We start from the raw sequence: 66,855 nt of genomic DNA, 5'->3' as shown, positions 1-66,855 counted from the left end.
CCCACCGCCCTGAGCCTCAGTTTCCCCTTCTGGAAAGGATGGGAGGTGGGTGTCTGCCCCCCAAAGAGTGGTGGTAAACAGAAAGGCGGTCAAGTGTGGCTAAGAGCAAGCACTGCTGGGGCTCACACCCCAGCTCCGCCGCCCTTCGCTGGCTCTGTGACCCCGGCAGGCTCGCTTCCCCTCGCATCAGTTTCCCGACTGAAGACTGGGGGGAACGTTGGTCCCAGACCATCGGTGGCTGAGAGCAGCGAATGAGGTGATGGGCGTGCGGTGCTTCGGAAGCGTCGGTTGCTGTGGGTGGTGGTGGTGATGCAGAACTGAAGGTCGCCTGGTACACGGCTGGGCTGGGGCTCGGGGGCTTTGTGCACCCGGGCCAACTGGGGCTCGGATTAAGGCCTTGACTTTGGCCTTACCGGCCCCGTTGGCTGTACCAGGCTCCTTCTGTGGTCGGGGCCTGACAAGTCCTGTGGGGTCGGCTTCGTTCCTCCTGCCTCAGGAGCCTTGGAAAGAGGCAGGCGTCTCCTGACCTCATGTGTTTCAGTTACAGGGTCTTCAGCTGGGCCGAGCCTGGGGAGTCTGGGTGGGGCAGGTGCCCCCCCACCCCTGCAGCTGGGGTGGGAGGGGCCAGGAGCCTGGGGGGGCCATCCCTGCCTGCGCTGAGGGAGGGGTCTGCGGGGGGGGGGCACCGTGCTGCTCTCCGTGCACGCCCCACCCCCCCCTCGCAGGGAGAAGGGGAGTCCGTTTACATGGTGGAGCGAGTCATCACTTCACTTACTCGAGGTTCACTTGAGACGCCGCAGTGGCGCCCTGGGCCCTGGGGGCCCTCGGGCAAGGACAGACAGGGAACAAGTGAGCAGGTACCGACGAGGACGCGTGCTGCGGGGGGGACGGGACACTGTGGGGAACGATGGGTAGGATCTGCCGCTTTAAACGATATCAGGGGGTGTTTCTCAGAGGAGGAGGCATTCGAGCAGAGACCTGAGCGACGGGGAAGAAGAGCTGGGTGAGGGGCGGGCTGCAAATATGAGTTGCAGACCCGGAGGCAGGAATGAGTGAGAGAGGAGCGGGTTGGGGTAGGGGGGCTGGGAGGCTGCACAGGAGAGGTGAGGGCACCCCATCCCCCATTGCGATTAGGAAGGCCTGGTCCTGGGGCGGGGAGGGAGCACAGCCTGTCCCTCGGCCTGGTCACCGTCATCGGACAGCGGGCCTGCCCCTGTCTGACGGCGGCAGCTGCAAAGGGGTGCATTTCCCTCTCCTGGGGGATCTGCTCCGAGTCTCCCTGCACGTCCTCACCAGGTGTCCTGTGTGTAGCCAGCCCTGGACATGCGCTGCCAGAGGTGGACAGCCACCCAAAGGGGCCATCTGGGGTCTCCTCAGCCCTCCCAGCCCTGGGCAGGGACCGACGGGGGTGTCGTAGACTCGACCGACTGGCTGCAGTGAGGGGTGGCCGGCCCCGGCCGGCCGAGGGGCTGGCAGTGGTGCGGCTCAGGCAGGCCGTGCCTGGCGTGGCGGCTGGACGGGCCACTGTGCTGGGAAGGGCGGTGCCCAGCCCCCCCCCCCCCGTGAGCTGTATACTCCCCCGTCCCTCCGAGTCCCCGAGAGGCCGGGCGGTGCAGAGGAAGTCTGAAGGGGCACGTTGGGAAGAGCAGCTCATCGCCGGGGTCCCTTCGTTTTTCCTAGAGTCACAGGCAAGGGGTTTTCAGAATGTGCTGAGCAACTAGAAGTCCCCCACCTCTGGCCGAGGCGGCGCCCCCTGCCCTCTGGGCTGTGTCACTCCAGCCCTCAGAGCACCCCACGGGAACTGCTCCGTACCAGGTCCCCGGGGAGCTCCCAGGCTGGCAGGGGAAAGGCCCCCAGAGGTGGCGGGCCGGGAAGCCCAGGGGTTGCAACCGACGTGGGCAAGGGCATCCACGGGCACTTCCTTCTGGCAGGTGAGTCTGCAGAGTCGACTCTGGGATCTCGAATAGGAGGCCGACCCTGGAGGCCGGGTGGCCCAGCAGTGAAAGAGGACGTCCCTTGGGGGGTGGCCTGTGTGGTCAGTCAGACAATGCTGCCGCTGGACTGCCTTCCTTCGTCTTCAGTGGAGGGTCCAGTCGTGCTTCCTTCCCGGGGCTGCTGCCACGGCCAGGCTTGCGCAGAGAGCCTCAGGCCCCTGTGTGCCTCAGAGAGCTCCTCTGGCAGCCCTCCCAGCTCCCTGTCCCCAGGGGACATGGGCACAAGGCTGTGCTCACGTCCCTCCCTCTGCCGTCCTCTCCTTCCCTCTCAGTTTTGCTCAGCACCTGCTGGGTCCAGCCCCAGGCAGACGGCCCAGGCAGGAGCCGGATTTCCCTCCCAGCCCAAATGTGGCATCCGTGCCCCCTGGGTGCCACCAGCTCTGAGCAGCTGCTGGGAGAGAGGAGATGGGAGAGAGAGAGAGGGAGGGAAACATTGATGTGCAGAGAAACATCGAGTGGTTGCCTCTCCAACTCACCCTGACTGGGGACTGAACCGCAACCCAGGCATGTGCTCCAACCGGGAATCAGAGCCAGTGGCCTCTCACGCTGTGGGACGACACCCAGCCAACCGAGCCACACTGTTTGGGGCTCCTGTTTGAACCCTTTACTGCCGCCATTGTCAGACATGTACTAAAGCTGGAGTTTAAGGAACCCACCGCCAGCCCCGGTCATGACCGGGGGCGGGGCTTCCTGACCGCCCGCATGGGTGGGTGCCTGCGTCCTCCCGTTCTGCATATGCAAACGATGCCACAGTAGGTGAGCTTATAGGGACATAATCTGGCTCTTTGTAGGGTTACTTAGGGTCAGCTCCAGGAGTACAATGGATGGAACAAGGAAGGGGTTGTGTTTGTGTTCTGGAATTTTGACTGGTGTTGCCAACGTGCCTTCCAAAGGGGTGGTGCTGCCTGGCGCGTCCCCCAGCTGCTCGAGGCCGCGCCGGCCGCACGGTCTCACCAGAAGCACGTGTGTCCAGCCTGTGGGTGACGGCCCATCTGTCAGGTTTCTGCTTTTCGGGACTGGACTTAAAGAGGCCCTCTGAGCCGGCTGGAGTGGGGGATTAGGCGGCCCCTCCCCGCTGGAGGAACTGGGTGGCGGGGAATCCAGGATTCGGGAACAGCTGGCCGACCAGGAGCAGGTCTGCCCCTGCTTTCAGCTGGAAAGGTGACCGCGGGCAGGTCACTCCCCATTCCCAGCCTCCTCTGGAAAGTGGTGGGAAGCGGGTGGGCCACGTTTCTGCTGAGGGCTGTGCAGAGGTGGAAGGGTCAGGTTTGTGAATCGCGGGGTCTGGGGGCAGGTGCGAAATGATGGCACCACAGAGCAGCCGGGAGGCCCCGCCCCCTGCTGTGCCGAGTGAGGACCCCGGGGGTGGAGGGAGGCGGGGGAGGGAGCAGTGTTTGGCAAGGGGGGCGGCGGACAGTGGCCGGCGGATGGGGTCTGAAGCACAGGCCTGCGGTCAAACCCCCCACTCTGGGCCGAGCGCCTTCCCTCCGTGGGCCTCTGGCCCCCACGTGTGGGGCACGTGCTCCTGGTCGCAGGCCCTGACGTGGACCCCGAAGGGTTGGCAGCAGAGGCCTCAGCAGGCAGGCGAGCTGGGCCTGGGAAGTCCCTGCAGCGCAGGTGAGGGCGGTGCCCACACACAGGAAGGAGGGTGGGGCCTGGGACCGCCGCCCCCACCCTGGAAAAAACGGACTGACGGATGCCATCGGGAAGACAGCCGCCGACCTCCCAGGCTTCTCCACACAAGGACCCGAGGGATGGGCGTGAGGCGGCCAGGGACGGTGGTGAACATCTGGCACGACGCCGGGGGCTCTGTCATGTCCTGTGGCTGCTCACCAGCAGGACCGTGGGGAGCTCGGCTTGAGGCCCTTTGGCCTGCCCTTCCCATAAAGGTGCTTCCTTGAGACGCCTGGTCTCAGGAAACCAGCCGGACCGGGCGGTCTGTGGCCTCTGCGCCCAGAGCAGCCTGGGAAAGGGCTTGGGGGAAGAGCCGTGGGCGCAGCAGGCAGAGCTTGTGCTGGTGGAGGTGGGGGCCGTGGGCGCACGGGGCTTCCCTGAACACGTTGTGGGTGCTCTCTGCCTCCTCCCCATTTCAGGCCCTGTAGGCTTCTTTGCACTGCTCTGTCTTGTCTCAACACACACACACACACACACACACACACACACACACACACACGGGTGGGCAGTGGGCTGAGAGCTCTGCTCCGCAGGGTTCTGGTGAGGACCCGGTAACAGTGCCTGGCAGGGCGTCGGGGCGAAACCCAGAGCAGCTCTGCGCAGGGAGTGCCCGGCTCTGCAGCGCGGGCTTCACACAGTGAGCCACTTCCGGCCGGGTCTGGGCCCTGGATCCCTCTCGAGGGTCCCCCTGGGCAGAATGCCCCGTCCAACTTCACGGCCTAGTACAGCGGCCAGATGGGAGCTCCACCATCTGTCTGTCACTGCCTCACGTGTCTTGCTTGGTCCCTTCTCTGTGCCTGGCCCCATGCTGGGCAGTGTTTGGGCCACAGCTGTCTTCCCAGGGCTCCCGGTCCAGCAGGGACACAGATGAGTCTCCAAACAGTGACAACTCAGAGTGGGCGGGGCTGAGGGGGGCAAGAGGCGGGGCCCTGACCCAGCTGGGGGTCAGGGAGGGCAGCCTGGAGGAGGATACCTGACCTGAGGGTTGAACCAGGAGAATGTAATCATGAGGGGTAGAGAGTGGAGGCACAGGGAAGCCCAGGCTGTCTGGGGAAGGAGAGTCTAGGGTGTGGCTGGAGCACAGCTTCCCGGGGAGGGGGTTGCTGGCGAGGTTCGAGCGCCTGGTCCTTGGCGCAGCCCAGAGTGTGCACAGCGCCCTCTTGGGGCCTCCACGTCGTCTGTACACCCCTCTTCCCAGACAAGAATCCTGGCAGTGCAGAGACCCGGTCAGGGACATCCCTGTCCCCCAGCCACTGACACAGCCTGGCAAACAGTAGGCCTCGGGAGAAGTTTACTGAACGAACAGCAAGGTGGCACCTCAGCTGGAGCTCTGCTGGGTTCGCAGCGAACTCAGAGGGGCTGGGGGGCAGGCTGTGTGCCTGCGGCGTCCGGTAGTCTGGCTTTAGGCCCAGGGCTCAGGCAGTGACTTTGAGACGGCCTCTCGCAGCCTCCGAGTCTCAGCAGGTGGCCGCCATCAGCTCCCAGAATGGGAGGCCGGCCGAGCACCCTTGAGGGAAGAGAGCTCATCCCTCCCGGCAGCCGTCCCTGAGGTCTGGGACGGCTGTGGCTGGTTCTGCCAGGGTCGGCGTCCTGTCCTCTGCCCATCACTGGGACGGGACAGGAGGCCTGTCCGTTCCAGGAACCGTCAGGGAGACAGCAGGGAGTGGAGGTGCCGTGACTGGTCCCACACAGGGTCCTGGGTTGGCACCTGAGCCAGGTGAGGGGACCAGCGCTGGGCTGCCCACAGTGGGCGGGTGGGAGGGAGAGGCGGCCGGCCAGCTGGGGCTTTGACAGGCGACGGCCAAGGCGGCGCCCACCCTGGGGCAGCCTGTGTCTGGGGCTGCTACAGTTCAGGCTGCAGCTTCCAGCTTCCTCCTGCGAGCACCAGCCGGTTCAGGACCAGCCTCCTGCCCTGAGGGTGGAGTGAGCTCACTCCACCTGGTGAGGGGCCTGTGGTGCTCCAGTCCCTCAGGGGAAGGCCTCGCGAGCCCTGTGCTCCGGTTCCCCTTCCGGCCGGGAGAGAGGTGCGGCCTCGCTTAGGCCAGGTCACCCACCTGACTCACTGTAGCAGACAGTGGGTGGGCAGTGGGGAGGGCCTGGGGAGGGCAAGGCTCCATGCTGTGAGGTAGTGGGAAGGGGATTGGAACCCAGGTCTCCTAACTTGGGCTGCTCACACTCTTAAACCCAGTACTGCAGGGCTTGGGGCTCTCCCAGGTGATTGTGTGTGTGAACAGGAGCTTGAGAACATGAGGAAGTGTCAGTTGGGATTTGTGTGTGTGTGCAAGATTTTAAAGGTAGGAAGGGCAAGAGGGAAACATCAATGTGTGGTTGCCTCTTGTGCGCCCCCTACTGGGGTCCTGGTCTGCAACCCAGGCATGTGCCCTGACTGGGAATCAAACTGGTGACCCTTTGGTTCCCAGGTTGGCACTCAGTCCACTGAGCCACACCAGCCAGGTCTGTTTTCCTTTGTTGAAATGGTATAAGTAACACTTGCATCCATGCTCTCTGTCTGTTTGGACTCTACCCTCTGCCTGAGTCTGTCTGTACTGGCGCTTCCCAGGCTTGAACCCAGACTCCCACCCACCTCTCCCTTGCCCTGCCCCTAACAGGTGCCAGGCGTTTGGGCTTCAAGGTCAGGCGGACCTGGACGGGGCAGGGGGGTTGATTTTTCTTAAGTAGACATGTGAGTTTTTTCAGTAGGTAATACCTGCACGTACCTGGTATTCAAAAGATACGGAAAGGTAAGTAAGAAGAAGGAAGCCCCCCTTCCCTCCTTAACTCTCCGCCAACCTTCCTAAAAAGCCGCGGCCCAGAACTGTCTGGGACAGCCCAGCAAACTACAGCCCGGGCCTGGAGCTTTATAAACCGAGTTCTGCTTGAACGCGCCCGTGCTCCTCGGTCCCACGTGCTGCCTGTGGCTGCTGTCCTGCTCCGGCGGCAGAGCCGAGTGGTCGTGACAGAGGCCGTGCGCCCTGCAGGCTCAGCCACTGACTGTGGTGCGGCCCCTGGGAAGAGTGTGGCCCCAGTGGGATGCACAGCTGTGCGTGTGAGTCAAGTCGGATCTGGGTACTTCAGTCTCCCCGCCCCAGCCCCCCCCCCCCGCGTGACCTCTGTGAGCCTGGACTCGAACACAGGGCAGTAAAGGATGGTCCTTGGGCGGCTGAGGCCTTGGTGGCTGCAGCCGGCGCTGGCCCTGCTGGGGGTGCCCGGGCCACCGTGGCTGCTGGCCTTCCTGGCTGTTTCCACAGCTCAGGCTCCTGGCCTGTCAGCTGGGCTGTCCCCTGCCCTGCTGCCGGTTGTCACCAAGATGCAAGGACTTACAGGGGACCACGGCTCATGCCTTCGCTGTGTAATCCCGACAGCCTGCCTGTTAGGGAACACAGTGGGCCCCCCCAGGTCTCCAGGGGGTGCCCATCCCTATAGGATACGATCCCCCCAGGCGTGACTAGCTCCTTTCGCTGCTCGGCATCCAGCCTGTGGCTCACGTCTCACGCTGCGAGCCCGACCGCGTCCCCCCCACCCCGCCACACCCCACCCCTTGCTGTATTTGTGTCCACCCCACCTGGGTCCCCCACTAGCTGTTGTAGCCCCAGCGGGGAATGCTGGCCCCCATCCCCCTTTGTCCCCTCTCCCACACCCCACTGTTGCTTCCTGGTCTTTGACTGTCACTTGGATGGCTGGCCGTGTCTGTCCTCCGTCCACCCCCCACCCCAGGCCGGCAGGGATGGCTTGAGTCAGTGCCACCCGCTGGTGTCCATCCTGTCCTTGCATCTCATGGGTGCCTTTGCACCTGTGTGCAAAGAGGGACAGACTTCTCTCTGTCACCTGATGCCCAGCATCGGGTTTCTCTGTCCCTCCGAGGGCCATGGCAGGTGGGAGGGGAGGCAGGCCCTGTTTGCTCCGCAGCCTCTTCCTGTGAGACTGGTGCCAGCGGCTGGCACGGCAGAGGCGCAGCCCTGCCGGGGGCCCTGCCCGCCAGCTGCCCCACTGCTCGCCCCTCCCCAGAGCCCACACCTTCCCTGTGGCCCCGCCCAGAGGCCAGGGGTCCCCTCAGCCAGCCCCTGTCTCTGCCCCCTTTCTCCTCCTCAGTCAAAGGTAGCGTGAGAACAAAGCCATCTCTGGTTTCAGAGCGAGGCAGGGCTGGGGCGGTGTGATCCAGTGCAACCACCCCCAACCCCGCGGCCCTGGGCGGAGGGCGTGTCCACTGTGCGCCCCGCCCCGTCTGCTGGGGGGAAGCCAATCCGCTTGGAGAGCCCCAGGGTTGCGCGGTCAGCAGAGTTCCGCTGGCAGACCTGGAGCGGTGGCCCTCGTCGGCCCCTTTTCCTCCAGCGCGCCCCCTGCGGAGTGAGACGCAGCGCTGCGCCGTTGACGCAGCGCTGCGCCGTTGGCGCAGCTCCTTCACGGTGTCCTTGTGTCCTGAGATCTGCAGGCGGCCCTTTCGGGGTGCGGGGGAGACCACTCCGGGCTGTCACCGCAGCCTCCCAGAACAAGGACTAGAGTGCGGGTCCCCTACCTCTGCGCATCCCATCCCCAGCCCGAGTGACGTCCTCTGTCCCTCACACACTACAGTCCCCCTCGCGCTCGGAACTCCAGCCCCTGCTTAAGTCAGCCCGTCAGAGCCTTGGACTGGGGGGTCGAGCAGACACATTTGAACCCTGACCTGAGACACTCAAACGAGTGTCCACCTCGCACACCCGCGTGTCGTCCTGGCCTGACCATCTCGTGCCTGGACAGGTGCCCTTGTGGGCCCGTCCGGTGTCCCTGCCTCCCCCGGGGGAGAGTGAGCCCTGTCCCCAGGGACAGACGCCATTAGCCTGAGCTCTGCTCACCCGGGCTCCGGGGGGGCGGCAGTCGGGGCCCCGAATCTGAGTTTGACCTAGGAGCCAGAACGGGACCCCAGGTGCTCTGGCCCTGCAGCCGCATTCTTACCTCCATCCGCTTTTCCAGCCCCACATCCGGGGTGGCACTGGGGAGGCCCTGTCCCAGGTGGCAGGGCGGGCGGAGGCAGCGGTGGCCCAGGCCCTAGTAGTCACTTCAGTCGGCGTCCCGCCCGCCCTTGGCAGCCTGGCCCATCGCCTCAGGGCCTGTGCACTGGGGTGGTCCCCTTGCATTGCTCTCCCCAATGGACAGCAGACAGACGTCAGACTCCCGGATGGACATCCGAGCCTCCCCCAGTTTCCCCTCTGCCCACCCTCACCACCCCGAGGGGGACCGGGTGTGGCGGCCTGCAGGCATCAGTGCCGGGACACACTGCACGTTCGCCCCGGGGGGGCCCCACCTGGGGTGCTGATTTCTCCCATTTTTCCTTAGATTGGCTCATTCTTTTATTCGGACGCATCCCGTCTTGTTCCCAAAGGGTACTGCATGCATCCCTCGTGCGTCCCTGCTGCTGACAGGGCAGGCTCCAGACGAGCTCATGCTGCTGTCGGGCCGTTGAGGCGGGGCGGGGGGCACCCAGGCCTGACCGAGCCCTGCTTTCGTCCCTTCCTGTCCTTTCCCGGTGCTGCCCTCACCCCCAAGCTGTGTCTCAGGCCATGGAGGGAAGTGACAAGACGCAGTTCTTATTCTTATCGTCAGGGGCACCAGGCCCCTCCTCCGAGTGCGTCCACCCCTTATGCCCTCCCCTCGGTTTTCCCTTCTGTAAATGGGTGGACAGGTTTAATCTCTGAGAGTTCTGGCTGTGACCTCCTGTGAGGCTGTGCCTTTGTCCAAACCCGGTAGATGCCTGGCTGAAGGGATGGTCAGAGGGCGGCCGTGGGGGGAGTAGAGGCGGCCAGGCGAGAGACCCTGGGCCTTCAGCTCACCCAGGAGGCTCCATGCGGACTTTGGGAGGCAGAGGAGAAGCTTGGCTCCGTCCGGCCAGTCGGGGAAGACTTCCTGGAGGAAGGGGTGTCAGAGCCGAACACCTCAGGGACCAGTCGCAGCTCGAGGGTCTGCTCAGGTGTCACCCGCACCCCGTACACTGTCTGGGGTGCTGGGAACTGTGGCGATGGTCCCACGCGTGCCCAGCCTGGGGCCTTCGCGAAGGGAGTGTGTCTGGGGGACGGGTTTGTGCTTCTTGGCCATCTGACGCTAAAGCCTGTGGACCCTTCTTGGAGTGACGATTTTTAAAAAATTTTTATTGATTGATTTTAGAGACGGGGGAGGGGGGACAAACAAACATCGATTTGTTGCTCCACTTAATTTATGCGTTCACTGGTTGATTCTTGTGTGTGGCCCGACTGGGTATTGAACCCACAACCTTGGCCTAGGGGGACATTTCTCTGACCAACCAAGATATCCAGTCAGGACTGGAGTGATGATTTTTTTTAAAGATTTTACTTATTTATCTTTAAAGGGGAAAGGAAGGAGAGGGAGAGAAACATCAATGTGTGGTTGCTTCTCATGCGTCCCCCGCCAGGAACTGGCCTGCAACCCAGGCATGTGCCCTGACTGGGAATCGAACCTTGATTCTCTGGTTCGCAGGCCCGCTCTCAGTCCACGGAGCCACACCAGCCAGGGCTGAAGTGATGATGTTTAAAAGGAAAAAATAAAATAGGATTGCAAAGGGCACCAGTGAAAGTGCAGTTAGTTAAACTTTTCAAAGCCGAGCCCTGGCGTCTGTGCTGTCCCTCGTCGACAGGCAGTGTGGCAGGAGGTGGCGTCAGCGCGGACGCCCGCGGTCCCCGGCGTGGTGGCGGCATCCCACAGCTGCAGTCACGCCGCGCGAGAGCATCGGCCGCGCATGTCGATGGCAGTGGCAGGGTCTGCTGCACGCCATTTCCTTTTTCTCTTCTTGCCTGTGTTACGAGGCAGGAAACGCTGAAGTTCAGTTCAGCCCGTGAAAATAAAGGGGCAGTTTTCCCCACTGAAGGTCCTCAACCCCTGAGGGTCGCAGATCCGCTCGGCCAGGCTCCCCGAGGCAGCTGCTGCCTTCCAGGCAGGGCCTGCTCCTGCCCCCGCACAGCTGGGGGCCCCAAGCGCCTGGCCGAGAGCTCTGCACCGGGCGGGTGCACAAGGACAGCTGCCCCCCCCCCCCCGGGCTGCTCGTTGCCCACAGCTCCATACAGGTCGCAGGTGGGGGACACAGAGGGACAGGCCTGACCTCTATCCGAGGAGGCTGGGGTCACTGCTGACAGCTGGCCCCCAGGCACAGTGGCTGCAGCCTGCCCGCCTGCCCAGCGCAGCGGGGAGAGAGCTCCTTCCGGAACATGGGTCCCACTCGGCGTGTGCACCCGCTGCCCAGCCCCAGGGAGGCGGCTTTCCTCTCCTGGACCTCGGGCCCCAGGGAACAGGGTGGTGACTGCTGAGATATTGGGGTGCAGCCCCCGGCAAGAGCGGTGGCTGGAGGGAGACTCTGCTGGCGGGCGCTCACCTGGATTGTGCAGGAGCTCCTGCTGGCCCCCCCGAGGGCCAGGACAGGGCCATGCCTGGGTGAGGCGGGGCTGAGGAGGGCTGCCAGAGCCCCTCCTCCTGCCCCCTGGGCCCCCAAAGCTTTCTACCCCAGGCCCGACCCTGTCCCTCCCCTGCTCAGCCTTTCCTTCCTGTCCTCCTGGTCACCCCGGGGCAGGATCCAAAAGCCAGAACCCGAAACAGCACCCGCGTCTCCCTGCCCGAGGGGCAGTGCACTGGACTCCATGGCGCTGCATTGGGCGCAGACTCGAGCTCCCTACGTCCTGCTTCGGAAGCCTCAGAGGCCACACTCTGCTCATCTCCACTCGTAGTGGATGTCGGGGGGGGCACATCTGTGCAGACAGAAAGGCCGGTCTCCTTCCCCCGTCCCGTGGGGGCTGGGGGACGCTGGGCTGTGCAGCTGCGGGGGGAGGGTTTCGCTGTTGGGGGTGTCTCAGGGGTGGGGGGTCTCTCAGAGGCCACGCGGCACCGCAGTACTGAGTTCGGAGCCGCCCCGGCACTCGGCAGCTGCGTGACCTTGGGCGGGGCCCTGCCTCTGTGAGCTCGCGGGGGTGCAGACTCATCCCCTCCTTTAAAGAAGCATGAACACAGGCTGTGGGGCTGGCCCTGGGCTGATGGTGCCTGCCGGGGCCGGTGGTGACCAGGCTGGCCTCAGCCCTCCCAGTCTCGGGGGGGGGCAGACGGCTGAGAGTAGAAAACTCTGTGATATCAGTTGGGTGTTGTTCGTGTGAAATTGCTCACTGAGCCATGGGGAGGGGGAGGGGGTGACTCAGTTGGGGGCACCCAGGGCCCTGACCGGAGGGCAGAGCGCAGTGGGTTGTTGGAAGAGGCATTTCACAGTGGAGACCGAGAGGGGACAGGGCAGAGGGGGAGGGGGGAGGGGGCCCCAGAATGTGGTGAGTCACAGGCCGGGGTCCTCTGTCCCCGCAGCCCAGAACGTGACCGTGGACGAGGTCATCGGTGCCTACAAGCAGGCCTGCCAGAAGCTGAACTGCAGACAGATCCCCAAGCTCCTCAAGCAGCTCCAGGTATGCCAGGCAGGGGGGGGCTGCTACCTGGGGGGGGGGTGAAGCCATGCCCCCCCCGCCCCTGCCCGGCCTGCTCACCCAGCCGACGGCCTGCCTGCTTCGTCTTGGAAAATCCTCCCTTCGGCTGTAAAAGTCATCAGGCTCCTCATGAACACTTACGCAGTAGGAAGTGTGTGAAGTAAGAGTTTCGGGTGTCTGTCACTCCCCAGAGAAATTCTGTTCCCCAGGGGGAAAGCCACGGATACAGTATTTATTCTTAAAAGCCTGAATTGCAAAAGCACTAAACACACGGTCTCTCGTTTTTCAAAAATTACAATATTAGACATGAAAAGCCAAGTTCACTTCTTCTTGCCCGAGTCCCATCCCCGGGAGTCCCTGCTGTTGACAGCTCTGGTCTCTTGGGCACCTGTCAGACAGCGGGCCACGGTCAGGCGAGGCGTAGACTGGAGGTGCCACTGTGCCTGCGACACCCCCGCCCCACCCCCTGTGGTGTCCAGCTGACGCCTCCCCCGTGGCCCCGGCCTGGCTGAGCTGGTGAGGCCCCGCACAGCGCCCTCCAGCTCGTTCCCAGGTTCCACGTTTCCAGGGCCGCTGCTTCCTCAGTGCCGCTGTGAGCGGCCCCGTCGCCACCCACCCCTGCGCACCTGGGTTGCAGGTTCCGTGGTGGGTTCCAGAAGGTCTTGTTTTCAGGTCCAGGCAGAGATGGCTGCTCAGTGCCTGGTTCAGGCCAGGCCTGCCGCTCACAGCGCTTGGCCCTCCGCAGGGCCGGGCCCTTTTGTCTGTACGCGGGTTCGTGACAGCCCCGCCCTGTGCATTAGTGCGCGTGGCGGCCAGAGAACCTGGCACCCGTGGGGCGCACCTGTCTGCCTTCCCAGCCCCCAGCCTGATGCACAGCCTTCACACTGGCTGTTCCCTCTGCCTGAAACGCCCACCCTGGGGCTGGGGCTGGGGCCGGGCCCTCTCTCCTTTCAGTGGGGACAGAGGGGCTGTGTCAGGCCTGCCCACCCAGGTCCCTTGGGTCAGGCGCTGCCCTGCTCTCTGAGGTGCCCCCACCCTGGGGCACGACCTCGCCTCAGAAATGGCAGAGCCAGACGAGCCCCCCCCCCCCCCCCGCCATCCACTGCTAGGGTTCAGCCCGGGCAGCAGGGCCTTCCCTGCCTTAACCGCCACCCATTCTGCTTTGCCAGGAGTTCACGGACCTCGGGCACCGTATCGACTGCCTGGACCTGAAAGGTGTGTGTGTGTCTGTGCGGGGGCCGGGGCCTAGGTCGGCAGGGCCAAGCTTTCCTGGAGGTGGATCTGAGGGCAGAATGTGGGGCTGGGCCAGCCTGGGGTCACCGGATCCTGTGTGAAGAACGTAGGTAGAGCGGGGCTGAAGAGAGGTGTGGGGGGGCCCTTCCGGCATTGCCCCCCCGTTTGCACCCAGCCCCACACACACAGAGGCGAGCTCACGCCCATGCCTGGCGCTCCACCTCCTTCCAGGGGAAAAGCTGGACTACCGGGCCTGCGAGGCCCTGGAAGAGGTCTTCAAGCGGCTGCAGTTCAAGGTCGTGGATCTGGAGCAGACGAACCTGGACGAAGATGTGAGCAGCCTCTGCCACTGCCCTTGCCTGCCTCCTGAGCCCCCTGGCTCCTTAGAGGTTTGGGGGGCACGGGGCCCTGCAGGAGGAGGGAACCCCCTTGGACGAAGGCTGGGCAGGGCTTCTTAAGGGACAAAACAGGGAGACGTCCCGTGTGACCGGAGTGACTGGGAAGGACGTTGAGGCCCAGAGGAGGGGGTCTCACAAACCCCCCAAAGGCAGGGGCTGTGTAAACAAGGGAGAGACTTGGGGAGTTGGGCCTGAAGGGGATGTTGTGGCCACCTGGAGCCTTTCCGGGGGTGTCCTGTGCCCCCTCCTCGCCCCCCTCAGGTCACAGCACCTGCAGGGGAGAGCAAGAAGCTTCTGAAAGCTGCCTCCGCAGACTCGGGGTCCCCAGGAGCCCAGAGCTTGGGCCACAGGCCTAGAGGACGCAGGAGAGCTGGCGGGGAGGGGTCCCGGAGAAGCGAGGCTCGGGTCGGGGTGCCAGGGCCCTGTGCTGGTCACGCAGCACGGCTGTCCTGGGCCGCGTGCGAGACAGCGGACGGGCTCTTTCAGGAAAAAGGAAGGGCTGCTCCCCGAGACCCAGAGGTGCGTCTGGGGCCGTGTGGGGCGTCGGCCCCGCCTTCTGCCCTCCCTCCCCCGCCCGCTGATCCCCTTTGTCCCTTTGTCTTCACCCCAAGGGCGCCTCAGCCCTCTTTGACATGATCGAGTACTACGAGTCCGCCACCCACCTCAACATCTCCTTCAACAAGCACATCGGCACCCGGGGCTGGCAGGCCGCTGCCCACATGATGCGCAAGGTGGGCACCCCCCCTCCCACGGTCTCTCCAAGGTCGGGGTGGGGGGCTCAGGCACGGAGAGGGCCCGGGCGCTTTCTCAGGGCAGCCAGCCCTTCAGGCTCACCACCCACAGGCCCCAGACCAGGCCGTCCCCCGCAGCCAGTGTCCCCAGCTGTAGCACCAGATGGCCCTGCCACCTGCTGGGACCTGGGCTGTGAGGTCCCCTGACCCAGCCCCGCTCCTGCCGCACCAGACCAGCTGCCTGCAGTACCTGGACGCCCGCAACACGCCCCTGCTGGACCACTCGGCGCCCTTCGTGGCCCGCGCCCTGCGCATCCGCAGCAGCCTGGCCGTGTTGCACCTGGAGAACGCCAGCCTGTCGGGGCGGCCCCTCATGCTGCTCGGTGAGCCCCGGGCCGGCGATGGGGGGGGCGGGGGCTCGCTCCAGGGCGGGGGCTGCCTGCTGGGCCCCTGGGCAGGGCCACTCATGAGCCCTCCCGCCCCCAGCCACGGCCCTGAAGATGAACATGAACCTCCGGGAGCTGTACCTGGCTGACAACAAGCTCAACGGCCTGCAGGACTCGGCCCAGCTGGGCAACCTGCTCAAGTTCAACTGCTCCCTGCAGATCCTGGACCTCCGGAACAACCACGTGCTGGACTCCGGTGTGTGTGAGGTCCACCCACCCTTCCTCCAGTCCCCCAGCACCCGCCGTGCCCAGCCGGCTGCTCTGTGCTGCTGGGGACACAGTGGTGGCCAAGACGAGCTCAGCTCTGCCCTCCTGGGGCTCACAGTCCCGTGGGGAATGCAGACCATTCCCAGGCTGCAAGGCCCCAGGGCCGGTACCCACGGGCTGGGGGGTCAGGGAGGGTGTCCTGGAAGAGGGGCTGCTCTGTGGAGGCGTAGGACGAGGTGAGGTGTCGAGCAGATGGTTAAAGTGATGACCGTTCAGGACAAGAGGCCTGAAGGGGACAGCGCTGTTGAGGGGCAGGGAGGGGGCGTCCAGGTGGTGATGGGGAGGCCGAGAACGGGACTCATAGGCTTTTACCTGGGAGAAGATCCAGGTGGCGGCAAGTGCGCAGGCTGGAGGTGGGGAGGAACTGAGACGTCATTCTCAGGCATTTGGGGGAGAGCGCGGTGAGCCAGGAGGCGTTGGGAGGAAGGGGAATTGTCAGCAGGAGGAATTCAGTTTCCTCCTGAGGGAGGCGCCGTGATGGGCTCACCACTGACCAGGGTCCCCTGGCCTCTGTGAAGAAGGGGGAGGGGCGTGGGCGAGTGGGGCCAGGCCCAGACGCTGCGTTTGGGGACCACCTGGCCGCTGCCCAGCCTGTGGCCTCGGGCCCGGGCTGCGAGACCCTCGCCCTCGGGAAATGCGTGGCCGAGACGGACTAGAAAGTGCCGAGTCCGTCAGGTGGTGAGATGTGCTCTGCAGCCCAGCGAAGCAGCAGCGGTGGGGCCGCGCTGGCTGGCCGGGGACTGCCGGGGCGGGGCGGGGGACATTTGAGCAGAGGTCTCGGGGGACAGGGAACACCCCCTAGAGGAGTGTCCCTGCCCGGGGATTAAGGGAGCCATGGGCACTGCCAAAGCAATGGTGGTGGGGCCGGGCAGGGCGAGGTGGGGGTCAGGGGTGGCGGGGCTTCCCTCGGCCATGTCTCCGGGGGAGGCGCCCGGACCACAGACGGGACTTGCCCGCGGGCCTCCCCCAGGTCTGGCCTACATCTGCGAGGGCCTCAAGGAGCAGAGGAAGGGGCTGGTGACCTTGGTGCTGTGGAACAACCAGCTCACGCACACGGGCACGGCCTTTCTGGGCATGACGCTGGTGAGTGGGGCCGGGCAGTGGGGGGGTCCCTGCTGCCAGCACGCCCTCGGCCTTGCTCGTCTGCAGGTTCAGGAACACCTTGTCTCTCCTTTCAGCCCTGGTGGCCTTTCCCTTTGCGCCTGCACCCTCCTCTCCATGAGGGGCGGCGCCCTTCCCCCACTGTCTTTGAGTCCAGCTCCACAGCCTAGCACAGGGCTTTGCACAAGGCGAAAATGTTTTGCACCAGAAGGTAACATTTCTGGAAGCCTTTAGAAAGTGTTCGGTCTGCTTATTACCCAGAATCTAAAGCCCACTGGGTACAAAGGCTCAAACCCGTGTGAAGGATTCCCCAGGACCAGGCCTGAGCCCAGTCTGCCGGTTACTGACCGGAACAGAGGGCAGGCCCGGGCCTGGGGAGTGGACAGGTCAGCTGGCACCCGGGGAGACTTCTGGGTCCACGCGGGATTCAGCTCTAAGCAGGAGCGGCCGGGGCCTCTGCTCACTCACTGCTGTCCCTGCAGCCGCACACACAGAGCCTGGAGACGCTGAACCTGGGCCACAACCCCATCGGGAACGAGGGCGTGCGCAACCTCAAAAACGGTCTCATCGGCAACCGCAGCGTGCTGCGCCTCGGCCTGGCCTCTACCAAGCTCACCTGCGAGGGTAGGGTGCAGGGCGGGCGAAGGGGGCTGGGCGGGCGGCCGGCCGGGCGTGGGCTCGTGGCCAGCCCCTGCGGTCCCCCTCCCAGGCGCGGTGGCAGTGGCGGAGTTCATCGCCGAGAGCCCCCGCCTCCTGAGACTGGACCTTCGGGAGAACGAGATCAAGACGGGCGGGCTCATGGCGCTGTCGTTGGCCCTCAAGGTGAACCACTCCCTGCTGCGCCTGGACCTGGACCGTGAGCCCAAGAAGGAGGCGGTGAGCAGGCCTGCGCTGGGTCCCGCAGGCGGGGGCGGGCCGGCCTGGGGCTCCGACTGCAGGGCCCACCACAGGGACCGCCCGGAGCCCTAGCCAGGCCCGCTCTGCCCACAGGTGAAGAGCTTCATCGAGACGCAGAAGGCGCTGCTCGCCGAGATCCAGAACGGCTGCAAGCGCAACTTCGTGCTGGCCCGGGAGCAGGAGGAGAAGGAGCAGCGGCTGCAGCTGTCGGCCTCCATGCCAGAGATCACGGTCACCGGGCCGCAGCCCGACGAGGAGCCCGGCGACGAGCCCGCCACTGAGGTGCAGGAGAACGGGGCTCCAGCCCCGGGGCCTGGCCTGGACTCCGACTCTGACTCCGACTCAGAGGGCGACGAGGACGAGGAGGAGGAAGATGGGGAGAGGGCCGAGGCCCCCTGCCCCGCCCCGGGGCCCCCCACGGACTCCCCGGGCTCTGGGGACCCGAGCCCCCCAGGCAGCCCTTCCCCCCCTGCTGAGCAGCGTATTTCTGTGTCCAGCCCAGGCCGAGGCCACAAGGTGTTTGTGGTGACTCGGGTGGAGAGTCCACCCGAGAGAGCAGAGCCCCCCGTGCCGGCCTCTTCCACTCGTTCTCCTGCCCCACCAGCCTTACCCTCCCCACCCACCTCACCTGCCCTACCGCCAACTGAGGCCATCAGCACTCGGGATGCAGGGTCATCTGAGCCTCAGCCACAGCCAGAGCCGCCTCAGGCAGGGTTACCGCTGCCCAACGGCCTGAAGCCGGAGTTCGCCCTCGCACTGCCCCCCGAGCCGCCCCCGGGGCCCGAGGCCAAGGCGGGCAGCTGTGGCCTGGAGCACGGTGAGAGGCGCTCTGGGGCGGGTGGCCCGGGCCCGGGTGCTGGGTGGGACCCCTGCCCGTGAGTGGGCTTCAGCTTTTCTCTCTTTAAAGTGGCCTTGTAGGGACAGGGACAAGTGGGACTTGGCCCTCGGTCCCCACCCTGCCTCCCCTGGGTCCTGGGAGCTCTCCCCGGGGTTGGGGGCCCGGCTGCTTTTGCACCTGCCTGACTGGGGCCACCCGCTGCCCCTCCCACCCTGGCCGCCCCCCACCTGCCGATACCTGCAGAACTGAGCTGCTCCAAGAACGAGAAGGAGCTTGAGGAGCTGCTCCTGGAAGCCAGTCAGGAACCTGGGCAGGAGACACTGTGACACTTTAGGTGAGGCAGGGGCCAGGGGGCGGGGGGCGGCGGTGCAGGCCCCGGCTCTGACAGCACTCCTGTCCTCTTCCCAAGTTCCTTTTTCCCCCGTCGGTCTTCAATTGAATGGAGGCCAGAGCCATGAGAATCTGCTCACCCTCACCCCCAGCCTTCCTGAGGCCTGGGGCCCCAGGGGTGGGGCCCCTTCTGGGGACCCCCACCCCTCACAGCTACACTACACGGGAGCAGGAGCTACCAGGAGCGGCCCCCCCCAGCCTGACTTCAGCACTTGTATCTGTGTGTCCAGCCCCTAGACTCTGGGCCAGAGTGGACGGGAGGGGGCGGAGTCTCTGAGGCCCCGCCCCCAAGACACCCCACCACCACTTTCCTGGAGGGGCGCGCTTTCTTGGGGGCGGTGCACTGGGCCAGCTTTCCCTGTGGAGCCCTTGGTGGCCGTGTGGCACCCCCGGCCCCGTGGTCTGGGCACAGACGAGGCAGGAGGCGTGGCACGGGAGGGGCGGTGCCCGGCGGCAGTGGCGCCGGCGGTGGTGGTGGTGGTGGTTGAACTTGGTGGAGCAGCCCCAGACAGGGTGAGGGCCGGTGCGGGTGGGGGATGGGAGCAGAGAATCAGAGCTTTCTTCTTCTTAAGTGCAATAAATCTATCAGGGAGCTGCGTGGGGAGCAGCCAGGGCTCTGGAGACCCTGCTGTCCAGGCCACTGGAAGCTGCCCCCTGAGAGGCACTACAGCCCGGGGAGGTGGGGTGAGGGCGGGCAGAGGGCGGGGACGGGCCACTCCTGTCGGTGCAACTCTGTTCACACCTTTTCTAATAAACCAGAGCTGGGTCCACCGTCTGCCTGTTCTGCGCTCGTGCCCACCCCAGGGCGGACGGGGTGGTGGCAGGTTCTGGGCCCAGGGAGGGAGGACGGACGGCGGGCCGAGGGCTCTGGTGTCTGCTGGGCTACGTGCCCGAGGAACTCTGGAAACCGCCACTTGTGCCCAAGGCCACACACGCACCTAACCCAGCTCTCACACGCCACAGTCCTCCCCTCCCTCAGAGGGAAGCGCCCTGAGTGTTCTCCAGCTTCATCTGGGTTCCCAGGGTGGCAATGCAGTGCTCGGGTTCCCTGGTCACTCCCTTCCCGGTCAGCCCGCGGGCGCTGGCCCTGGCCGTCCTGGCGGGGGTGTGCCCCGGGGCCCAAGCCAGCGCCGCTGGAGCCCCTGAGTGCCAGACGTGCCGGGGGTGCAGCCGGAAAACGGTGGGGCACTCTGGGCAGTTTGAGCGCCCTCTTCAGAAAGTGAGAGGGCCACGGTGGGGAGAGACCTCTGCACCCGCCCTTCTCTCCTGCATGGGAGGCTGATGAGGGAAGGGGGAGGCGGCAGGAAGACCACGGGGTCGTGGCACCACGGACACGGAGCCCCTGTGCCACTCAGCTCCTGCTCACACTCAGGAATCGGTCCCCGGCTGCCTGCGTGTCTTCAGTCATTGGCAGCCACGTGTGTGTCCTGACTTGGGGGAAGGGCTCCAGGAAGCCATGGACACGGCCACCAACCCCTGGCACCTGCCCAAATCACCCCATGGAGCTGGGGCCACAGAACCGGGTCCCGGTCCTGAGTGCTGGGCAGCATCATCCTCCAGCCAGTGCCCCCTGTGCCTCGTGTGTGGTGGGGGTGGGACGAGCCCTCCAGGCTGCGGAGCCACAGCCCTTTGCTGGGTCTCTCTGTGCAGTGCTCCCCCTACCGGCCCATGCCACCCCCACCTTATCTCAACCCACCTGTGGTCAGTTCCAGCTGTCGCCCAAGAATCAACTCCTTCAGGGGCTTTCGGCCCTTCTCACAGCGCGGTGGGGACTCGCCCATCCCCTTTGTGACCCCTGCCACTGCCTCCAGGCTGGTGACTAATGGGCCAGGTGGGGGACAGGGGACCTCAGCTTCTCTGTCCTCCGTGTGATGTCTCTGAGGACTGTTCCTGGCCTTGCCTCTGTTGGTGCACTGAGAGTAGCTTAGAGTGAGAAACATGGTCTTTCCAACCATTCAGGGTTGAACTGTGTCCCCACCTCCCCCCACACAAAACAGTGTGAAGTCCTAACCCCCAGGACCTCAGACTGGGACCTTTGGAAACAGGCCTTTACAGAGGTCATTGTGTTAAAACAAGGCGACAGGGCAGGCTCTAATCCAGTGATTGGTGTCCTTATAAAAGGGGGAAATGGGGCCCTGGCTGGTGTGGCTCAGTGGACCGAACGCCAGCCTGTGAACCGAAGGGTCTCCCGTTTAAATCCCAGTCAGGGTACACGGCTGGGTTGCAGGCCAGGTCCCCAGTAGGGGGCGTGCAAGAGGCAACCACACATTGATGTTGCTCTGCCTTTCTCCCTCCCTTCCCTTCTCTAAAAATAACATTTTTTTAAAGAGGAGGAAATGGGGACAGAGACAGATGTGCAAGGCAGGAAGGTGACGTGAAGACAGAGGGACGGCCGTGTGAAGGTGGACCGCTGGAGTGATGGCAGCCGCAAGCCAAAGGCCGCCAGATGGCCGGGGAAGTGCTGGAAGCCGGCAGGGGCCAGGGCGGGTGCCCCTGCGGGTCTCCAAAGGCACAGGGCACACTTTCAGCACCAACTATGACAGATTATGTGTCTGTTCTCAGCCAGTTTGTGGGACTTTGTGACAAAGCCCCAGGAGACAGGCCAAGTCTTCAGGGCTCCCGATGTTCTGACTTTGGGGAGTCCTGCATCACTGTAGCTCCTGAAGACACAGTCTGTGCTGGGCCTGACCTCGCATCCAACCTCCAAGACATCGGTGCCCTGACCCGGGCGTCCATATCCACCACGTGGGTGTTCGGAATGCTGGGCAGCTCTTCCCCAGAGTGACCCGCAAACCCAGGCCCCTCCCTCCTGCAGCTCTGCTACCCTCCAGGGCCTCAGGGTCCCTGCATCCAGCAGGGAGATGGGGGAGGAGAGTGGAGAAGGCAAACCTGCCACCCAACTTGTTGCCCCGGCGGGCAAGGGACACACGTCACTTCCACTCCCTTTTTGCCTGTGAGGACTAGTCCCACAGGTGCAAATTCCAGCAAAAGGTCCACAGGGGATGGAGGGTCCTGGCGCACAGGGAGCCCGCTCGGGCGCACAGGGAGCCCGCTCGGGCGCACAGGGAGCCCGCTCGGGCGCATGCAGCCGCTCCGACACCCTGTTTGGTTTCGCGTTTTCACCGTCTCCCAAAACTCCAGCTTTGCCAGGCACCTGCCAGTCTAAGCTACGGTGTCACGGGCACCTGTGTGCCCCCCTCCAAGGGGGCTTCATCGGTGGGCGGGCTCCCCCTGCTGTCGGGAACCTCTCCCAGCAGGTCCAGGTTACTCCGCAGGCTTGGCTGCGCCAGGAGTGAAAAGCGGCACCTCGGCCCTGGCATCTCCTGCCACAGTCGCGGGCCGGCTCCGCCCTGCGCACACCGTGGAACAGTTCCTGGCCAGGGGCCCTGGGAGGTCGCACCCAACCTTGAAGCTAAGGAATGAGGTCAGCACCCCAACAGGCTGCAGGGCATGACGGTGGGTGCCTTCAAAGAGTTTGGGCTCAGTCTGGGCCTCAGGGCCCTGGCTCAGCAGTCATGCCCTGTTGGTCCTCACACCCTGGACGCCCAGGCATACCACGGGCCGGAGCCTGTGGCAACGTCACCAATGAGGAGTGGACGGGAAGCTGCCCCAAGGGGTGACGACTCATTCTAGGTCTCTGTCCGACCAATGGGAGGGGAAGGTGGTGCCAGACAGGCAGAGTCCAGCCCTGGGATGGCCCTCCCTTCGCCCTGGCTCTATGACCTATGTGTGCCCCCAGCTCTGCTCAGCGTCCCTGACCTCACCAAGGGGCTCATCAAGTGGCCCTAAGGCCGCCTCCCCTGGACAGTTACTTATCGAGGGAGGCAGTGCTTCCCGCCCAGCTGGTTGAGATGCCAGGGAGGCCTAATTAATGAATTACACCAGGGGGCGGAGCCACACTGCAACTGGAGTAGCCTGCTGAGGTCACCTCAGACACCGCCCTCAAAAACTCTAGCTCTTGCCCCGCCCACCGAGGGGTGGGGTTAGGAACCCGGGACAAGGACCTGGATCCCCTGAGGACTGGGCACTGCAAGGCACCTCAGTCAACGCGAGGCAACACAAAACATCCGTCCATCGTCTGCCTGCCGGGGCCTCGCCCACACCCCCGCTGCCCACCCCCCTGCCCTGGGGACACCAGCCACCAGCCAATCTGCTGACTCCCTGGGCAGGAAATGGGCTTGGCACAACAGGGCCTAAAGACCAATCAAAGGCTTTCACACCTTCGTTTATTGCACTTGAACTTGAGTTTCTTAGTGGTCCTTTGGCACCTCTTTCTGACACTGGTGTCATTGTCAGCTACTGCCAACAGCTCTTGCCAGCTCGCAGATTCACCGGGGTAATGTAGCCAGCACCAGCCTCGTTCCCAACACTGGACCCTGGGCCTTGTCCCCTACAAGTGTCCTCCCCTGGGTAGAAGGGGTGCTGTTGCCCCCCTGCTGGCCCCAGAGTCCTTCATCCAAGGCACCCCTGGGTTGGATTCCCTAAAGCACAGAGCGCTCAAGCCACTGGTCTCGGCTTACTCCGGTGGGTCAAGTCTTGGGAGTGGGGGTTTTCGCTGCAGGGGTGGGGGACTTCCTTGTGGGGGTGGGGGACTTCACTGCAGGTGTAGGGGGGGGCTTCGCTGGCCCGCGCAGGATTGTGACCCGCAGAGTGGCCTGGCCGACTGGCCCCAGGGCTTTGGTCCACTCTGTGGGTCCCGTGGGCAGCCTGGGAGGCGTGGTTGGCTCGGGAGTGGGGGCTTTCGCTGCGGGAAGGGCTGGTCTGCGCAGGGCTGCGCCCCGCAGAGTGGCCTGACCGGGCCGCCCCAGGGCTCCGGTCAGCTCCATTAGTGGCGCCGTCAGCCCGGGAGGCAAGGTTGGCTGCGTGCGCAGCGTCGCCCGCTGGGGATTTGGGCGGGCTGGGCGGCTTTAGCGTGCTGACAGCCCGGATGAGGCCCATACGACGGCGGATGGAGTGGTCCAGGTTGACCGTACAGCGCAGCAGGGTCTGTGCCTCAGCCACAGAGAAGGGGAAGTCCTCGCTCAGGAAGCGCTGAAAGAGCTCGGGGTCGCCGTCCAGATCGAGCACGTTGTGCAACGGCTTGGTCATGGTGTGCAGCTCCTGGCAGTTATCACGGAAAACGTCCCAGAGGCGTGCGTGGGCCTCCGGGGCGCCCCCGGCCTGCTGCCGGTCCTCTAGACACTGCAGCGCCCAGCTGAGGCGGCAGGGCCACTGGTTGGCGAGCACGACCCAGGCCACAGCCTGGCGCGGCGTGGGGCCGCCGAAGTCCCGCTGCTGCTGCTGCAGCAGGCGCACGGTGATGGGCACGGTGTTGACGATGCGCCGCATGGACACCAAGTTGTCGGCCACGTACTCGTAGAGGCAGTCCCGGTCGTCGTGCAGGCAGAGGAGCGCCTCTCGGATGCGGCGCGCAGCCTCGGCGTCTATGTGGCTCTGCGTCAGCCGGGCCCCCTCCTGCATCTCCACCGCCAGCAGCTGAGAGCCCTCGTCGGCGCCAGGGCTCCCCGGCCGCAGCTGGTGCGCCATCTCGCGGTACAGCAGGTCGTCGCGGCTCTGCACGGCGTCGTGCAGGAACTGCAGTTTGGTGCGGCGGCCCATGATGGGCACGGAGAAGGGCAGCGTGACGGTGCGGTTGAGGAAGAGGTAGCCGTTGTCCGCCGTGCCCTTCATGCAGCCAGCGCACTCGAGGCACGCGGCCATGATGCTGGGGTCCACCACCAGGATGGAGATGAAGGGCGCGTGGCTGTCGGACAACAGGGTGTTGATTGCGTTGAGCACGCCCACCACGTTCTCCGAGCGGCACGTGTCCAGCCCCGTGATCTCGAGCACGATGCGCAGGCGGCACCGCTGGTAGATCTCCATGAAGCACAGGAAGTTGGTGACCAGCTCCACCTCCCTCTTCACCTCGCCCATGAATCCCAGCTGGCTGCCGAACTTCTCCTGCGACACGAGCTGCTCGATCTTTTTGCGCTGGCTCACGAACAGGTGCTTGCCCACCGAGTACACGGCCATGAGCAGGCCCGAGCCTGACAGCGTGGTGGCTGCGCCGCCGAACACCCGCAGCACGTGGTTGTCAGTGCTGCTGTGGCTCAGCGCGTGGGCGCCCAGCGACAGGTAGAGCAGGGCCACGCCAAAGCCCAGCGCCACCAGCAGGGCCACCAGCGCCAGGCACACGCGGCGCCGGCAGTGCCACTCGCGCTGGCGGAAGCCCTTCGACGTCATCGCCTTGTTGCCCAGCACCGAGTACACGCTGAAGGGCAGTGGGCCGTAGTGGTGGCGGATGCCCTCACACAGCGTGGTCACCAGGCCGGCCCACAGCTTGTCCGAGCCCTCGTACTCCCAGGCGCTGAAGCGGATGAAGAGGAATTTCACATTCTTGCGCCGCAGGTGCACCTCAGTGATGATCGGCTGCATGAACACCAGGTACCACAGCAGCTGCGGGAAGCCCCAGCGGCTCACGGACCGCGGCCGCCACTGCACACGCTGCAGCTCCTCTGCCTCGCGCTGCGCGGCCTCCTGCTCCATCAGCGCTGTGGGGACGGAGGGCGCCGGCGTTGGTGAGGGACCACCCGGGCGGGGCTCGGGCTCGGGGCGGAGCTCCGACCTGGGCTCCTCCGGCCTGGGGGCGGGGCTCGGGCTCGGGGCGGAGCTCCGACCTGGGCTCCTCCGGCCTGGGGGCGGGGCTCGGGCTCGGGGCGGAGCTCCGACCTGGGCTCCTCCGGTCTGGGGGCGGGGCTCGGGCTCGGGGCGGAGCTCCGACCTGGGCTCCTCCGGTCTGGGGGCGGGGCTCGGGCTCGGGGCGGAGCTCCGACCTGGGCTCCTCCGCCCTGGGGGCGGGGCTCGGGCTCGGGGCGGAGCTCCGACCTGGGCTCTTCCGGTATGGGGGCGGGGCTCGGGCTCGGGGCGGAGCTCCGACCTGGGCTCCTCCGGCCTGGGGGCGGGGCTCTGGCTCGGGACGGAGCTCCGACCTGGGCTCCTCCGGCCTGGGGGCGGGGCTCGGGCAGGGGCGGGTCCTGGTAGTTTGGGTGGGAGGGAAACAGCTGGGGCAGGTGCGTAAAGTGCGGAAGGAAAGGCCTGAAGCCAGGCTTAGACCCGGGAAGGTCTGAGGGTGAAGGTTGAGGGTCAGGGGTGTACAGAAGGAGAGCCCCCAGAGGAAAAGGAAGCGAAAGGGCAGGGAAGGCTCCAGGGGGTGAAAGAATAGAGACGAGGTTCTGAGGAAGACAAATGTTGGGCAGCAAGGGTACAGCCTTCATCTGAGTTTCCTGGCTTACTCCTCCTCCTCCTGCAGCTCTCAGCTTAGCTGTCTCCTCCTCCAGGGAGCCCTCTCTGATTCCCCAGCTGGATTAGGCATCCCACGGCTCTCCCCACACCCTCTCTCCCCATCTTCTCACCCACTCTAAATTGTGACTGGGGACAGGTGTGTCTCCCTCTCTGAACTGTGAGCCCTTGAAGGACAGGGCCCTGGTTGTCTCGGTCACCAAGGAGGTGCCGGGGGAATGTTTGAAGCCTGGATCATGAGAGGCTGGGGGCGGGATCTGCCTACAATGAGGTTAGTGAGTGAGTGAATGAATGAATGAATGAATGGGAATGTGCAGAGTCACTTAGCACAGAGTAGGCACTCCATTCGCCATCTCTCTTTCCTTAGGGCCAGATCTCTTCTCCTCCCAGGCCCCTGTGTGTGACTGTGGGACAACACGGGGCAGGCGTGGGCTTGTTTAGCAGGCGCTCACTGGGCCTGGGCACTCGGAGGTGAGTCACCTCCACCCTCCTGGCTGCAGCTGGGGCTGGGGGCTGAGCACCAGCAGAGTTTGAAAGCAGGTCCCGCCGTCTCGGGCCCTGACCAGGTTTCGGCCCAGGTCTTCAGGTAACACCTGTCTGCAGGGCTGGTGTGGGCGCCAAGCCCTGGGCCAGAGCTGAGGGGAAGGGATGGGTCTGGGGCCGGGGACAGGAGCAGGATCCTACAGCCTCTGAAGAGGTCAGCCTTCCTCCCCAGGGTGCTGGGGAGCCACGGGAAGCTTTTGAGCAGGAGAATGACAGGGATAGACACACATTCTAGAAAGATTCCTTGGGGAGTGTTTGGCAGAGGGAGGTGAGACCAGAGGCCAGGAGCCCAGAGCGGGAACTGGAGCAGGGACCTGGGGGCACAGGCTGTGGGCATGATGCGGAAGCACCTGCCTAGAGCTGAGTGACGGGCATCTGGACTGGGGTGGGCTGAGCTCAGGTGCCAGTGGATCTCGGGGAAGCCTGGGGCCGGGCAGCAGGGGCTGGAGGCTCCATGCTGCCACTCACCAGTGATCTTGTCCAGCATCAGGTGCAGGCGGCAGCCAAAGGGGGCGTAGAAACCCACGGTCACAGGCACAGGCACGTGGCAGAGGGTCTTGGCAAGGCAGCTGCAGTAAACATCATCCTCTGTCAGGATGTCTGGGGACCGGGGTTGAGGAGGGGGCAGAGGTGGAGAAACTGAGTCAACGAGGCTGGCCCAGCACCACCCTCCTCCCACCCCACGCCCCGCCGTCCAGAGCACCCGCTCTCAGCCCCTCCCTTCAGCAGCAGCGGCCCCCTCCCGGAGGTGAGTCAGACCAGACCTCGGGGGACGGAGGTTTCTGTGGCCACAGGCAGGGCCAGGTGCGTCCCGCTGGGCTGCCCGGGATGAGCTGACCCCAAAGTCACCAGGCGAAGGCCGGGAAGCTGGACTCCCCCGGCCCTGGCCCACAGATCTGTGACAACTTGGCCGTCCTGGTCTTCAGTCACCAGCCACCAGCCCAGTGTCCCCCTGAGAAAAATCCCGTGACCCTTTCTTGCGACTTGAGGCCCTTGGATGCATGCAGCTGTGCTTCCCACTGTCTGAGTGTCAGCTCCTGCCCACTCTGTTAGCCTGGCTTCCGCGTGGACAGGGCTGCCGTGACCAGATTCCGCTCAGTATTCTTGTCCGCCCTGACCCTGACCTCTCTTCCTCCCCTTGACCCCATGCCCTGCGCCCAGCAAACCTGCCCTGTGGTCCCCACCCTGTCAACCCTGCTCTGCAGGACTCGGGCAAAGCGCAGCCACTGGGAGTGGGGCGGCAGAGACACTGGGGGAGGGGGAACCAAAGGACCCGGCTGGGGGGGGGGGCCCTCTGTCCTGCCGTGGTCCAGAACGGCCATTTCGGGCACAGATTTGGGGTTATGTCCTGGCACCACACGCAAGCACCTGGAGTTGGGTGCCAGAAAGGCAGGACTCTGTCCTGTTGTTTTTTGGGGGGAGTCGTAGGTCCCATCTTTCAGAGAGGTCGGTGGGCTGCAGGGCCCTTCCCTTGCCAAGGGCCCGGCCTGGGCCTGGAGGCTCAGCAGGGAGGGTCCGAGGGGGGCCTGCGACAAGGGTGGCCGAGGGGTCAGCTGGGTTGGACCCGCTCCCACCCTTGACCCCACGCTGGGTGACCTCCCCTCACTCAACCCCCCCTCGTCCGTGTGGTTGAACATTGTGCCCCAGAGACTCCATGACACACGGCTGCTCCTGACCTGCAGCCCAGTCCCCGCTCAGCCCTTGCCCTGTTTTCTAACCAGAGCCGGCAACCAGCTGCCTGCCACCTCCTCCGTCCCAGGCCCGGCCACCGGCACCTCTGGCCTGGACACCTGTGTCCGCCCTCACCGCCCACGGTCCCCTCTCCTGCTACATCCTCAGTTGGCTCCCGCCCCGTCCACTCTGAGCCATCCGCCATCTCCCCTCGCTGCGACCCCCGGAGTCTGCACTTGCTGACCCTGAGGCCACTTACTCAAGGGGCCTGCCCTGTCTTTGCTCAAATGTCACCCCAAAGAGGCCCCAGGCTCCCCCTCTGCTCTCTCTGCTGTGTTTCCCCCCAACTGTCTCCCGTGCGCACCTCCCCCACCGCCTGTGCTGCTGAGCTCTGAGGGGGCAGCAGTCCGTCTGCCCACTCCCTGTGCGCCCCCCGGTCCCCACATGGCAGGGCCTGGCACCCTCTCGGGGCTTAATACCTAGTCAGCGAATGAATCAATGAATCAATAACGCACGGCTGGCGCCCTCCCATCGCTGCAAGGCTCTCTCCTCCGTCCCCCCCACCCCAACCTCCTGCTGCAGCTGCTCGCGTGACCGTCCACCCCACACCAGAGCCGGCCAGCAAGCTCCTCAGCCCTGCCCTACGCCCTCTCTGGCCTGTTGGGCCAGGCAGGGAGGGCCAGGGAGACACAAAGCAGAGCAAGGGAGTCAGCCAGGGAATCGGCCCGGCACCTGGCCAGCCCAAGATGGAGGCACCATGGACAGGCCCGGCCTGGAAGCCTCGGATCCCAACAGGTGAAGCAGAGTGGCTGCTGGAGGCCCAGGGTCAGGGATGAGCGCCCTCGCAGACAGGGACCAGAGGGAGGGGGTGGGGCAGGCCCCAGGCCCAGGCCGAAAGCGGAAAGCGAGGCAGCAGGGACAGAGCCCCTGGGCGGGCGGGGTGAGCACCGGAGCTGTAGGAGGTGAAGGGGCCGCAGGCTGCCCCTGGGACCGGCAGGGACGGGGCGCCCGTGGGCCTGCCGGGCTGCGGGACGGTGCCAGTCTTGGAGGGCAGGGCTGGGCAGCTGCTGGTTGTGGCGGGAGCCGAGGAGGGTGCAGTGGACGGCTGGGGGGCGCAGGCCGGTCCCAGGGAGGCAGTGGCGGCCGCGGGCGCTCCCTTCTGGGCGCTGGGGCCGGGGCAGAGACGCTGCCGCAGGGGGCTGGGGGCTGGGGGCTGGGGCTGCCACTGTTGCCGCCGCTGCCGTTGCTGCTGCTGCTGCTGCTGCTGCTGCAGGAGAGGGGGCTGGGGGCCCCGGCGACAGCCCCGGACAACCCCCTGCTGGCTGTGGTAGGCCAGCTGCGACCGCACCTGGGAGGGCTGCGGACAGGGCCTGTAGGCCGCTGGGTCATGGCACCACTGGTGACAGCGTCCTGGAAGGAAGGAAGTGGGGGTGACTGGGCCCTGACCCCTGGGGCCACTGGCAGGAACCAGGCGGGGTCTTGGGATCCAGAGGGCGCCGATTTTCAGCCAAGGCCCAGGAGACATCCTAGGGACAATGAGGGGGTGTGGCCCCTGTGTCCCCGAGGGTTGGGGGCAGAGGGCGTGCAAGGGGCCAGGGCTTTGGTTGGACGAGGGGCTGAACTCCAGAGCCCCTGCCGCCCCACACTTCTTGGTCCCCAAGGGTCCCCCTGTGGGGTGACAGGGAGCCACGCGGAGCTGGCCCGGGGTTGGTCCAGAGGAGGCCAGAGTGATGGGAGAGAGGGGACAGGACAGGGACGGGGGAGGCGGGGCGGGGGCGGGGTGGGAGCCTGGCACCCAAGCTCCAGCCAGGCTGGCGACAAGGGGGCTGCCCTAAAAAGGGGGCTAGGTCACCCCAGGAAACTGGTCCCCGCCTCATTCACATTCAGTCCGGAGGAGGTCGCTTTTCTCTCTCTCCCTCCCACCACACGGCCCCTCTCGGTGGTCCCCACGGGCCTGGTGATTTGGGGAGTGAGAATTCTTCCCACGCTGGGGGAAGGGGCCGACCAGGAGGGCCTGCTTTGCCGACCTCCCCAGCGCGGGCTCCCAGCTCCGCCCCCCCAGGGCTGTGGTCCCCCCGCCCCCACCACCACCGCGTCTGCAGGAGCCTCCACAGGGGAACGGAGGCAACTTCTCTTCTGGGGCCCCGGCTTCTCCCACTCCACCGTCCACTCGGCAGCCCCCCTCCTCCCTGTCAGGACCCCCCCCTCCAAACTGAAGGCCTACCTTTATTGTGCCCCAACTCCGGGTCCAAGAAGTAGCTCTCCGGGCAGCCCCGGGGGGGCAGCATGCCCTTGGCCGAGTGGACAGTACAGTGCTGATGCATGGCGGCCGGGGGCCTGCTCCGGGGCCGGGAGGACGCGCGAAGTGACCGGCCCCTTTGGGCGCGGGCAGCAAGAGCCCGCTTCCGGGACAGCCGCCTGTGACCTAGGACAGGTGAGAGACCCCCCCAGACGCTGGGTCCCAGGTCGCCCAGGTCACCGGGTGGAGGGGCAGAGACTGGGGGAGGGATCGCCAGACGGAGGAGGACGATGGGGGGTTGGGGGCGGGGGCTGATTTGGGGTGGGTGAGATTTCCAAGGGTCGGCGACGGGGTGTTTGGGAGGCCCCGGGGCATCCCCGAGAGGCCAGGACTCCGGAGGGTGCTGAGCAGATAGATGTAGGCTGGGCAACCTTGGGAGCTGGCGGGGGCTGGGAAGAACTAGGGGAGAAGTGGGCGTGGGGGTCCGCGCCGTGGGAGGCGGGGGCCGGCGCCAGCTGAAGGACAAGGACCCGGTGCGCGGAGAGGGGCGGGGCGGGAGCGTGGAATGGCTGAACCCCGGGGCTGGGTCCACCTGAGGCTGAGCGAGGGGCTGGAGGGGGAGCAAACCCAAGCGGGAGGCTCCATGGGCCAGAGGCTCAGCAACCTCGGGGAGAGGTGGGTGGCCTGGCTTTCAAATGCGAGGCACCGAGAGCAGAAGTGAGGGAGGGATGCTGTTCGGGGGGGTGGGCGGAGGAAATTGGGGTGAAAATTGGGGCTCGAGGAGGGTCGGGGGCCAGGCACGTGGCCCCTGCCCGCTGTCCCCCCGACCTGGGGTCCCCCGTACCTGATGGCAGCTCCCTGCCGGGACACCGAGCGCCGCGCCAGCCCGGCCGCCCAACTGGTGAGAGGCCGGGAGGTGGGAACGGAGCGGCCCGACCGGTTTGCCCGCCCAGTCCCCCCGCCCCTTCCCCCAGCTTGCCAGCCCCGTCCGGTGCTCTCTGCTCTCGAGGACCGTGGGGGCAGTACCTGAGGTCAGGGACGGAGGTGGCCGGCCACGGTGCTGCCTGTGTGGGGCCAGCCCTGGGCATTCCCGTCGTGGGGCGGGAGGAAGCCGGGGCAGGGACCGAGCCAGGGCCAAGCCGAGATGCAACCCTGGATTGCGATGCCAGTTCCTCCGGGGTCCAGCTGTGTGATCTTGGGCGAGTGACTTCACCTCTCTGAGCCTCGGCTTCCTCATTGCTGAGTGGGCTGGCATTGGCGCCTACCTCCGGTGGCTTTTGGGAGGAGTCCCCAGAGCAGAGTGGGACAGATAGTAATGACAGCAGCGAACATGCTGGGGACTGACTGACCCACTTTCCGGGCTGCTTTAAATGCCTCTCCTGTAATGACAGCGACGAGGACGACACACGCCGTGGAGGTTTTTGGGGGGCCCCACGCGGCGTGCATGCTTCCCCACACTCGCCCCATTCCTGCTCGCCACGCCTGGCAGGGGCCGGGGTGCTCCCTTTGTGGTTAAGTCCCTTGCGGGGTCACATGGTGAGGGAGGCTCAGTGGCGTGTGCCAGGGCTCTGCCTCCTGCCTGCTGGTAGGTGTGTGGGGGGGGTCCCCTGAAGATACTCCTCCAGAGGTGAGGGCCTGGTACCACGGTGCCCTCCGGGCTCCTGCTCCCTGTACTACCAAACAGTGGCTGCCAGGGACCCTGGGGACCTGTTGGGGGGGGGGGCAACCACGGAACAGCGCCCAGGACAACGGGGTTCGGGATAGAGAAGGAAACCTGCCTGCCTTGCAGGGCGGCCCCCCAGGGGGCGACTAGACACCGACCCTGCCCTCCTCCTGAGCCTGGCTGTCCCTTTCTGTCTTCCAATTCTGCACGCTGTGCCAATAGGGGTGGGTCTGTGTCTGGGGGCGCTCCAGGGTGAACCCCTAAGCTTCTCAGAGGCCGGCCTGGGCCAGTCACCTCTCTGCCCCCCCCCCATGGTTCAGCTGAGTAATTGTGGTTCCCTGGGGGGGGTCCTGGCCAGCGCTGCGCCGGAGGGCGGGGCAGCCCAGCGTGTGCAAAGGCGTGGAGGCAGGCCAGGGAATGCGGCGCTTGGCGTGTGGGCCGAGGCGGGGCCTGGTGGCACGCCTGCCCTGACTCTGCACGGGCAGAGGCCCCCCCCCCCCCCCCCGCGCTCCAGGGATGTTTTAAACAAGGGGACCCTTCATCGTGACAGGCGGATCTCGTCCACATTAGGCAGCAGGAATCAGAGCCCGGGTGATCCAGGTGTGTGATAAGGCAGATGTTCCAAATATCAGGGAGGGAGGCAGCGCAGGGGGGCAGGGCCCGGCGTCTTTTGTGTGCCTTTGGTTTGCCAGGCACGTGGAGTGTGTGTGTGTGTAATGAGGGTCTCTGGCCCACTCCGGACACCCCTGGCCTTCCTCCTCGGTCAGGTGGCAGGGGGAGGTCTGTCCTGTGGGCCCCACTGGGCCGAGGGAAGCCCCACACATGCTGACCCCAGTGGGGTTGCCAGGATGGGGGCAAAGGGGAGCCCAGAAAGGGGGGCGATGAGGGCTGCTTGGCCCCCACCCCTGCAGGCCGAGTGACAGTCACTTTGCAGATGCCATCTGCCACTGTGAACGCGTCTCCGATAAAGACAGAACCTTTATTGAGCTTCTGTGCTGCGGAGTCAGTGGCGTGCCCGATGCGGATCTCTCCACACCAGGCCCGAGGGCGGCTGGGACCACCCTGCCCCGGACGCCCCCACCTCCCCCTCTGACGCCCATCGGTTGAGCACATGTGACACCCCAAGTGGCTGGACCGCCTGTCTTGCTCGCCATCCCAGGGCCGGGAGTTCCCCGGCAGCCCTGGGTGAGACTGGGCGGGGGCTGCGGACCAGGGGCCGGGGCCCGGGCCCCTCAGGATCTCTGCACCACCACCTGGAACCTGCCTGGAAGAGAAGGGCCAGGTTTAGCACCCGGGGCTGGGATCTGAGGGGAGGCAGGAAGCCCCTGGACTGCTCAGGCCCTGCACCGGCAGACTGGGCGGTGCTCCCGCCCACCTGGCCTGTGTCCCAGGGCCCCGTGTGACTGGGGCCCAGAGGCCACACCCGCAGGGGAGGGCCTGGCTCAGGCTTCTGTGGCAGGTGTTGCTCAGGCCCTCAGCACGTGGGCCTGGGGGCCCCAGGGCCTGCGGGAGGGAGGACTTGGGGCTGGGTGCAGGCGCTGCAGCCTGGCCGGTGCAGGGCCCTGGGGGGTCAGCGCAGCCCCCCACACAGGCCGTGGGTCCCATGGGATCCGGCTGCCTTTGGAGCCCCCACTTCCTGGGTTCCCGTGCTGGGAAGAGTGCTCACGACCACTGGACTGGGGCTTCACAGAGGGTTCCCTCTTCCGGTCTGGCACACGCCGGGAAGCAGGCTGGGGGAGCTCAGGGGCCAAGGGCATGGGTGGGCTGTGCCCGCTGTGTGGCCTGACACGTGACTTAAGCTCTCGGGGACTCAAATTCCCAACCTGAAAACTGGGGTTCAGTGGCCCGGCCCACAGAATAGGGACAGGGGACCCTCTTCTGTCCACACAGGGGGAAGGCAGGGGGTCCCCCCCCATGCCCACGACTCACAGGCTGGCAGGGCTGCCACGGAGGCGGTGACCAGGCTCTTGATGCCCAGCGTGCTGAGGGTGCCGCGGAGGAGGCCGCAGGTGAAGGGCAGGAACTGGGGGCGGGCGGCAGAGGTCACTGTGGGGAAGAGAGGAGGCCGACCCCAGGCCCAGGGCCTCGAGGGGCTTCGTGCCTCACAGTGGGGTCCGCCCCTTGGTCTGGGGGAGCAGGGGAAGTGAGGCGTGGGTGTGTCCCAGCACCCCCTACCTTGGGTGCTTCCTCCACGTACTGCAGGCCCGAGGCCATCCGGACGAGCAGGGGGAAGCTGTTGTCCTGTAGCACGTAGGTCCCCTGCGGACAGGAGAGCCTGTGGGTACTGGGGCAGGGCCTGTGCATTTGCAGTTGGGGGGAGGGGACGCCGGGATGTCTAGAAGGATCCGCCCCCCAAAACCAGGGCAGTCAGGGCCCGTCCTCCAGAGCTGAAGGGCCCTTGGGCTTCCCGGACCCAGAGTCACCCAGAGGGGTGCTGGTCCCGCCCCTCTCTCTGGCTGGGTGACTTCTGGGGTAAAAGGGAGACCAATTCCTGCCCCCCAGGTTGTGGGGGGAAGCGGCAGGCTGTCGGGGCCGACACAGCGCAGACACCTAATGGGACCAGGTGGGGACAGGTGGTGTCACAGAGGTGAGAGACTGCCAGCCATCAGGCCTTCTGCCGGCACGGGCGGGGGGGGGGGGGGGTTGTCTCATGGAAACCCTGGAAGTAGCTTCAATGCCCTCTTGCAACCTCCCCAAGGGGTAAACCTGGTCAGGGCCCCTTCGGGAGCTCCATCCACAGCCGGAAGCCGGCCGCTGGGCGGGGAGCACACCTGGTGGTTGGTGCGGAGACTGTCCATCTGCTTTTGGAACACGGCCACCCACAGGTCTTTGCACAGGAACTTGAGGACATCCAGCTCCTCCCTGAGGGCCAGCGTCTCCTGGGGCAGCCTAGGGGGCAGTGGCAGAGGCTCGGGCCAGGCCAGGGTGGGGAGGGGAAGCCAGCCTGGTTCCCGCCTGGAACCACGCCACCCCCACCTCGGGTCCAGCTGGGGCGGGAAGGCCCAGGAGGGGCCGGCTCTCACCGCTCGCCCAGGGCTTGGCCCACACGGAAGCCCATGCTCTCCAGCACCAACAGGTTCATCTTCTGTTCCTAGAAGGCCAGGGAAGAGGCTGGGGTGCTCAGCCACCTCCAGTGGGAGTCACCCGGTGCAGCGGCTGCAAGGGGACCTCCCTGCCCCAGCCTGCGCATCAGCCCTCAGGGCCAGTTCTCCCTTGCCCCAGGAAGAACGAGGGACTCCCCACGCTCAGCCTCCCCCGTGTGCCAGCTCTCTCCTGACAGCACCCACCGCTCACTGTGAGCACAACTCCCTGGGAGGCAGCGCTCCTGACACCCGGGAGTCAAGGTGACCTGTCAAGGGCCCCTGTGGCAGCTTGGCCTGGGCCAGCAGGGTCAGCAGTAAGGGTCACGAGGATCACCCTCAGGTCCTAAAGTGTCAGCCACCAAGCCTGAAGGACACAGAGGGGCTCTGTGGAGGGAGCTGCTCCCTTGGGTGCTGGGGAAAGGCCCTCCAGAGGGCAGGCCTGGCCCCCACAGCAGGAGAGGCCGGGCGCTGGGAGGGGGAGGGGGCGGGGGCGGCTGGAGGGGCGAAGTCTCCCAACCTGCATCCGGGTGAGCCGCAGAGGGTGGGGGAGGCACCCCAGCCCGCCAAGGCTTTTTCAGTTTATGAGCCAAACTGTCGACCACTGCTGGGAAGCAAAGTCTCAGGGGGTTGAGAGAAGGCTCTGGAGTTTTAGGGGCTCCTCTCACACGTTAGAATCAAAGGAGGAGGCACAAGGGGGGGGGGGAGTGAAATCTCCGAGATGGGATGAAAAGTCAAACAGAGACTCATACTTCTCACACTGGCGGGCACAGGATGGTTAGCGATCAACACAGCACACAGGTGCTGTCTGGGCGACAAGGGGGCAGGGAGGGGTTCTGGGCCTGCCCCGAGGGGCCCAGGACTGTGGAAAACATCAGGTTACCCTGAGAGAGATAAAGACCGCCCCTTGTCCAGGCCTCTGCAGGCCCGGAGCGCGTCACTATTCTCTGTGACCGGCTTCCTACTGCGAACACTTGTGTTCAGACCCTCCTGTGCGGTCACTTCAGGTGTCTGAGTCTCTAAGGCCAACACGTAGGCCTCCCCTGAGCTTCTCAGGTGTTGTATGTGGCCCCTTTTCCTCTGCAGAGGGAGGTCCAGGTTGGGGCATCAGAAATACCAGGGCAGCCCATGACCCCGAGCTCGGGGGCAGAGCCCAGGTGGAGAGTGGAACCCGGGAAAGGAGGCCCTGGCCCCTCTCAGGAGGCTGCAGTCCCAGGCCTGAGCCCCTGCAACTCCTTGCCAGCACCTTCCCTTGGGAATGACCACGGAGCCCGCTGTATGCCCAACGGGCCGAGACCCACCCTGAGATGATGTCGGGGCCTCCTTCGCAGCCTCCTGGGACCCAGCCATCCCTCCGCCCGACTCCCGCAGGCTTCCCTTATCACCGCCCCCCCCAGGGCAGTCTGCAATCCCAGTGCCGCCACACTGCACTGTCCTTGAGTGGGGACGCAGCTCTGCAAGGGTGGGGCCCCAGGCCAACCCTCAGCAGCCCACACAGGCCTTGGCACTTGGGAGGGAGGCACTTAAGAAACAGACGCCCACAGAGCTGAGGGCGTGGCCCACACGCGCACCACCTGGGGGTTCTTTGCAGAGCGCCCCGCACCAGTCACGCCCCTTTTATTACAAAATCGTGTGTGATTTTGTAACCTAACAATGTCACACTCGAGCACACCACGTGACATGGCAGGTGAAATGTTCGAATTAAAACCGTGAGTGGTCGCACCCATACTTCTGCCGGACCCTCCACCCCGTGAGGTGGGCTGTATTTCACACCTGACAACGGGCTCAGAAGGGCGAGGGGGGGTCTTGTCCCGGGCACTCTCGGCTTCAGGTCTTTCAAACCGGGGCAGGTCTGTCTCCCGAGCCTACATGGCCAGGTGGGTGGGTGGCCGGGCCACCACAGCTGTCCTGGTTCTCCGGTGGTGGCTAAGGCCGAGGCCTGCCTGGTGGGGAGACCTGAGCAGAGGTCACCCGAATTTCCGAGCCAGACATGCTGGCCCTCGCCCACCGCTCTGTGCTCCACCTCCGTGAACCGGGAACAGGGGCGTGCTCCCTGGACCACCTTTGGGGCTCTCCTCAAGCCCCGAAGGACAGCCACCCAAGAGAGGGCTGTGGGGCAGGGGGCGGGGCCCGGTGACAGTGGGAGATGAGCTGGGCCTGTGAGGGACGCCGAGGGGGACAGGTGCCCAGTGAGGGTCAGCCCCGACCCCAACTGGCTGTGGGTCTGGGCAGCGGCTAACCGCCCCGTGCCTCAGTTTCCTCATGTGTAAAGAGAACAGGGCTGACGGGACCCCTCTCCAGGGCCCTTGGGGATTAAAGGACTGGGTGTACTGGGCGCTCCAAGTTGGGCTCTGGGGGCGTTACCACCATGGCCAGTCACGGGCCCTGTGCCGGTCAGCCCCCGGGGGCGGGGCCCTGGCTGCAGGACAGCCCCAAGAAGGAGGCGCTCTGTTCTGGGTGATGCACCTCCGCAGCATAACGCTGCCGGACCCTGCGTCACCGCCCTTCTAGATGGGAGCTGCTGGAGGAGGCAGGGGCCGGTGCCACGCAGCCCGAGGGCTTCCAATGTGACAGGGGGAACCCAGGACTCCGGGTTTTGAGGGTGCATGCAGAGGCCAGGAGGCAGGAAAAAGCAGGGAGAATAGAGCTTAGGCCACTGTTCACAGCGGGGACAGTGACGGGAGGTGGGGGGGAGGGGAGGCGGCCCCCTGCAGCCCAGGGTGTGGCGTGTCTGTTTTCCCCTGTGTCACAAATGCTGCCTGAGTGGTCCCGCTGCAGGACAGATGGAGGATGACACAGTCCCTGCCCAGATGGACCTGGCGCCCTCTCGGGGAGCACGAGAGAACTGCAATCACGGGACGGGCTCCCTGCAGGGCGGCTGCCCCGTGTCTGCCCTGAGTCTGCAGGGACAGTGGAGCACGGGAGGGAGTGGGTGGGAAGGTACCTCAGACCCACTCAGCACAGCAGCCCAGACAGGGGACGGCCCGAGAGTCAGCAAGGTCCTCAGCCAGGCTGGGGGGTAGGTTTAGAAAGGTTTCCGCAGTTTGTTTCCCTTCCGTGAGCTCCAGACGGGCCTGGGATTGAATTCTGGCTCCGCCACTCACTGGACCGGCAGCCCCGGGCCTGTTTCCCCAGTGAAATGGGGCCGACTGCTGTCCCCACCTGGCAGTGGTGTTGTGACAGCTCTCTCCCCGGCTGTTGTTCCTGCTGACCCCCCACCCCCACAGGGACCAATTAAGTGTCTGCAGAGCTGAAAAGACTGGGCGTGGGGGAATCTGGCGAAGAATGAGAAAGGAAGGGGGGAAGACAGTGGGGAGGGAAGGGCCGAGGATGAGCAGGAGCAGGCGACTGAGGAAGAGAGGGCGGAGGAGGAAGGAAGCGGAAGCCTATTCACCAGCCTTTGTCACAACCTGTCTGGGACTCAGGACTCGGCGTGAGGTTCCGCCGTAGGGGGGTGATCGTTGTGCCCAGGCTCTCCATTTCGGGGAACCCTCTGGAACCCACCCAGAACCAGGGGCGCCTGCGCTCCCACGCCCGCCCGCGCGGGCAAGTTCACACAACAGCCCCCGAGAGGAAACCGGATGATCAGGACCAGACGGGGAGCCCTCGGAGCAGCCTCATGGGCTCGCTGTTGTCGTAACACCACGGCAGCCAGCGAGGCAGAAGGGACAGTCAGACAAAGGGGAGTTCTCCAAAATGAGAACGGTGGCGCCCAGAGAAATGTGTTAACAAGGGAGTTGAAAAAGAGACAAATCTGCAAGGTACGTAAAGCCTCCCAGATTGTCCAGAAAAAAACGGAGGTAGGAAAAATGAGAGAAAGGCTGTGAGACGCGTGGGAGGGATTCAGATTCCTCTGAGCCCTGGAAGAGGAAGACACGTGGGGGACTAGGCGGGAAAAGGAATGATCCAAGGGGAGGGGCGGGGAGCACGCTGGTGGAGCTCACTGTGCGCAGGACCAAGGTTCCGAGAAGCACGAAAGGAAGACAGCAAACCAAACCCCCGTCCTGTCCTGTCCTGTCCTGTCCTGTCCCAGCCTGACCACTTCCCTGGGAGGACAGCCAGACCTTCCAGAATGAAGCAGACGGGAGTCGGGCTGGGGCCATGTGCCTTGGGTCTACGGGACACTCCAAACAACTGCATTACCCAGTGAGGGCTCACGTTCCTGTCTTTAAAACACACACACACACACACACACACACACACACACACACACACACACAGTGGGAGCACTGGCTGGTGTAGCTCAGTGGATTGAGTGTTAGCCTGTGAACCAAAGGGTCACAGGTTTGATTCCCAGTCAGGGCACATGCCTGGGCTGCAGGCCAGGTCCCCAGTGAGGGGTGCATGAGAGGCAACCACATGTTAATCTTCTTTTCCTCTCTTTCTCCCTTCCTTCCCCTCCCTAAAAATAAATACCACTGGGAGAGGGGACAAGCTTGAGCCCAGCACACCTCAGTGTAAGCCCCCTACAGGTCCCAGGCCCCCAGGTCAGAGCCCCAGTTCCCCAGCAGGCACTCCGAGACCCCGCAGCTGTGCCCCCATCTCAGATGCGCTGCGCTCCCAGCAGGGCACTGCCAGGAACCTGGGGCCCAGCTGGTTCTGCAGGTGGGGACCCGGAACTGATAGCTGCCACACAGACCACAGGCGCTGCAGAGAGAAGGGGCCGGCTGGGGCACTCACTGGGCCTGGGAGGCCAAAGGCCCGGGGAGCAGGGCTGCTCCTGGGCCGCTGGCCAGGCCAGCGCTCACAGTAGTACAGGTCAGCTCACGACCTGCTTTCACAGGAATTCCTGCCTCTGCCCACAGGCTCTCTTTATCTTTAAAGGCTTCTGAGGTCGAGAAACCTCAGCCGCCTCCTCGCTGAGTTGTTCCTGCTTTGGGAACAAAGGCCCTTTGACCTCCTGGCCCTTCCATTCTACCTGTAACCAGTCAGAAGATTCCATCCGCAGCCACAACCAACCGGGCAGGACACAGGAGGCCACAAAAGAATGACTGTGCCATGGGGTCAGGGGTGAACGAGCCACCATCTGGGTCCTCACAGAGTTCTGCAGCTGACGGGCAGACCGGATGCCACAGGTGAGTTTGGGGCTGGCAGCCTGAGCCTCGCTTTTGCCTCCGATCACAGCTGTGTGGCTGGGGAAAGGCCCTTCCTCGCCAGCACCTCAGTTCCCTCCCCACCCCGTCGGAGGACTGTTCCGGTAGACACCACCAGCACCTGAGAAACTGGAGGCCCGAGTGTGGTTCAGATGGACCAAAGAGAAGGGACAGAGAAAGGAGGGGCTGGGAGCGAAAGAAAGAGCACCAAGAGAAAACAGTTTCCCATGACATGCCCCTGGACAATGGGGCTCCAGGGTGGAAGGGATGCGGGGCACTGGCGGAGTTCTCACGCCTGGCTGAGCCTGGAACCACCCAGGAGTTCTCAGGAGGTGGCCAGGCCCCATCTCATCCCAGCACTGGCATGTCAGGGGGCAGCGGGCACAGGGCCACTGGGACTCGGGTGCTCTGAGGGCCTTGTGGAATGCAAACCTGAGTAACCCAGTGCTTCCCACACTTGTCTGACCACAGAAACCCACTGAGATCCTCCAGGGGCATGTCCGGTGGGGGGGGGTGCACTATGGGAAATGCAGGCCAGGGTTTATAGCACAAGCTTTGGAAGTGGGAAGCCCAGTTACATTCCTGACTCTGTGGCTTGAGAGTGAGCACTCTGTCCATCAAAGCCTCTTTTCTTCATCTGCAAAGGGGGAGGGTCATGCCGCCCTCTGGGCGTGGTTAGGAGGGTCCGTGAAATCAGGAGTGTGAAGCCCATGGGAAACATTCACACGTGGTAGGTGCTGTTTTTTTATCACACTATTAAATGAAGCCCAGTCCCCGCTCCACGCTCCTTGGCACAGGAGCTGCATCCAATCCCTTGACAAATCCATGCAGAGGGCCTACTATGTGCAAAAGATCTACTATGCGGTGATCAACACAGACCTGATCCCAGTCCACACAGCACAGTCTGACAGAGGAGACAGATGTGAACCAAAGGATCATACAAATACATAATTCATATATCTACTTCTTGTGTGTGGTGAGGGCTACTAAGGAAAAACTGGGGAGGGGGCTGCAACACTATAACAAGGATACCTGACTTCTGTGGGTTCAGAGAAGGGCCATTTCAGCCAAGATGGGAAGGATTCGTAAGTGGAAACACAGTGAAGCTATGACAGGTAAAATGAGCTGGAAGGTGAGGAAGGAGGCTGGTACAGGGACCAAGAGGAGAGAGCCTGGACAAAGCAGGAGAGAGGGCAGATTTAGACCGCAGAATGGGCAGGGCCTGCCTGAGGGCTGGAAGTGAGAGAGAAACAGCAGGTGTCAGGAACCACTGAGTTTCTGGCTTGAAAGCCGGGACAGATGGGCTGCTGAGACGTTGCAACCTCCGTCCCCAACACACAGGCCAATGCACACTCCCTCTCCCATGCTTTATCCTCCGCAGAGCATTTTCCCAGTGCACTATACATTTTAGGCCTTTCCCTTGTTTGTCTGTCTCCCCCGACAAAAACATAAGCCGTAGGAGGGCGAGGGCTTTAGCCTGGTTAAGCAGGGCCTGGCACCTTGCAGGTTTCAGTTGCTGTGTGTTGAAGAAACTATGTTGAGATCATAACATGCCTCCTTAGGACCCCTAAACGGGGATAAAATCCTAAGCCAAGGACAATGTCTGGCATAGACATGATGATGATCACAGTAAGAATAATACTGGAAAAAATGAGCAGGGCCCCGTTTATTAAGCACCCACTCTCCCCTGCCTCCTTGGGTAACAGCGTTTGCACCAAGAGCTCCCATATTTGCGCTAAGAGCTTTAAAGCTTGAGCTCGTTTGTATTTTATGAGGACCAACTTCCAAAATGCTAAGCATGCTCCTACTTTGGGGTTTTGCACCTCTTCCTGGCACGCTTATCCCTGGGGCTTGCTTCCTCCCTTCTCTTCCTTTGAAATGCTCTCCTCCATCATCTACCACTCCATACGTTTCCTTTCCTTGACTTAAGTTTTCTTTGTAGAACTTTCCACTAGCAGGTGGAATGTTTTATTTATTGTTTGACAACCCCACTGAAATGTAAGCTTCGCGAGAACACCGAAACAGCGCCCGGAATATCTAACAGGCGTTCAGTAAGTGTTGAATTAATAAATGGCCCATTCTGACACTTAGGTGCTGTTATGATGCTCGTTTCATAAAGGGAGAAACTTAGGCTCTTACACCTAGGGAGTGATGACGGCGGGATTTAACCCAGAAATCCTGAGTACACATCCATTAATAGTAATCACTATAATTACTACCCGCTTTTTTCTGTGCTAGGCTTCGAGCTCAGACCTTACCTCGAGCTATTTCGCTCAATTCTAGAAGTAACCAGCGATACCAGCCCAGCTGGCCACCTCCACTTTACAGAAGAGGAAGCCAGAGGCCCAGGTCTCCCAGCGAGGCAGGGGCGGGGCCGGAGTTCGATCCCAGCCGCTGCCGCACCCTCCGTGCTCCCTGGGGCCTCGACCTCACCTTCCCTCCACCATCCGCGCCTCCTCCCCCCGCAAACGAAGCCTGGTGCTCACCCCGGGGCTGGAATCGGGGTCGGGTTCGTGTGCCCACAACTCCGCCACTATCTCCGTGTGTAAAAACTCGAACAGAACCGCGTCGACCATTTGTCTGCCTCGCGCGCTCAACTCCGGCCCAGCGCTTTATGCTCTCATTGGCTCGGGTAAACTAGCTCCGCCTCCTGCCTGCATGTGACCCCGCCTACTCATGCTTTCATTGGCCTTTCAGACTAGCTCCGCCTTACTTCTCCGGACTCACGTGGTGTGCGCGTGAACTCCGGAGATGGCCTTCCAAATTTCCGGGTCCTCTAGCATAGCCATTGGCCGAATCCCTGGCTACACGTGACGTAACTTGTTTTAAAATCCCTGTCAGTCCTCTCGCCTCGTGGCACAACCCGGAAGCGCCAGCTAAAACACTTTTCTATTGGTCGCACCTCTATTCACGCGACTCTTCACACCCGCCCACAAAGTTGGTTTTGACGGCTTGCTTCCCGGTTGGGAGCCATGAGGCCCAGATGATTGGCCAACACTCTCCCGAACTGCTGCCCTATTGGTTGCGGCTGCCACCGAAGGGACACCGTACTTGCGCTAGGTTGCACCTTCCGCTGGCTCCGAGCTTCCTAGACCCGGTAAGGTCTTCGGTGTTAGCTTTACCTTCCGCGCACCCTTTCGAGTCCCGCTTGACTGTCATTCCTGTGACCCTGGCACTGTTCCCTGAGCGGTTCGAGGAAACTGTGTGCTTCCGGATGTAGCCTCTGCGAGGAAGCAAAATTAGAAAGAGGACAGTGTGGGATTCTGGGAGCTGAGGCCTCAGTCTTGATCAAACTGGTCCTGTTACATATCAGTAAACTGAGGAGGCTGGGGTCCAATAGCCCGGATCGTCGCCGGCAGGAATGATGACTCGGCTAAGATAGTGGCGGGCCAGGGAATCCAGAAACTGCGCTTATTAACTACCGCCTGGCGCCCGCCTCTCACACGGTGCTTTCCCTCTTCTACCTAGCTCGGCGCGATGGCGTCTCAGGGTCGTCGGCGGAGACCGCCGCGGAGGCTTGAGACTGTGGTGCGAGGGGAGGCGGCCGAGACAGATTCAGAGCTTTCTGCAACCTCGTCGGAAGAGGAGCTGTACCTGGGACCCTCGGGCCCAACGCGCGGCCGCCCCACCGGGCTACGGGTGGCCGGGGAAGCCGCAGAGACCGACTCGGACACCGACCCGGAACCGACGGCCGCACCGCGGGACCTGCCTCCGCTCGTGGTGCAGCGGGAAACGGCTGGGGAAGCCTGGGGTACCGAAGAGCCCCCAGCGGCCGCCCCTGCGCTCTCGCTGCTGCAGCTCCGGCTGGCGGAGAGCCAGGCGCGCCTAGACCACGATGTGGCGGCCGCTGTGAGCGGCGTGTACCGCCGGGCGGGCCGCGATGTGGCTGCCCTGGCCAGTAGGTTGGCGGCCGCCCAGACGGCGGGGTTGGCGGCAGCCCACAGCGTGCGCCTGGCACGGGGGGATCTCTGCGCGCTGGCCGAGCGCTTGGACATCGTGGCCAGCTGCAGCCTGCTGCCAGACATCCGCGGCGTGCCGGGGACTGAGCCGAAGCAAGACCCAGGACCGCGGGCCTAGCTATAACCTGCCTGACTCTGCATCCTCCGGGAGCCCTTGTGACCTGGCTCTGTACAGCCCCCATCCCGTACTGTTGTCACCCTCAGGGCTAACCCCACCCCGTGAATAACGTTGCAAACGTGTGTGTTGATGGGGGGTGAGGTAATGGTGCTCAGACCCGCCCCTTGTGTCTGGTTCTCCATGTGGTCCTGGCCCTTCTCCCTGGTTCCTGGCAGCCTGTGTCTGAGGCTTGGCTCCAGCCCCTGGGTAACTGGCCCCTCCTTGATCTGTCTCCATCCTGGGTGCTGACTGTGCCCACCTTGCCCTGTGCTCTGCTTTTCTAAGTTTGGTCTCTGCTCCCAGGGGTTGATGCTGCTTCCCACAGGAGCCCCAGCATCTATTTGTTGGGGCTGTCACCTTCCCCCCTCCGTACAGACACCGTGCTTCCACTGGGTAGTGCATCCCACAGGCTCTGAGCTTCCTGGCCAGGTTCCCTGGCGCCTTCCTTCACCCTCTTAGCTCCGCCTCCACTCCTAGCTAGACTTCTAGAATTTTGTCTGCCTTGGCTGGACCCTGTTTCTATCTCCTAGTTTTAGTCCTTGCTCTGCCATCTCTGGCTCCTTTTCCTTGGTCTTAGCTGGCCCCGGTGAGCCTGATCTCATCTCCTGGGTCCAGTTTTACCCTTAGGATTGGTTTTACTTCGTTTTTGCTTTTCCCTTCCAGCGTATACTACCTGCCTGTTCCTGGGCTTCGAAACCCGCTGCAGCTTTCGTCATCAGGCCCAAGATGTGTGGCCTGCCGCCCACTCTAGGGGCATCTCCTCCAGACCCAAGTAGATGGGCCCTCCACCCTCTCCAGGCCAAAGTAGCACCTTGTGCCTGAGCTCCAGATAGAAAACGGGCCCCCTCCTGACTGTCCAGGGGGATAATGGCACCCTTCCCTTAGGGCTCAACACAGGCAGCCCTGCTGCTTTGGATGCAGCGATACTGCTTTGCAGAGGCGGACCGCACGCATGGAGTTCGTTCATCGTGTTGACCCCTGGATGCTAAGAGGACTTGGATTTCTGTTCCTTCTTCTGGCTACAACCCTAACCCTTTAGCCTCATTCACATTTATTCCTGTCCCCCCTCTTTTGTCCCAACTGAAAGCTGAGAGCTGAACCCCCAGCATGGAGAAGTAGGGAAGAACACTATGGCAGGCTCATGAAAACGCACAACATTGACTGACGTGGTCATTTCCTCTTATCTCTCCACCTGTGCTGGGGTGGGTTGGCTAGTGATTTCTCTGAGACGTGAGGGTCCCACGAGAGCTGGGACCTGCTGCCTGGCCTGTTGAAGGTGAAGCTGTAGCTGGCGATGAGGGTTCCGAGTGTTCTGCTTTTTTGCCTGGTTTTGCACTTCCTTGTATTCTGTTGTATACATTTGCAGGGCATGCTGGGAGCCACAGCCAGTCTGGGCCCTCGCCAAGCTCACAGTCCACTGGTAGAGACAGACATTAATAAAATACTCTCATAAATAAATGGATAGTTTTAATAATTACGGCTTGTACTTTTAATTTTTCTGTCACTATGATTAGTGTCATAAAGAGATAACGAGTTTTGTGAGGGTGTAACTGCCCTCTGGCGACCTCGTCTGGGGAGACGGATCGGGGAGGTCAGATGGCTTTGCTGAGGAAGCGATGAGTGAGTTTGAGCTGAACCCTAAAGGTATAAATAAATGAAACTGGAGTAGAGAGAGTTTCAGGCAGGAGGACCAGCATATGCAAAGGCCCTGAGTCAGAAGGGAACGTTACCTATTTAAGTAACAGAAGAAGGTGACCAAGGACCAGGAAATTGGCTCTGAGTAGCATCTGGGAGGAGGGCATACAAAGATTTAGCAAAGGCAGCGAAACCCATTGGTAGCAATAGCCCGCTGCCCCTGGAGGTTTTCATAACTGCTTTTTTGGGGAGAGGGAGAGACCATTGACTCAAGGTGTTTTTCGGGGTACACTTTTGCGTGCCCTGGGGTAACTCATGTCCCGAGTAGGTGACAGTTGTTTGCACCTGTTGAAGTTGAGATGTAGAGGCTTTATGGTCCCTTCAGCTAGTGCCTTAGGGAGAATGAGGGACTCAAATAAGGTCCCCCTCTGTATTGATCTTACAGAGTAAGATTAATATATTGAACCAGGGTGTGGCCTAAGCTTTAAGAATTTGGCAGGGGGAGCCCTGGCTGGGTAGCGCAGTTGGTTAGAGTGTGGTTCTGATACACCAAGGTTGCAGATTCTTATGTCCTTGGTCAGGGTACATACAAGACTAAACCAACAAGCTCTGGCTGGTGTGGCTCAGTGGTTGAGCACCAGCCTGCAAGTCAAAGGGTCGCTGGTTTAATTCCCAGTCAGGGCACATGCCCAGGTTGTGGGCCAGGTCCCTAGTGGGGGGCAGATGAGAGGCAACCATACATTGATGTTGCTCTCCCTCTCTCCCTTCCCCCTCTAAAAGACAAAATCTTTTTTAAAAAGACTGAACTGAGCCCTGGCTGGTGTAGCTCAGTGGATTGAGTGCAGGCCTGCGAACCAAAGGATCATTGGTTCGATTCCCAGTCAGGGCACATGCCTGGGTTGCAGGCCAGTTCCCAGCAGGGGACACATGAGAGGCAACCACACATTGATATTTCTCTCCCTCCTTCCTTTCCCCTCTAAAGATAAATCAATAAAATCTTTAAAAATAATAAATTCAGTCTTTTAAAAAAAATTTCACACCAAATCTCTAGCTAAAAGGTTTGCTGGTGAGGAGCCCAAAACTAGGAAGGCATGTGGGTGTAAAGAGGCAATAAAACAGGTTTTCCCAGAGATTGCCAACAGCCTGAACGGAAGGAGAGGTGACGGGTAGAGACTGGTCCTCCAAGGCAGTGCTAGGACAAGTCGCACCAGCGCCAGTGAAGAAATCCACCACCTGGTCCTCTGAGTTAGGTGGGGGGAACTGGGGTGTGACTGCCAATGACGGGTCAAGTCCTTCATCAGGAATTGCCCCTCAGAATGGGGCAGAAAGGACCCTCTGAGGCCCCGGCCAGGTAGCTTGGGAGAGCTGGAGCATCATCCTGATACACCAAGGTCGTGGGTTCAATTAAGAATCAGCCAATGGCCCTGGCCGGTGTAGCTCAGTGGACTGAGCTCGGGCCTGCGAACCACACGATCGCGGTTCGATTCCCAGTCAGGGCACATACCTGGGTTGCAGGCCGGTTCCCTGCAGGCCAGTTCCCAGCAGGGGACGCACAAAAAGGCAACCATACATTGATGTTTCTCTCTCTCTCTCCTCCCCCCCTCCCCTCTAAAGATAAATAAATAATAAAATATTAAAAAAAAAAAAGAATCAGCCAATGAGTGGGTCAAGAAGTGGATCAGCGAATCCATGTTTGTCTCTCCCTAAAGTCAATCAATCAATCAATGATTTTTTTTTTTAAATGACTCTCTGAAGACACGGGTCTAGGGGGATGGATATGTGAGCTTCCTTTCTTTGAGGTGCAGGGCAATCGCTGGACCGATGTCGGCCTTCACAGCATCTGCCCTCGTCCTGAGACAAATCGGTAAGGCTCTACCCTGCCGCTGGTTTGGCAGGAAAAGTGGGAGGACTTAGAATCATCTTCCGTTTTCCTGAAGACTCAGCTTGCAAAGTGCAGACTGTTGATTTTCATTCCCTTTTCTTCCGGTTTTCTGCTATTTTCGAAGCATCGAGAAGCCATTTCTGTAATAACACTGAGATTGTCCAGCCCAGCCAACCACATTGGTTTTTTTTTTAGTACATTTTATTGATGATGTTATTACAGTTGTTCCAGTTTTACCCCCTTTGCCTCCTCCATCCGGTAACCCCCTTCCCTCCAGCATCTCCCCCCTCAATTTAGTTCATGTCCAGGTGTCGTGCATATAAGTTCTTTGGCTTCTCCATTTCCCATAATCTTCTTAACATGCCCCTGTCTATTTTCTACCTACCAATTATGCTTTTTTAATCCCTGCACCTTTCCCCCCATTCTCCCCCTTCTCCCTCCCCATTGAGAGCCCTCTAAATGATCTCCATACCTATGACTCTCTTCCTGTTCTGGTTGTTTGCTTTGTTTGTTTGTTTTAGATTTCAGTTGTTGATAGCTGTGAATTTGTTGTTTTTTTCATGTTCATAGTTTTTTAAAATTTTTTTAAATTTAGTTTTAGAGAGAGGGGGTGGGAAGAAGGAAGAAAGGCAGAGAAACATCAGTGTGTGGTTGCCTCTTGTGCGCCCCCTACAGGGGACCTGGTCTGCAACCCAGGCATGTGCCCTGACTGGGAATCAAACCAGCGACCCTTTGCTTCTCAGTCTGGCATTCAATCCACTGAGCCACACCAGCCAGGGCTTTCACCCATTTTTTTTTACCTGTGTCATCTTTTCTCTTATTAACTTATAAGAAATCATTATATATTAGGCATATAATTTCATGTCTGCCACACAGGTTGCAATTTAATTTTGTTTGACGTTTGATGATTTTATGATGTTTTTAATGTGCTAAATTTTATCTGCTCCCATCCTTATTGCTGCAGTCTCTTGTCTTTATATTGACGGTGAAAATACCCATTACAAATTGTCGAATGAAGTCAGAAAGGGCCAGGAGGCTTTGCAAACTCATCTGAGGTGGGTGCCCGGGGAAGCTGGGCGTTGCTGTGCAGCCGGCCTTGCAGGAGCTGGGAGCCGAGGAACCCACGTACATCGCAGGAACCTCCTGCGCAAGCACCGCGACCACCGCACCGTTTTGGATGGGTCTCTGTGCGGGAGATGATGTCTAGCTGTCAATGTTAAGACACATCCAAAGCTATAGAGAAGTTTTATGAGATTATTTAAGCCCAAACTGAGGACAATTGTTGGGAAATCTTAACAGATTGAGAAAATGCTCCAAAGCATGGCGGTTTTGCAGCTTATTTTATATAGTTACACCCCAAGGAGGAGACGTAAGGAGGACTCCGTGAAATTCATTGGTGGTAGGTAGATCAGGCAGGCCAGAGAAAGCAAAGCAGGGAGATCTCTGAGACTGGATAAAAAGTAAAACGGAGATACATCAGCCTTCTTCCACAGGTGGATACAGGGTAGTTAATAATTACATTTACAGAACATAGAGGTCGTATTCAAGGAACAGGGTGACAATCAGGGGTTCTATGGTCTCTGCTCTGGTGCCGTGGGTGTCTCCTGAGCGAACCAGAAAAGGAGATCACTCTGTTATTTCAATGTTATCTTAGATGCAAAAAGACAACAGAGCCCTGGCTGGCATGGTTCAGTGGTTTGAGTGCTGGCCTGAGAACCAAAGCGTCGCCGTTTTAATTCTTAGAGCACAGGCCTGGGTTGTGGGTCAGATTCCCCAGTAGGTGGCGCGCAAGAGGCAACCAATAGATGTATCTCCGGCACGTCGATGTTTCCCTTTCTTCCTCTGTCCCTGTCTCTCTGAAAATTAATTGATGAATTCTGCTCTTACCACCCTGCAAATGACCCTTTGAACCCCAAGGCACTTGACCTCCTCCCTCGCTCGGGCCGTCTCATACACCCACGTTCCCTCCCTGTCTCTGCACGGCTCCCGCATGCGGGCTCTCCAATTCTCGCAGGTAGGTGTGCGGGCTTCCTTTACAGGTGCATGTACTGAATTTGGTTCTTTCCTCTTGTTAGTCTGTCTCGATTTTGGACCAGACTGAAGAGCGTGTGGAGTATATAAGGAAGGCGGCAAAGGGGGCTTTTTTTTTTTTAATTAAAGTACTTATTTATCTTTAGAGAGGAAGGGAAGGAGAGAGGGAGAGAAACAACAATGTATGGTTGCCTTCCGTGCATCCCCTGCAGAGAACTGGCCTGCAGGGAACCTGGTGTGCAACCTAGGTATGTGCTCTGACTGGGAATCGAACCGCAATTGTCTGGTTTGCAGGCCCGTGCTCAATCCACTGAGCTACAACAGCCAGGTACACTTCTGCTTACTTCTGCTTTCACACAACATGGATGAATCCTATAAACAGAATGTTTAGCAGAGAAAGCCAGGGATAAAAATATACAGTGTATGATTTCACTCGCGCAGGAAGTTCAGAACTGGAGGAAAGTATTCTAGAGCGTTTTAGAGGTCAAGGTAATGGTTAACTGGGGAGGAGGTCAGGGTCATGGTTGCTGGGGGGAAGAATCTGGGAAACTCAATACTTTCTTGAGAGTGGTAGAGAAGAAAGATTTGTATTTATTTTTTACACTAAAAATCTGTGCACTTTGGTGTGTGTATGGTGTACTTCTATAAAAAGCTTACGGGTCAAGCGCTGACTGGTGGGGTTCAGTTGATTGGGTGTCCTCCCGATCGCTGGTTCGATCCCTGGTCAGGGCACCTGCCTGGTTCCCCGGAGGGGGGGGCGGAGCTTACAGCAGGTAACCGACGGTGTTTCTCTCTCACACCTATGTTTGTCTCCTCTTTTTCCCACCTTTCCCCTCTCTCTAAAAATAAATTAAAAACTTATTTTAAAAAAGTTTATGGGTCAAAAAATCCAGAGAGAGAAGTTTATGAAATGAGGTGACAATCTCCCTTCTCCCGCCACACCGTTTCCCCAAAGTGACCCCCAGTTAAAAATGTGGTAGATGTCTTTGTCTTTATGCCTGTGGAGAGGCATGTGTGTGTCATTTTTATCCAGATGTCAGGCAACCTACTGTTCTGCTCTGTACCTTAGACAAGTAACCGTGAATCTTGGGGATTATTCGAATTGGAAGCAACAGCTGACCCATCGCTGGGTCACCTGTTGCACAGTATTGGGCTCCATCATATTTATTTAATCATCCCGCCGGGGATGAAGTTCTGGATGTTTCCTATTACCTGTGATGACACTGTTGCCACCAATATCTTTGGACACGATTCATTTCCCATATGTGTGAGTTTCTTGGAAAGAAATCAACGTCCAGAAGTGGAGTTCATGGGTCAAAGGGCATGTGCCTTTTAAATTCTAGTAGATGCGCTCTGGCTGGTGTAGCTCAGTGGATTGAGCACAGGCCTAGGAACGAAACAACCATGGTTTGATTCCCAGTCAGGGCACATGCCTGGGTTGCAGGCTAGTTCCTATCCAGCAGGGGACACCCGAGAGGCAACCATACATTGATATTTCTCTCCCTCTCTCCTTCCCTTCCCCTCTAAAGGTAAATAAAATATTTTAAAAAATTCTAGTAGATGCTACTTTTAAAGATATATACGTGTTCCATCTTAAAAGAAAAGTAAGCTAGGAAATAAGAAAAGGTGGGAGTTGAGGAGGGTTGGTGAAGGGAAGGACTGATGGTTCTGTTTTTTTTTTGGTTTTTCCCTAGAGACTCTCGGATGTTATAAACTGCAACATCATGTCTGTGGCCCAGGTGAGACCCCACTAGGAGAAGCTAAGTGCAAAGTCAGCATAGCTCTGACCACTCTGGGGGATCCGCAGAATCCTCCTCCCCGGACTAGCGCCCTTCCCCACCCCGTGGAGAAGGTGCGGGGGGGGGGGAGGGATATTCACTTACCACACAAAAAAAAGATAGGGGGTGGGAGTGGACTGGAGGAGGAGGGCGATGCAGATTGAAGTATTGGAAAGAGAAAAATGAGGCCCTGCCCACTCTGCCCTACAGATGACCGCAATTGTCCTGCCCCAGATGGTGTCCAGGTAAGAGGCCTTCTTTTCCTCTTCCACTCTGGGTGCTCCCCGATCCAACCTCCAGGCTTTTCCCCTTCCCCAGCGGTCCCACTCACGTTTCCGACACTTCCCTTTCCCTCCGAGGTTTCTCAGATTAGGGCGTGGCTCGGGGGGCGGGAGGGGCGGGAATCACCTGGACCCCCTCCTCCCCACCTTTCAGCTCTGCTTCCTCCTCCTGAGCAAAGGCATCGTCATCAACATCTCTTCATTTCTTGGCGGGAAACCCAACCCACTTTTCTCCGCGTGGGAGGTACCCAGGCCCCGCAGACCCGGGCGAGGGTCATCCTGCCGTAGCCCTGAACGCGCGCGCGCCCGCGTGTGATATCTGGGGCACAGTCTAGTTTTTAAAAAATTACTCAGAGAAACGGAGGCGAAGGAGCAAGAGAACAACGGGGAAGGAGCGCAGACAGGGCCGGTTGCACAGAGTGGGGGATGGGAATAGAGGGAGGGCTTGGAGCGGGAAGCCCTCAGGGATTTAGGTGAGCACGAGGGGCGGGGCTGGGAGCAGGGACCGCGCTGGGGCGGGGACGCGCCCGAAGAGCCTGCGCGCGGAGGCTCGCGAGCCTGAGACCCGCTCTCCTTCCTCGCAGGCCTTTGTGCGGAGCTTCTCCCAGGCAGCAGGCGCGGAGTATTTCTCTCAGGGAGTCCTGGTTCAGGTGCCTGACCGCAGGGGCGGGGCTCACAAGGGACGTGACCTGAGTGGCAGCTCTGAAGGAGGGGGCTCTGGCGGGGGTGGGGGCTTAGAGACCGTGGAGGCTCCGGGGTTGGGGCAGAGAAGGGTGGAGAATGCTGGGCTCCCCAAACACTCCAGAGGAGCAACCTCCCAAACTGCTGGCAGTTTCAGGGGGCGTGTCCGTCGCCAGGCGGGGCCTCTATAGGGCGAGGCCGGCGCGGGTCTGGGCGGGGCCTAAAGGGGCGGGGTCTCTGAGACGTGACTCCTGGAGCAGCAAATGGGTGGAACTCTGGGATTCCCAAACGGAGCCTGGGAATTTAGCTGGGTTGAGAGGGGAGCTTTTCCCTGCACCTCCTTCCTGCCTGCAGACAGTGAACCCCGTCCTGGTCGAATCAGGTATGACCGCTAACATGAAACATTGAATGGCTTTAATGAATTCTGAAGACTACGCTCGCCAGGCGTTGGACACCCTTGGCCTCACCTCCCAAATTCCCGGGTGCCTCAGTCACGCTGTGCAGGTGCCTCCATGGGGCAATTATGGGCGCAGAGCTGGATGGGACACCTCCTGGCCCAGGTCCACTAGTCCTCACTCTGAAGTGAGGAGATGTCCAGAGGTGGGGAGGGCCTCCACCTTGGGCTGGGGAGACAGGAGAAGAGATGGGGGACCCACGGGTGGGGTGTATTCTGATTCCTGGTCCCTTTCCTTCCCAGAGTTTCCTGGTGGCTCTCCTCCTGCCCAACTGGCTTTTTCTCAGTCGTTGGGGAGTCAAGCTTTCATATCTGTCGACCAGTTCTATTACAAAAGTAAAGCCCTCTAATAAAAGGCCTTGAAGCCCTTGTGGCCACTTGCTGCCCCACCTCCCACAGTCCTGGGCCGGTGCTGTTGATGTCAGCACCACTATCCCACATGTGTGAAGAGATGACAAGCATGGGAGAGAATTGGACACCTGAACACCCGAATATTTGGTGACAACTGTGGCATCTTAAACCTCTGACAGAAAGGTGGCCTTTTTAATATGTGGAACTGAGACAGCTAGATAGCTATTTGGGCGGGGGGGGGGCGAGATATAACTATATATGTGGATGTATATATACCAGCTATTTTCAACCTTTTTCATATGATAGCGCACATAGACTAATTACAAACATTCTGCAGCACACCCAAAAATATATGTTTTGCCGATCAGACAAAAAAAAGTATAATTTTGATTCATTCACACCAGACAACTATTGATGTGTGTTGGCTGTTGTCACTTTTTTATTGGACAATCTGAAGGAAATGAAGTCAGTGCCCCTGACTAAATAGTCATGTATAGCGTACTTTTCTAAACAATAATTTATTTATTTTTAGAGGAGGGAAGGGAGGGAGGAAGAGAGGGAGAGAAACATCACTGTGCAAGAGATACATTGGTCAGTTACCTCTTGTGGCCTCCCCACCCTCACTGGGCACCTGGTCCACAACCCAGGCATGGGTCCCGACCAGGAATCAAACCAGCAGCCTTTTTGTTCGCAGGCCAGCACTAAATCCATTGAGCCGCACCAGCCAGGGTTTGGTATTGCATATCTTAAAAATTATTGTGGCACACCAGTTGAAAGTTGCTGATATAAACATATATATGTATATATACAAATAAATGTAGGGGTGATCATTGTAAAACTTGGTGAATGCACTAAAAACCACTATATTGTACACATTCAAAGGACAAATTTTATGGTATGTGAATTATATCTCTATAAAAGTAATTTTAAAAATAAGAGACTCCTCCAAGTGAGTGTGTATGTATATAAATCAAATCTGTCCCTCACACCACTCACCTGCCTAAATGCACCAGAAATCCCATGTAATAATGGAAACATAAGTAGAAGAATACATGAATGAATTCCTTTCCATTTTAGGAGTGAGAGAATCTTTTTTTTAAAAAAAATATATTTTATACATTATGCTGTTAGAGTTGTCCCATTTCCCCCCTTTATTCTCCTCCACCCTGGGTACCCTCTCCCACCCACATCCCCCTCCCCCTTAGTTCATGTCCATGTGTCTTACATATAAGTTCTTTGGCTTCTCCATTTCCCATACTATTCTTAATCTCCCCCTGTCTATTTTCTACCTACCATTTATTTTATTTATTCCCTGTACTTTCCCCCTTCCTCCCCTCCTCTTCCCCGCTGATAACCCTCCAGGTAATTTCTGTGATTCTTTTCCTGTTCTAGTTGTTTGCTTAGTTTTTGTTTTCTTTTTAGGTTCAGTCGGTGATAGTTGTGAGTTTGCTGTCCTTTCACTGTTCATTTTTTTAATCTTCTTTTTCTTAGAAAAGTCCCTTTAACATTTCATATAATAAGGGCATATAATAAGGGCTTGGTGAACTCCTTTTTTTTTTTTTAAGATTTTATTTATTTATCTTTAGAGGGGAAGGGAAGGAGAGAGGGAGAGAAACATCAATGTATGGTTGCCTTTCGTGCGTCCGCTGCTGGGACCTGGCCTGCAGGGAACCTGCCTGCAACCCTGGCATGTGCCCTGACTGGGAATCGAACCGCGATTGTCTGGTTCGCAGAGCCCGTGCTCAATCCACTGAGCTACACCAGCCAGGGCTGGTGAACTCCTTTAACTTGACCTTATTTGGGAAGCACTTTATCTGCCCTTCCATTCTAAATGATAGCTTTGCTGGATAGAGCACTCTTGGTTGCAGGTCCTTGCCTTTCATGACTTTGAATACTTCCTTCCAGCCCCTTCTTGCCTGTAAGGTTTCTTTGGAGTAATCAACTGATGGTCTTATGGGAAGTCCTTTGTAGGTAACTGTCTCCTTTCCTCTTGCTGCTTTTAAGATTCTCTCCCTGTCGGCCCTGGCTGGTGTAGCTCAGTGGATTGAGCGCGGGCCTGCGAACCAGACAATCGCGGTTCGATTCCCAGTCAGGGCACATGCCTGGGTTGCAGACCAGTTCCCTGCAGGCCAGTTCCCAGCAGGGGACGCACAAAAGGCAACCATACATTGATGTTTCTCTCCCTCTCTCCTTCCCTTCCCCTCTAAAGATAAATAAATAAAATATTTAAAAAAAAAGATTCTCTCCCTGTCTTTAATCTTGGGTAATATAATTACAATGTGCCTTGGTGTGTTCCTCCTTGGGCCCAACTTCTTTGGGACTCTCTGAGCTTCCTGGGCTTCCTGGAAGTCTATTTCCTTTGCCAGGTTGGGGAAGTTCTCCTTTATTATTTGTTCAAATAAGTTTTTTATTTCTTGCTCTTCCTCTTCTCCTTCTGGCACCCCTATGATTCAGATGTTGGAACGTTTAAAATTGTCCTGGAGGTTCCTAAGCCTCTCCTATTTTTTTGAATTCTTGTTTCTTCATTCTGTTCTGGTCGAATGTTTCTTTCTTCTGGTCCAAACCATTGATCTGAGACCCGGTTTCCTTCCCATCACTGTTAGTTCCCTGTATATTTTCCTTTACTTCACTTTTCATAGCCTTCATTTTTTTTCCTTTATTTTTCTACCATACTCAGCCAATTCTGTGAGCATCCTAATTACCAGTGTTTTGAACTGTGCACCTGATAGGTTGGCTATCTCTTCATTACTTAGCTGTATTTTTTTCTGTAGCTTTGATCTGTTCTTTCATTGGAGCCACTTTTTTTTGTCTCCACAAGCGTTGTGGCACTGGATGTGGGAGAGAGGTCCGAGAGGGAACGGGGCTGCTTGCTCTGCTCTCTGCTGGCTTTCAGTCACTTCCCATAAGCAAACTGGGCCCTTCTGGTGCTGACTCCCAGATGGGTGGGCTTATGTGCACTCTCTAGGACCCTGTGGGCCTCTCCATTGAATTCTTCTATGAGACTGAAAGTTTCTCCCGCCCTGCAACCCCCACAGATTTCTTCAGTCAGAGGTTTTGAGGCTGTATTTTCCTGTGCTAGGACCCAGTGGTCTGTCTCAGTCCCCAGTTGTTCCTCTCAGTTTATCCCGGTCTGCCAGCCACTCGCTGCCTTGCTGAGAGTCCTCTCCACCCGGCTGCCCATCTTTGCCCCTCCTACCCATCCGGATGAATGTTCCTTCTTTAACTCCTTGGTTGTCAGACTTCCACACAATTCGATTTTCGGGCAGTTCTGGTTGGTTTTTATTTTTTAATTTGTTGTTGTTCTTTTGGTTGTGCAAAGAGGCACAGTGTGTCTACCTACACCTCTATCTTAGCCGGTACAGAATCTTTCTAATTTATACAGAAAGTTGAAAGCCGCAACAGAAAGAATCATTGAATTCTAGTTAGTGATATCCGGGAATTATTTAAGGGAGATGTACTGATGTCTACAACTTATTCTGAAATGCATTGAAAATGCATTAGATGAATTAGTAGATAGAATAATGGGTAGACTGGATAGAATTACAATAAGACAAGCATGTTAAAATATTGGTAATAAAATCTAAGCGGTAGACACATGGGTGTTCACTGTAGGCTTCTTTTAACTTTTCTATATGTTTGCAATTTTTTATGATAAAAAAGTTGAAGAAAATCATGGAGCCATGAAATAAAATTTATAAATAAAGCTAATTAAACGGATTTAGAAATTATTCAAGAAAAGATCATTCTATAAGTGAAGAAAACTGCGACAGTCTCAGAGGAAATATTTACAACTTATGTCACACACAAAATGTTTATCTCCTTAATATATAAGAAAAACACCAAATGTCCAATATTTTATTTTTTAAAAGATTTTATTTACTTTTAGAGAGGGAAAGAAAAGGAGAAAGAGGGAGAGAAACACCAATGTGTGGCTGCCTCTCTTGTGCCCCCTACTGGGGACCTGGCCTGCAACCCAGGCATGTGCCCTGACTGGGAATCAAACTGGTGATCCTTTGGTTCATAGGTCAGTGCTCAATCCAGTGAACCACGCCAGCCAGGGCTAAATGTCCATTGTTTTAAAATGTACAAAAGAAATGATGCCTCGGCTGCTGTGGCTCAGTGGATCAGTACCTATCTTGGAATGGAGGGGTCGCCGGTTCTATTCCAGATCAGGGCACGTGCCTGCCCTGGGGCCAGGCTCCTGGTTGGGGGCGTGGGCAAGGCAACCAACTGACCTTTCTCTTGGGCATAGATGTTCCTCTCCCTCCTTTACCCTCTCTCTACAAGTAAACAAATAAAATCTTTTAAAAAGGCCAATGAACAGAGAAACAAATATGAACAGCCCTTAACTCTATAAAAAGGAGCTCAGCTTCACCCCTAATAAGAATAATGCCAATTAAAATGACTCAGAAGTAGCAGCTCTCACCTATGAAATCAGCACGAATGCTTAAGCTGGAAAACACACTGGTGCATCCCAGCTGTGCGTGCAAAGGGGCGCCCCCTCCCTAGGAAGGAATTTGCCAATAGCAAACTAACGAAACGCCATTAGCAACGCCTCTTCCAGGAACCCTCATGTACCGCTGAAGACTCCTTTGTAGCTGGACCAATTAGGCCTGAGAAGACCTCACCTCGGGGTCGAGTTTGATATCCTTTGAGAGAAAGGAAGCCCGGATGTCTGGAACAGGGTGGGGCAGTTTGTAATGTCCTCTTTTGAAGATGTTTAAACCCATCGCAGTTACGAGACTAATATCTATCTAACTCATCCCCCAGATTCTCTGCCCGGTAATATTTGCTTTTATCTCTCTTCATGTTTATGTGATGGTGATGGCGATAAACGGGCCGTTGAAAGCAAGTGGAGACATCATGACTCTTGACCCCTAAATTCTTTAGCAGGTAATTCCTCAGAAAAGTGTCCTAAGAATAGCAAAGCAGTGCTGAAACTGAAGAAATTTATCACTGACATATACTAGACATATTTTTTCATCGTTGAATAAAGTTTGATGGAAACAATGAAAATGAATGTAGAAGTCATTCTTTTTTGATAATTGCTAGTGATCAATATCAAGCCAGGATAGTTTTTAATTTGACAAGGAAGCATCCTTATATAGCGAATCGGCCATTCAGTTCCCCAGGACGTGTGTGGCTGCCCTGCCTGGGTCGTGCTCCTGGGTAGGAGTCGCGGTTCCACCGCCGGTCAATGCCTGCAACTCGTGCCCTTACCATGCATCGCCACAACTGCTGCAGAGGTGAAGGCTTCTCCCATCAGCGCTCACGGCTCTCGGACGCCGAATCTCAGCTGTTCTGGAGCACTGCTTGACAAACGTTCTTCCGTCACAACCGGGGAAGCTGGATTCAAAGCCAGGATCATCACTGTCCTGGGCGTTCACTCCTGGCAAGCAGCACCCCTCGGCCGCTCCTCGGGTGTGGCGATGCGTGGCGCCTGCGCTGAGGCCCAGGTGCCCCTGGGGAACATAGCCAGACACTAATTTGCATACACAATCCATATGCAAAAACGTTCCAACTGGCACAACCATGTATATTTCAGCAATGTGTTTTCCAGGCAGAACCACCTGTTGTATGTGGTCGTTATGGTTACTTTAGTCCTCCTCAGCCTGCGCCCGTTCTTCATGGTTGCTTTGTGCTCCCCAACTGTAACAGCTTCCAGGCAGAAACGCTTTGGAGTTGAAAGGCACCGTGAGTTCTCTGGAGCGAGGAATGTATTGTAGGAATAAGCTCTTACACGGCTGGCCCTGGCCGCGTGGGTCAGTTGCTTGGAGGGTCGTCCCCACACCGGAAGGTTGCAGGGTCCCTGCCCACTTGGGGCACTCACCTAGGTTCCTGGTCAGTGTCCAGCAGGGCCACGCATGGGAGGCAACAGCTCCCTGCTTCTCTCTCATGTTGATCTTTTTCTCTCTCTTTCTTGCTTCCTTGTTCTCTAAGATCCACGGGCATGTTTGGGGGTGAGAATTAAGAAGGAGGAGGAGGAGAATCATCTTGCCCTCGCCAGTGTAGCTCGGTTGGTTGAGTGACTGTACTGCAAAGCGGAAGGTCACTGGTTCAATTCCCAGTCAAGGTGTGTAGGAGAGGCGACCGATGGATGTTTCTTTCTCTTTCTTCCTCCTTTCCCCTCTCTAAATATTAAAAAAAGGTCCAGTGAAGGGAGTTGAAGGAAGAGCTCTCAGGAAAACCTAGGAAGTCAGTATATCAGGCTGCCAGAGTGGATCACCAAGGACGGCTGGTGAGGGCGTCTGTGGGAGGCGGTTGCCTTTGCATCTGGCGGTGGGCCTGAGGTCTGCCCTGGCCAGCAGCAGGGCAGAAAGTTGAGAAGAAATGAGTACAGAGTGAGGTGGCAACAAGGTCCTGTGCTTTTGCATCTCTGTCTCTCTCTCTCATGGAAGGGGAGAGCGCGAGCAAGCTGAAACCCACCGGCGCCCCTGCGTACGCCCACCCGCAGCCACCCAGGAACAGGGGTCACGCTTCACCTCCTCCTCTCCGTGTGCCTGCAAGTTTTCTCCTGTGGCCAACTGGAGGCCAGAGCCACACGGCGAGGGGGACCCTGGGACACGGAGGTCCAGCTCAGCCGAGCTGACTGAGTACGAGACCACCACCAAAGCGTGCCCGCGGTTCTCTATTCCCCGATTTCTGTGAGACTGGCGTTCCTTCCTTAAGTGCTTGGAAGATTTCGCCAGTGAGGCCATCTGGGTTTTTGTGGAAAAGTTTTAGATGATGGGTTACATTTCTTTGGTAGATATAGGACTATTCAGGTGTTCGATTTCTTCTTAGCTCAGTTGTGGTAAGTTTCATTTTTGGAAGGATATTTCCACTTCGTCTAAGTGTTCAAATGTGACGTAAAGCAGTTCATACCACACTTGTGTTGCCCTTTTTTTGTGCCTGTAGGGTCTACAGCGAGGTCTCCTTGTGATTCCTCGTGTTAGTAATTTGTTTTCTCTTGTTTCCGTCATTGGTCTTGATAAAGATTTGTCGATTACATTACTCTTTTAAATAAACAACTTTGGGTTTTTTTAACCTTTCTTTTATAGCTCATCAGTTTTCTTTTCTTTTTTTTATTTTTATTTTTATTTTTTTTTTTATTTATTTTTTTTTATTTTTATTTTTTAAAGATTTTTTATTTATTTATCTTTCAAGGGGAAGGGAAGGAGGGAGGGAGAGAAATATCAATGTATGGTTGCCTCTCATGTGTCCCCTGCTGGGAACTGGTCTGCAACCCAGGCATGTGCCCTGACTGGGAATCGAACCATGGGTGCTTGGTTCCCAGGCCCGCGCTCAATCCACTGAGCCACGCCAGCCGGGGGTCTTTTTTTTATTTTTAAAAAAATTTATTTATTTATCTTTAGAGAGGAAAGGAAGAAGAGAGGGAGAAAAACATCAATGCATGACTGTCTCTCACACGCCCCCTACTGGGGACCTGGCCTGTAACCCAGGCCTGTGCCCTGACTGGGAATCAAACCGCGATTGTGTGGTTCACGGCAACTTTTGTTTTTTTTTTTATCTTTAAAAATATTTTATTTGCCCTGGCTGGTGTGGCTCAGTGGATTGAGCGTGGGCCTGTGAAACCAAAGTATCGAGGTTCAATTCCCAGTCCGGGCACACGCCTGGGTTGTAGGCCAGTTCCCAGCAGGGATGCACAAGAGGCAACCACACATTGATATTTCTCTCCCTCTCTCCTTCCCTTCCCCTCTAAAGATAAATAAATAAAATTTTTTTAAAAAAGAGAGATTTCCTTAGAAATCAGCTCCCATCAGTTTTCACATTAAAATGAAATCGCTCTGGCTGGTGTGGCTCAGTGGACTAAGTGTCAGCCTGCCGACCAAAGAGTCGCTGGTTCAACTCCCAGGCAGGTCACATGCCTGGGTTGCAGGCCGGGGCCCTAGTTGGTGATGTGTGAGAAGCAACCACAACTTATGTTTCTTTCCCTCTCTTTCTCCTTCCCTTCTCCTCTCTCTAAAAATAAATAAATAAAATATTTTTTAATGAAATGAAATTTTCTACCCAAAATTCCAAATAAAGCTTCTGGCCTTATTTTTCATGTGGGGGGTAAGGAGTATATTCAATATTAAGGCAGATGGTAAAATCCATGCATGGAATGTCATGTGGAAGTGTGGGCCTTCTATTGTAAAATATACTTTGAAATATTCACGGATTTTCCCAATATGGGCTGGAATTAAACACTTGGAAAAACAGTGACAGTGTTTAATAGCTATTTGTTTGAATTTTTTTTGAAAATTTTATTTATTTATTTTTAGAGAGGGGGAAGGGAAGAAGAGAGGGAGAAAAACATCAATGCATGACTGTCTCTCACACGCCCCCTACTGGGGACCTGGCCTGCAACCCAGGCCTGTGCCCTGACTGGGAATCAAACTGGTGACCCTTTGGTCTGCAGTCCTGCGCTCAATCCACTGAGCCACAGCAGCCAGGGCTGTAAGAATTTCTTCACTGCACCTTTTTAATAGCTAGTCAGCTAAATGTAGTCTTGCCTGAGTTCTTTATGGACTGTTTTTTGTTTTTTTTTTTTTTTATCATATGGGATTAGATGTCCACCAAATTGCCATCAGCCTGCTGGCCACACAGACCGCTGTCCACGTCAGCAACACGAGGCTCGCTGAGCAGGCTCAGGGTGACGGAAAAGCAGGAGACCTCAGGGCCCTGTTTTAATAAAGGTGGTAAGTGAAATTACACTATTTAGTCTGTCTAGGTATCTGGTTCAAGAAGATACAGATTTCAGACTTTCCATACAAGATTCTTGCTCTTCCCCTTTTCCAATGGATATCCATTTTCCTCACAGTGAAGACAGAACTGTCCCTTTCCCTGGCAAAACGGACTTCTCCCTCCAAGGGATCAGAACAAAAGCATTGCTTCTTAGCCACGCCCATGGCGGAAGTGACTGCAAGGCCGCGGTAGCTGAGTATGTTCTGGGCCCCCCTGAACATCGGTTCCTTCAAGCCGGGCACCTTAAGTTGCAGCTCCCAGCAGGCTTCTGAGATCCCATTGGCAATGACGGCACAGTTGACAAGTCCACCAAAAACATTGACGAGGATGGCTTCAACCTTAGGATCAGCGGGGAGCCATCTGAGGCTCGGTGCACTTGAGCTTCCTTTATGTTACCACCGAGATCCAAGAACTGGCCGGCTTCCCACCTCTCGGGAGAATGTTATTCCCAAGCAGCCACGGTGAGTCCAGCAGCACACACACAGCGGGCGACATTCCCATCCAGGCCCACGTGTTTGATTTTAGATCACATCTGGCGGCCTCGTTGTTAGTGGAGTTTCTGATCTATGTCAGTTTCTGATCTGCTGTCTGTAGCAAATGAGTCCTCCTTTTGGAATTCTGTGTTGTCATCCAGGTTTATCTTGGCATCACAACAGGCAACTTGTCTTTGTGGAGTTTTCATCAGAAGTGTTCGCGTCCGTCTGAGTGGCATCAGTTTTCAGGAAAAGATTACACACCTGGCTGGTGTAGCTCAGTGGATTGATCTTGGGCTGCAAACCAAAGTGTCACTGGTTTGATTCCCAGTCAGGGCACATGCCTGGGTTGCAGGCCAGGCCCCCAGTAGGGGGCACACAAGAGGCAACCACGCATTGATGTTTCTCTTCTTCCCTTCCTCCCTCTCTAAATATAAATAAAGACAATATCTTTTTTTTAAATATTTTATTTATTTATCTTTAGAGAGGAAGGGAAGAAGAGAGGGAGAGAGGGAGAGTTGCCTCTCATGCATCCCCCGCTGGGAACTGGCGAAGAATTTCTGTATCTGCCCTGGCTGGTGTAGCTCAGTGGATTGAGCTCGGGCCTGCGAACCAGACAATTGCGGTTTGATTCCCAGTCAGGGCACATGCCTGGGTTGCAGACCAGTTCCTTGCAGGCCAGTTCCCAGCAGGGGACGCATGAAAGGCAACCATACATTGATGTTTCTCTCCCTCTCTCCTTCCCTTCCCCTCTAAAGATAAATAAATAAAATATTTAAAAAAATAATAAAGTGGTTTAAAAAAAAAAGAATTTCTGTATCTATGTTCAGGAGGGATATTGGTTGTACTTTCATTGAAATGCTTTTGTCTAATTTTGATTTCAAGTAATGCTGGTCTCATAAAATGAGTGACTAAGCACTCCTCCCTCCTTTCTGTTCCGAAAGAGTTTATGTAAGATTGATACTGCGTCCTCCTGAAATGTTTAACAGAATTCACCTATAAAGAAATCTGGCCCCCACATTGTCTTTGTGGACGAGTGTTTACTTATTAATTGATGTCTTTAACAGTTATAGTACTATTCAGATATTCTATTTCTTCATGTGTCCATTTTGGTCATTTGTGTTTTGCAAGGAATTTGAATTTGTCCATTTCAACTAAATTCACAAAGTCATGGGTATAATATTGTTTAGAATGTTTTTTCAAAATATATTTAGGAAATACAGGGATGTCCTTCCATTCTTGAAGTTAGTAATTTTTTCCATGATAAATGAAGTTTCATGATAATTTTCAAAATAAATACATTTTCATGATAAAATCTAGTGAGTTTATCAATTTTATTGGCCTTTCAAAGAACCAACTTTTTCAAACTGAAGTTTCTTTTTTCTAATATTTTATTTCCTCTTTTCTAATTTTTAGAGAGAGGGGAAGGGAAGAGGAAAGAGAGGGAGAGAAACATCAATGTGTGGTTGCCTCTCATGCGCCCCCTACTGGGGACCGGGCCTGCAACCCAGGCATGTGCCCTGACTGGGAATTGAACCTCGCTCGACCCTTTGGTTCACAGCCCACACTCAATCCACTGAGCTACACCTTCCAGGGCTGGGTGTTTTTTTTGTTGTTGTTTTAAAGAACATGTCAGGGGGTGCATTGGTTCCATTTTCCTCTTCAGGGCCCCTGGGATATTGTGAACTGCAAGATGACATCCGTGGTCCAGATGGAGGCTGGATCTCGGCCCACATGCCTCCTCCTTCAGGAAGCCCTCCCCCATGGCTCCCAAACACGTCAGGCACCCCTTGGGCTCCCCCAGCCCCCTGATCTTCCACACTTTAGCCCTGACGACTCCGGATGATGGATGTATCTCCCCCATTGGCCTGTCAGTCCCACAAGAGCAGTGCCAAGGATATTGAGGTCACCACAGTGTCCCCAGAACTGCCTTGAACCAGGCTGGCATAGAGGATGAACTTGGATGAGTAGATGGAAGGAAGGAAGTTCATAGAAATAGAGAAACTGGGGGCTCAGAGGGGACCCAAGTCGGGGACAGGGTTCAGAGCCACCAGGGGCCCAGGTGGGGAGCAGAGCCTCAGAAGCAGAGAGGAGTGGGAGGCTCCGAGAGGGGAATGGAAATAGAGAAAGGGGAGGGGGCCCCCAAAGGGAGGCAAGGTCACAAGAAGAGAGACAGAGACTCGGAGTGGGGTGGCATCTCAGGGAGAGCCCTGGGGACTCGGAGGGGGAACTGGGGTTCGGACAGAGGGGTTGAGGCCGAGGGCCGGGCGGGAGCTGGGGAAGTTCTGTTCTTGACCCTCCCCCTTCCGGGGACAGCGAGGCCCGGGCTTGGCTCCCGCACCCCAATCAGCTGCTGGGATCCGGCCTGGTGGTGACGGGGCCCACGCGCTTTGCTGGACACAGTGGACACCCTTGGCCACTCCCTCTGTACATCTGGGGACCCCCTCCTCACTGTCCTGGTGCTTTGATGAGTCTGCCTGAGGCCGGGAGCTCCCTGGAAAATGACCTGCCTGGGCCAACAGTTCACGACAAGGGCATTGGGAGCCTTGCCCCCGTGGGGGCAGAAAGGGGAGCCAGAGGCCCCAGGGTGGGGTAGAGCCTTGTCCCTGGTGCCTCTTCCCAGAGTTTCCTGCCCAGGTGTCGGGTTATTTATTTTTTTAAAGATTTTATGTATTATTTTTAGACAGCGGGGAAGGGTGGGAGACAGAGAGGGAGAGAAACATTGATATGCACGAGAATCATTGATCAGTTGCCTTTTGCACACCCCCACCTGGGGACCTGGCCCGCAGCCCAGGCACGTGCCCTGACTTGGAATCGAACTGGCGACCTTTTGGTTTGCAGGCCGGCGCTCAGTGCGCGGAGACACACCAGCCAGGGCCCAGGTGCCGTTTTGACCCGTGTTGCACCTCCAGGGTCTGCGGAAGTTAGATCAACCTGGTGCCTGTGGAATCAACTGCGGTTTGAGCAGAGGCGATGGCCACCTGCAGGCTCCCCTCCTCCCTCCCTCTCACCCTGGACCGTGGCCGTGGCTCCCACACAGGCCCCCTCTCCACCTGGCTTCACTTTTTCTCCCCAGTAACTGAGCTGCTCATCCACATCCAGGCTGTGGGGTGTAATGGAGGGACAGTCGGGGCCTTGGGGACCTCATCGCTGCATGATGGGCGATGGCACCACCCCCCTCCTGGTGAGGTTGGCCTAGGCCCGGGCAGCGAGGCGCAGGGCACAGCCCGGCACGTGGCACGGGCACTCGGTGGACAGAGGGTAGCAACTCTTGGAGCCTCTCTGATCCGGGTCAGAATCTTAGCCGCTGGCTCCAAGGTACTAGGCCACTCCTCCAGGCAATGCCTAATCAGCGCCTGCTTCCTGCCTAGGATAAACTGCCCCCCTCCCCGGGCCAGGGGGCAGTGCCAGGAACTGTTGTGCATTTAGGGCACACAGGTACCCAATGAAAAGCTGCAACTCTGCCCCAGTCCCACAGCCAGGAAAGGGTGGGGACGGGATGGAGCGCACCTCCATCTGAGTCCAAACAGCTGATGTTTACCAAGCGCTTTCCATGAGTCAGGACTTGTGTGGCGTCCTGGCGGGGCCCTCCCGGCCTGCTCCCCAGATGCTGCTGTGAGAGCCAGGGGTGCCCAGGCGGCGTCCTGGACCCTGCTGGGGCCAGGGGTCGACTTTGGCTGGGCCTCTGTCTCCAAGTCTGCAAGTCTGTTGAGAAGGAGCACTGAGCGAACCCTTGGGAGCATGGGACTTGGTATACAGCAAGTGCTAAATGATTGCAGCTGTTAGGACCCTTTCCCCCATTTCACTCAAGGGGAAACTGAGGCTCTGGGGAAGGTCAGAGCTTCTCAGGCCAGACCAAGGAGATGTTTGCAAACCCGGAAGAGAACACTGCCAAACTCGGGCGAAAACAGGTTGAATTAAATGCCCACAAACGCCACGTTGCTCCTCCCTTGGTCCCTCTCTTGGGTATCAGTGACACTGATCCTCTGGCTGTCTCACCTCATCCTGGACAAAGGCAGCGTAAGCAGTTCTGTAGGGAAGGACAGGAAACACAGCCCAGAGAGGGTCAGCTTCCTGCCCTGGGTCACACAGCACTGGGGCTCAAAGGATCCTGAGTCCCCACCTGAGGTTCCACCCCAGCCCCAGTGCTGACCCCTGGCTGCCTCCTCCTTCTGACTTCTCAGGGGAAGAGAAAAAGAAAAAAACCATGCCAGGAAACATCCATCACTGGCTGTCCCACAGGGGCCAGAGGGGCAGGGGTCAGCAGGGAGGCGACCTCGAAGTCTCCATTTGGACCAGGATCCTGCAGGGCTGGGGGTGAGAGGCTGGAATTTTTCCCACCCTGAGATTTTCCTGCGTCAACCCAGGAGGGCGCCCTGGATGCCGCTGGCCCTGCCCCCAACCTCCTTCCTCTCTTGACTCGGCTTCCTGGCTGAGGATGGATGGGGAGGACGGGCCAAGGTGAACTGCCA

General features: G+C 59.1%; 5 protein-coding genes across 6 annotated transcripts in view; 3 read left to right on the top strand and 2 right to left on the bottom strand.

Annotated features, from left to right (window-relative positions):
• Positions 1-19,148, top strand: part of PPP1R37 (protein phosphatase 1 regulatory subunit 37) — a 37,830-nt gene extending 18,682 nt beyond the window's left edge. The window contains exons 2-13 of one of the 2 annotated variants that reach the window (XM_053668631.1): positions 11,991-12,088; positions 13,276-13,321; positions 13,571-13,728; positions 14,349-14,468; positions 14,701-14,851; positions 14,955-15,110; positions 16,152-16,264; positions 16,765-16,906; positions 16,992-17,158; positions 17,273-17,996; positions 18,261-18,351; positions 18,427-19,148. In XM_053668631.1, the coding sequence (XP_053524606.1) occupies positions 11,991-12,088; positions 13,276-13,321; positions 13,571-13,728; positions 14,349-14,468; positions 14,701-14,851; positions 14,955-15,110; positions 16,152-16,264; positions 16,765-16,906; positions 16,992-17,158; positions 17,273-17,996; positions 18,261-18,343 (1,958 nt within the window). In that variant the 3' untranslated portion in view covers positions 18,344-18,351; positions 18,427-19,148. The remainder of the gene's footprint in view (positions 1-11,990; positions 12,089-13,275; positions 13,322-13,570; positions 13,729-14,348; positions 14,469-14,700; positions 14,852-14,954; positions 15,111-16,151; positions 16,265-16,764; positions 16,907-16,991; positions 17,159-17,272; positions 17,997-18,260; positions 18,352-18,426) is intronic. The other variant, XM_053668638.1, reaches the window with a different exon arrangement.
• Positions 19,149-22,666: 3,518 nt separating this feature from the next.
• On the bottom strand, positions 22,667-31,036 carry NKPD1 (NTPase KAP family P-loop domain containing 1). Its single transcript, XM_053668619.1, has 4 exons — positions 30,983-31,036; positions 30,124-30,324; positions 26,697-26,828; positions 22,667-24,937 (listed from the first exon to the last, which is right to left on the bottom strand). The coding sequence occupies exons 2-4, from the start codon at positions 30,221-30,223 to the stop codon at positions 22,905-22,907; spliced, it is 2,265 nt and encodes a 754-aa protein (XP_053524594.1). The 5' UTR covers positions 30,224-30,324; positions 30,983-31,036; the 3' UTR covers positions 22,667-22,904.
• A 1,900-nt stretch (positions 31,037-32,936) lies between these two features.
• On the bottom strand, positions 32,937-42,602 carry TRAPPC6A (trafficking protein particle complex subunit 6A). The gene is made up of 6 exons (XM_037148048.2): positions 42,461-42,602; positions 34,825-34,892; positions 34,573-34,690; positions 33,977-34,060; positions 33,731-33,824; positions 32,937-33,065 (listed from the first exon to the last, which is right to left on the bottom strand). The coding sequence occupies exons 1-6, from the start codon at positions 42,548-42,550 to the stop codon at positions 33,034-33,036; spliced, it is 486 nt and encodes a 161-aa protein (XP_037003943.1). The 5' UTR covers positions 42,551-42,602; the 3' UTR covers positions 32,937-33,033.
• Positions 42,603-42,985: 383 nt separating this feature from the next.
• On the top strand, positions 42,986-45,754 carry BLOC1S3 (biogenesis of lysosomal organelles complex 1 subunit 3). Its single transcript, XM_053668809.1, has 2 exons — positions 42,986-43,071; positions 43,443-45,754. Exon 2 carries the CDS (start codon positions 43,452-43,454, stop codon positions 44,049-44,051), a length of 600 nt encoding a protein of 199 aa, XP_053524784.1. The 5' UTR covers positions 42,986-43,071; positions 43,443-43,451; the 3' UTR covers positions 44,052-45,754.
• Positions 45,755-49,597: 3,843 nt separating this feature from the next.
• LOC128627914 (very-long-chain 3-oxoacyl-CoA reductase-B-like) lies at positions 49,598-53,195 on the top strand. Its single transcript, XM_053668291.1, is given in 7 exon segments — positions 49,598-49,621; positions 51,333-51,377; positions 51,627-51,661; positions 51,872-51,941; positions 52,261-52,347; positions 52,733-52,882; positions 53,076-53,195. Coding segments are annotated over 7 exon segments (531 nt in total).
• The last annotated feature ends 13,660 nt before the right edge of the window (positions 53,196-66,855 follow it).

This window comes from Artibeus jamaicensis, unplaced genomic scaffold, assembly GCF_021234435.1.
Source record: "Artibeus jamaicensis isolate MK-2021 breed Jamaican fruit bat unplaced genomic scaffold, CSHL_Jam_final contig_1526, whole genome shotgun sequence".
In the NCBI taxonomy this organism is placed as follows: domain Eukaryota; kingdom Metazoa; phylum Chordata; class Mammalia; order Chiroptera; family Phyllostomidae; genus Artibeus; species Artibeus jamaicensis.
The sequence above is the reverse complement of the archived record's forward strand: the minus strand, read 5'-3'. Positions and strand labels throughout refer to the sequence as shown.

Bases quoted from the DNA above. Each gene is read 5' to 3' on its own strand.
- TRAPPC6A (XM_037148048.2), bottom strand. From the start codon at position 42,550: ATGGTCGACGCGGTTCTGTTCGAGTTTTTACACACGGAGATAGTGGCG. The intron at 33,825-33,976 runs GTAGGGGGTGCT...GCCCGCCCCCAG, and splicing joins ACGTGGAGGAAGCACCCAAG to TTCCTGCCCTTCACCTGCGG. The intron at 33,066-33,730 runs GTGAGTCGTGGG...CTTCTCTTCCAG, and splicing joins CGTGGCAGCCCTGCCAGCCT to GCAGGTTCCAGGTGGTGGTG.
- BLOC1S3 (XM_053668809.1), top strand. From the start codon at position 43,452: ATGGCGTCTCAGGGTCGTCGGCGGAGACCGCCGCGGAGGCTTGAGACT.
- NKPD1 (XM_053668619.1), bottom strand. From the start codon at position 30,223: ATGCATCAGCACTGTACTGTCCACTCGGCCAAGGGCATGCTGCCCCCC. The intron at 26,829-30,123 runs GTAGGCCTTCAG...CCCGGTCCCCAG, and splicing joins GGAGTTGGGGCACAATAAAG to ACATCCTGACAGAGGATGAT. The intron at 24,938-26,696 runs GTGAGTGGCAGC...CCGTCCCCACAG, and splicing joins GATGCTGGACAAGATCACTG to CGCTGATGGAGCAGGAGGCC.